General features: G+C 38.0%; 1 long non-coding RNA gene across 1 annotated transcript; it reads left to right on the top strand.

Annotated features, from left to right (window-relative positions):
* The first annotated feature begins 37,571 nt into the window (after positions 1-37,571).
* Positions 37,572-63,367, top strand: LOC115411603 (uncharacterized). The gene is made up of 4 exons (XR_003934244.1): positions 37,572-37,680; positions 45,202-45,218; positions 54,600-54,605; positions 63,358-63,367. It is a non-coding gene; the product is annotated as an uncharacterized LOC115411603 (long non-coding RNA).
* The last annotated feature ends 8,722 nt before the right edge of the window (positions 63,368-72,089 follow it).

Genomic DNA, 72,089 nt, shown 5'->3' with positions numbered 1-72,089 from the left:
TTAAAATTGTGCTGAATTTTCTTTAGATATGTTAGGTTGTTCATATTTGTTCAGGTTATTCACATTTAGTGTTACAGGATAGTTTATAAATGTAAATATTTTGCACTTAAAGAAAAAAATTAAGTTGTTAATTCTAGATTTTTTTTTTGTCTTAATTCAAGATTTTTTTTTATTTAATTGAAGATTTTTTTTTTTGGCTTAATTCAACATTTTTTGCAAAATTTGAGATGTTTTTTGTCTTAATTGAATTTTTTTTTTTTTTACTTAATTGAAGATTTGTTTTTTTTGGGTGTAATTCAAGATTTTTTCCTTAAATCAAGCTAATTTTTTTTTTGCTTAATTCAGTTCAAGACTGTGGAAATTTTGCACTTGGCAAAAACATCCCAGGGGCCGAACTGGACCCTTTGGCGGGTCACATTTGGCCCCGGGCCGCATGTTTGACACCGCTGCTTTAGCACATATGCACTGAGAGAACAAGTGAGTGTTAAAATACACAGGGTAGCCTAAGTCTGCAACTCAGACCAAATGGTCATTACAAGCAAAGCCTCCATCCCCTGTGTGGAGCCTCTGTCACTTGACAATGCTGCATTTGAAAGGTTTGGCGTCTCAGAGACTTTGCAGCGGGTGCACAAATTTCAGTGATATGTAGGCGCTGTTTCTAAATTAGATATGAACTAAAAGCTGCTGCTGTTACATTCTCTCCGTCCATCACCAGCCCCCACAGTTTGTCAGAGTTTATTTTGTGCTGCTGTAATTCATCCCTGTTGTTAAAAAAAGAGATGATTGGTAATTATTGGGAAAAAAAAAAAAAAAATGATGGTAGGCAGAGTTTTTGCGCAATGTTTTTTTTTTTTTTTCAATGCTAAAACTGTAGAGTGGTTGAAGCAGGTGGAAGTCGGACTGGGATGTTTTATGAGCAGCCGTCAATCAAAAAGACACCTGGCAGTTCATTAGTCAACACTTCTGTCAGGCTGCTTAAATTTGCATAGACAACTCCAGCTCTAACAACATGCCTCTCTTGCCATTTTGCTTGCAAATGTTCGACGCTCACCTTCCCTTTGCAGCACAGGCACACACACAGTTTGGAAGGCCTTGTCCAAATGAATAGGGTTGTAACTTTGCATGTGCATATTTTACCAGCGGACGTGGAACAGGGGGTTTTTGGAATTAACCTCTTAAACTGGGCCTGACCTTCGTGCGCTGTTATCATCCGTGTGCCGGGTGTGAGGACAAGCGCTATGTAAACACACAGTTTATTGCAAATTCAAGTCACCAGGCAGACATTTCCAAAAACAGCAAATATATCAGGGTGAATTGCAGGGAAATTGGTGTGAAATGATGCACCTGTGGCACCTTAAGTTGAAATATGAATGTCACGCAGCGTCACTTAAGATGATTCAGATGATACTGTAACTGTGTGATATTATACAGCAGGGGTCTCAAACATGCGGCCCGCCAAAGGTTCCAATCCGGCCCGTGAGATGTTTTTGCAAAGTCAAAAATTCCACAGTCTTGAATTGAATTAAACAAAAAAAAATAAAAAATAAAAATTAACTTGAATTAAGGAAAAAATGTTTAATTAAGCAAAAAAAAAAAAAAAAAAATCTTCAATTAAGTAAAAAAAATCTTGAATTAAGCCAAAAAAATATTAAATTTAGCAAAAAAAATGTTGAATTAACCCTTTCATGCATACTGGTCACTACAGTGGACAGTTATTCTACAGCTGTTCTCTTGTATATTCATGGATTTTGTTGTTCTTTTCATTTTTTTTGTTTTTTTTTTTTACACATCTTTATTAAAGTTTTAAGACACTACATATCTTTTCTGACATGAATTGGAAACATTATGTAGATAAACCCCCAGAATCACAAGCCCTCCCCATAGTTTTCACACAATTTATCAGTAAATAAATAAATAAATAAATAAATAAATGTTTCTGTGCATCAAAAAATAAACGTGTGGTGTCCAGCTGAGTGGACATTTTTGCAACTCCATGAAAAATAGGTTAATAAGATTTTTTTTTTTTTTCCCCAGAAGAACATTTTCAATTGCATTGTTTTTTTCATGCTTAAAGAGGAATAAAAACACTCTGGTAAAAATTTTGATTACGGTTCTCATAATTCGTGCATGAAAGGGTTAATGGGTTTAGTTGTTTTAGTTCCATATCAGCCAACACAGTGGACACTTACGCATCATCTCATATCCTGACATTCAGACCATTACTGTAACTTTGCTGTTCTTGATAAACCTGATCTGCACTAACATGTTTGAGTGTAAATCAATTGTTATTTGTTAGACAAGAAGGTTTTTTTTTTGCATATTATCTCAATGAAATGAGGAATTAATAGCATTAGAATATGTTAAAATGTGAGAAGACATCAGATTAGCAGCATTAAACATGTTATTATTTCATTGTTTTCATATCCCTCTCTGATATTGGGTTTTAAACACATTTCTTTACTTCAAAACTTAAATACATGGATATTTTTGTAACTCCACAGAAAAAAAAAAACTCGATTGCATTGTTTTTTTTCATGCCTAAAGAGGAATAAAAACACTGAAGTAAAAAAAATCTTGACTAAGGTTCTCACAATTAATGCATGAAAGGGTTAAGCAAAAAATCTTGAATTAACCACTTCAATTTTTTTTCTTTGTTTTAGTGCAAAAAATAACAATAAATTATGAAAACATTTATATTTACAAACTATCCTGTAACAATTAAATGTGAATAACCTGAACAAATATGAACAACCTGAAATGTCTAAAGAAAATTAAGCACAATTTTAACAGTTTTCTGCCTGTTACTGTAGTGTTTAGTGTTTTTGTAGATCCACAATTATCCATAATGCACATGTATAAACTACAAGCACTCGGAGAGCACAGACCTCCGCCAAGGCTGATCAGTGGCCCCCCCCGTGGCCCCCCCCCGTGGCCCCCCCCACCCCCGATCACCACCAAAATTTAATCATTTCTTCCTTATCCCATTTCCAACAAACCCTGAAATTTCATCCAAATCTGTCCATAACTTTTTGAGTTATGTTGCACACTAACGGACAGACAAACAAACAAACAAACAAACAAACAAACCCTGGCAAAAACATAACCTCCTTGGCGGAGGTAATGATAAGTTGAGGCAGAATATTGTTAAAATTGCACTTATTTTTCTGAAGAAATTTCCGTTTTTTCAGGTTATTCACATCTTTTTTGTTTGGATAGTTTATAAAAGTAAGTATTTTCATAATTTAATGTGTTTTTTTTTTTTTTTTTTTTTACACTAAAACAAAGACAAAAATTTGGAGTGGTCATTACACTGGTCAACAACAAATTTATTGTTTAAGTTTTTGAGCTGATTTAGGATCATTTTGGTGTGCTGAATCCAAAAATCACATTAATTTTGCTCAATCAGGTCAACTTTCTGAACTATGCTACATATTGGCTTTTTAACATTTTTGCTTACATTTATGGGCATTTTCACATCATATGATACAAAATTCTTTCATATTTCTTGCAATAAATGAGTTCTGAAGATTTTACTTTTGCCAATTTATGATTAATGTTTTTTTTTAATATTACAGGTGAATGAAATGGCTTCGACTAGAAGATCTTGCAAAATAAGCCTGACGTATTCTGCTACATCTGCGGTGAATACACCATTGTACCTAACAGGAATCAAGTCACAAGTTTCATAAAGTGTGCTTACCAATCTTATTTTGGTATTAATTATTATATTTTGTGAGAAGATCAAATTTTTCCAAATCAAATTAGCAAAAAAACCTGACCTGATTGAGAAAAACAGATGTCATTTTTTGGATTTAGCGGTGCAAAATGGTCCTAATTCAGTTGAAAAACCTAGACAACTTACAAAAAACATTTTTTTTGTAACCCAGTGTTATTTATATGTTATTATTTCACTGGTCCGGCCCACTTCAGATCAAATCGGACTGAATGTGGCCCCTGAAGGAAAGTGAGTTTGAGACCCCTGTTATACAGTATGAAATAACTAGTCTTAGCATTGGAAATGAATTACAACGTTAGGATAGGAAACATCCCTTTGAGCAGTTCTTCAGAGCCTCTTGAAAATGTGATCATAAGTCATTTGAGGAACCCGTCTATTATGACTCACTCTCTTTGTTTAATGACATCTAGTGATTTTGAAGTGACAAGACAGATGACGGCGGCTGATATAGTTGTACGGTGGGAAAAGTGGTTGGAGTGGATCAACAAAGCATTGGCCTTTAAAAGCATGTGTCCACCACAGCTTTACTTTAAGTGCGCTTTTGTCCATCGCTTAGTGTTGCTATGGTTACAACTACTTTTTTTTTTCCTGTATCACTTTCTTATTCATTACTGGGTACCAGGGCTGGGTGATCTGACCAACAGATCGTGTGTGACAGTATTCTGAGGTAGAATCATGAAGCACAATCTGAGTCACTTTTATTTATTTTTTTTATCACCTATTTGTAAGATACAGGTTTCATCCAAACTTCTTCTAGTTTTCTCTGGTTTCCAGAGGCTGAAGTTAAATATGATGTTCTTTGCTGTTGTTATCTGACTAGAAACTCTGCATTTTTTTGCATGATATTCAACTGAAATGATTACAATATTTTGACATTATCTACTTGAAGTAAACAAACACGCCCACATTTTCCTGTAGATATAACTCAAGCATAAGCATCTAATGGAAATCAGATTCAGGTAAGAGTTCAGAAGCTGGACCTGCAGCTGACAGACATATGGTGATTTTTTTTTCAACATCATTTCCTCAACAGCAACAGAATGAAATGTTACACAAACTTTGCAGATCAGTGCAACTGAAACGGAACACTTTCGCGCTAGCCAAGCAACCCGGGCTAATGACATTAACCCTTTCATGCACGAATTATGACAACCTTAACCGCATTTTTTTCCTGAGTGTTTTTATTCCTCTTTAGGCATGAAAAAACAATGAAAATTTTGTTCTGAAAAAAATAAATAAATAAATAAATAATCAAATCAAATCAATAAATATACAAATAATTAAAAAAACAAAAACAAAAAAAATAATAATGAGAAAAAAAAAATTCTTATGAACCTATTTTTTGTGAAGTTGCAAAAATGTCCACTCGGCTGGACACCACACATTTAATTTGTGAGGCACAGAAACATGTATTTCTGATAAATTGTGTGAAAAACTATGGAGAGGGCTTGAGATTCTGGGGATTTATGCTCAGGAGAGATCTATGTAATGTTACCAATTCATGTCAGAAAAGACATGTAGTGTCTTAAAACTTTAATAAGGCTATGTGTTAAAAAAAAATAAAAAATCCATGATGAATATACAAGAGAACAGCTGTAGAATAGCTGTCCACTGTAGTGACCAGTATGCATGAAAGGGTTAATGCTACAAACCCATAATGATGGCCAGAATACAAAACCTCCTATCTGAAAAAATCCCTTTACACCATGTTAGTTTGTTTACATCTAGCTCCCACAATTCCTCGCGCTCAGGCAGTTTGGCGTGACTTTCCTGGAACGTTACAAAGTCATGAGTCGTGGTTTGAAGTCCTGACTTATGGGCTCAAAAACCAGCCTGGAACGCAGCATTACACTAATAAAATGTCCATTTAAGACAAATGCTAGCTGGGTACGAATTATTTATTACCCCACCCCATGAAGGGGAGGCAAGGGGTATTGTTTTTGGTGTGTGTGTTTGTTAACACTCTAACAGCAAAACTATTGGTTGAATTCATACCAAATTGGGTTTATAGATTGCCAGTGACCCAGAATAGATGTGGTTACATTTTGGGAAAAGTAGGTCAAAATTCAACTTTTTAATTCATTTTTAACCCCCCCCCCCATTTCTTATAATGGACAGAATTTCAAATGTCTATAAAAACATCAATTTTGTTTCAATTTACTTCAAACTTGGCACATATACAGAGGTAATTGATATGCTGACATCAGCACACGCATAGACATGATGACATCAGCTGGATGGATGCCAAAGTAAGCTAAAATATACAGGAGGGGCGGGGTTTGTTGTGTCTGGCACCATTTATTTATTTATTTATTTATTGAAAACACATGATCTGTACAGTCCTGAAACGTAGATATTTGTTGGTTCATTGGAAGTAGTTTCATGAACTCTCAGGTTACAGTACTTTTCACATTTAGATAAGACACTTGTAGCCTAAGTTCATAGTTCATAGAAATCCTCCTCTTGTTCCTAAAGGTAAAATGGAGTTGATAATAGATAGATAGCTATACTTTATTGATCCCAAACTGGGAAATTGTAGTGCAGCAGCAGTATGACCCAGTAGAAATAGAATACAGGGTGGGGAAGCAAATTTACAATGAACATTTAGTTGTTTTTTCTCAGCAGGCACTACGTCAATTGTTTTGAAACCAAACATATATTGATGTCATAATCATACCTAACACTATTATCCATACCTTTTCAGAAACTTTTGCCCATATGAGTAATCAGGAAAGCAAACGTCAAAGAGTGTGTGATTTGCTGAATGCACTCGACACACCAAGGAGATTTCAAAAATAGTAGGAGTGTCCATAAAGACTGTTTATAATGGAAAGAAGAGAATGACTATGAGCAAAACTATTACGAGAAAGTCTGGAAGATACTATTAAAGAAGAATGGGAGAAGTTGTCACCCGAATATTTGAGGAACACTTGTGCAAGTTTCAGGAAGCGTGTGAAGGCAGTTATTGAGAAAGAAGGAGGACACATAGAATAAAAACATTTTCTATGATGTAAATTTTCTTGTGGCAAATAAATTCTCATGACTTTCAATAAACTAATTGGTCATACACTGTCTTTCAATCCCTGCCTCAAAATATTGTAAATTTTGCTTCCCCACCCTGTACAAGAATAAAAATAGAACACAAGCGCAAAACGCACAATACATAAAAAAAAGTAGAAATATAAAAACAGTACTGGTAGAAAATCTGGAAAATATAACATTAAGGTGCCACAATAAGTTATAATGTGAAAAGTAAAAGGTGAATTTTCCATTCCAGTCATGTGATTGAGTTGGATATTGTCATGACATGTTCCTGTTCACACTATGAAGTTACTAAAATGTCAAGGCGCATTCTGTTGTTGAAAGTGAGCCTAGTAGTTCTTCAGTGCTGTATGATAAAATCCTGTGTTGTCATTGAATTTCTCTTTTAACAGTCTGTGCTGAACCAGTGTTGACTGTGTTGATATTGTGAGTCCTGGAACTTGATTGTGATTGGTTAGTGAGACACAAGTGACACTAATGAGTGTGGTGTTGTTCCAAAACTTGAACTCAACTCAACTTCAACTTTGCTGTCAGTGTAGTGGGAAAAAAACATGCCAACGACCTAATTTTCTGCCATTTTAGATTGAAAACGGTCCAGAAAAATGCTACAATATTTTTATTTTTTTTCACTGTGGAGAAAGAACTTACATTGACAAGAAGTGAAAACTGTTTGTCCTGTGGTAAGATCAGTACGTAGTAACAGGACTATATCTCTGCCATGTTGGACTGTTGTCAGAAAAGAGCAGAGTTGGACCTTTTTGCTTTTGTCCTTCTTATTTTAGCTTTAACTAGAATCTTTAATGAACCTTGTCCAGAATACTTATTGCTAAAATTAACCAAATCTTAAACATGACATTATCACTAGTGTTGTAGTCAAGACCGCACCATCCAAGACCAAGGTATTTCCGAGACCAGAGGGTTCTGAGACCAAGACAAGATCAAGACTTTTAAGGGTCAAGACTGAGACCAGACCAAGACCGTACATACAATGAAACATTATTAGAACTGTGAATAAAGTAAGAATTCTCTCTTTTAAGATTGATTTTACAGTCACAGTAACGACAACAAACAGTCTCTGCACTTTTTTTCAAAGCACCACAATGTAGGAAATCTCAATTCTTAGTTTATTTTTCTGTAAAAAAAAAAAAAAAATCCAGCATCCATCAACCAAACAGCAGCTGTTTCATCCACAGAATTACAGCATTAAAATGATGGGAGCATACCAAGCCTGAATAAAATGCAATGACAAAACACTCAAACGTCTTCACCATCCAAAACAAACCCATGAATATATGTGCCTTATTTTTTTGTCACAGTTTTTGATTCCGTTTGGTTTTGCATGTCGTTATACAGATGTCTTCTTTGTGGTTTTGGAAACCAAACTTTATTACTAACGAGTTTGCAGACATCACTGCTAGTGATGTCCCGATCTGGATTTTTTTTTCTTCTAATCCAAATGATTTTATGATTAGTTTTACCAATACCAATCCGATACTTTTTAGTATGAAAGCTTGATTTAACCCTTTCATGCATAGTGGTCACTCCAGTGGACAGTTATTCTGCAGCTGTTCTCTTGTATATTCATGGATTTTGTTGTTTTAATTCCATATCAGCCAACACAGTGGACGCTTATGCATCATCCCATACACTGATATTCAAACCATTACCGTTACTTCCTGTTCTTTTATCTAAATCAATTGCGAATTGTTATTAGACTGTAATTAACAGAGTTTTTTTTGCATATTATCTGAGTGAGTAATAACTAGTATTATAGTATGTTCAAATGTGAGAAAACATCAGATTAGCAGCATTAACCTCCTGGAAAGTGAAAATTTTTAGCTTTTTTCCATTAAACAATTGTCTTGATTGGAAACCGCATAATGCAACAGTTTTTTTTGTTTGTTTGTTTTTTCAGATACATTTTTTAAAAAAATATTCATTTATTTATCTATTTATCTATTTATTTATTTATTTTAATGGAATGTCCTTTACAATGGACAGCATTTTTAAAGTGAAACTGTCACACTTTTGTCCCTTACAGAGGACAAAAATGCATCGCTGGGTCTCAGGAGGATAAAAATGTTTTTATTTCATAGTTTTCACACAGTATGTCAGCAAATGCATGTTTCTTTACTTCAAACATTAAACGCAAGGTGTTCAGCTGAGTGGACATTTTTGTAACTTCATGAAAAATAGGTTCATAAAAAAAAAAAAAAAAAAAAAAAAAAAAAAATCACATTGTTTTTTTTCATGCCTGAAGAGGAATAAAACACTCAGGGAAAAAAAAAATCTTGATTAAAGTTCTGATAATTCATGCACGGAGGGGTTAAATTTGGAGTCATTATTTATAGGTGATTATATTATTATTTTACTTGAGATCACAACTGGGCTGAATGTGGAACCTGAGCTAAAACAAGGTATGACACCTTTGACTCTTGAGTATAATTAACTTTAGTAGAATTTTTGCACTTTCCAGATTCATACTGTGGGCCCAATTAGAACCTTTGGCAGACTGGTTTTGGCCATATGTGTGCCACCCCTGCTATAATGTGTCTATGGTGTGTGTGTGTGTGTGTGTGTGTGTGTGTGTGTTCCCTGCTGTGCGTACCAGCATACAGACACACACACACGTGCAGTGGGTCTGTATGCTGCCGTTGCTAGGAAAACCGTGGGAAACAAATCAAGCAACCAATAACTGGTTGCTTTGAAACAGATCCCTTTCTGCTCTAATCAGTGATGTGAGCAAATAAACTGAACAGCGGTGGTCTCGACCAGTCTCGTCTTAAAATCCCGAGTGCGCACAGTCTGAGACCGAGACAAGACCGAGTAAAAATGCACCCGAAAGACCGACGTCGAGTGCTGCAACACTAATTATCACTATGTAAATATAACAAGTATGTAACATTTTACACATTTTTGTGCCATTTTCTGTGCTGTTGATGTGCTGTAAAAAATGACTGTAGAATCAACACCAAAAAGTTGTAAAATTGCAACATAAAAAAACTGTAAGTGATAATACAATGCAAAGTTGTTCATTTGAAAAGATTTTTGTGTTAACGATTAAATCAAATATAGCTGTAGTTTTTACAGAAAGAGTATGTGAATAAAACCAGATTTATGTGTAGAAATGATGCATATTTCTATTGTTTTTAGAAAATAAAACTGTAAATTGAAAAACAATACGGTGCCATTTAAATTGCAAAGACCATAATGTTGAAATAATGGCCTATTTGCTCTTTTATTTTGTAATAAAAAAGCTATTTAAAAAAACTAAACATTTACAATTTAACATTTAATACTTGTAAATTAATGGGTTGGTAGAGCTGGTAGAGCGGCTTATCCAATAACCAAAGAGTTGGTGGTTCGAATCCTGGCTCTGACTGTACATATGTCCAGATGTCCATGGAAGACACTGAAACCTTAAACTACTCCCAGTAGGACCTGGTGGTTTTGGAAAGTGCTTTGGACACCATGAAGGTAGAGAAAATGTGCTAAATAAGTGCAGTCCATTTACCAGTTAAATCCAGTGTTAACCCTCCAGCATCCAGGTGCGCCTTTTAGGCACACTTTGCACTTCGTTTTAAAAACTAAACATTATTTTTCACAATTTAAATAAGGTTAGAATTCAAAAGTTGTTCATTTTTGCATGATCTTTAAAATTCTGGCCACCAACTAAAATGTGCACATTGTAAACAAAGAAAATTACAAGACTAGCATCTGTCTCCTAAGTGTGCCTAAAACGTACTATTTCTAACATTTGATATGTATGATTAGGGCTGACCTGGATTTACAAAAATGAAATCAAATTAGAGCAGAAAAATAAATCAATATATAATATTTTAATAGTTTGATTTATAGGTGTGCATTTACGCACACTTGCTGACAGATGCTAGTATTTTTGAACATTCACCTAGTGCCAAAAATAATAATGCAATTAACCAGTGTTGGAGTTAATCATTGACATATGCTAGGCTGCAAAAATCAAATAATATATGATCCACTTTTTATGTAGTATATTGAAAAAAAAAAAAAATATATATATATATATATATTTTTGCATCCAAAAAAAATGGTTTGTTTACATTACAAACATGGCATTTAAAGGGTTAAAAAATGTGACATTATTGAGTATTTGGTATTTTTATTTACAGCTCAAGTTGATGAAATAGAAAAAAAAGTGTAAAAGAATTAAAAACAAACTGTATGAAATTTTTTTTGACATTATTCCACAAGTGTGCGAAAAAGGCACACTTGGTGCTTAGTAAGGGCCTTGCTGGACGGGATACCGCAGGGTTAAATCTACATGTCTAAAATGTTAAATGTACATGTTACTCCATAAATATATTTACAGTTGGATGTGTTTTTTACAGTATTGTTCTGGTAACACAGCTGCCAGTTTTTTTTCTGTAAAAACAACAGGATCTTTTTTACAGTGTGGACATACTATTTTATCTAACATTCAGCAAAACAACACACAGCAGATTCAGTCTGAAGGAGGACAGAGCCATAAAAAGAAGTTATCCTAGTTAAACAAATATCCAATGAAAATTAGACATCCCGACTGATCCATTTGTGAAATAAAAACACTGTGTGCAGAATGAAAAACTTTATTACTTTGCAGATTGTGTTTGGAAATGCAGTTTGAGTTGAAATGTGCTACCCAGGGGTAATTTAGTTCAGCCCTCCTCATTATTATTTGATGGTGTTTTTATTTTAAGAAGCCACCAGTGTGTTTTCATTTGGTGTATTTTGACGGGACTCTCCAAACAGAACTAATGATCAGCGTCATAGTCTGTTTAATCACTCACATTCAGATTTTTCACTGTCTTGGAAAAATTCTCCTCTTTTATCTGAAATAATAATTAAGAAACTAATTCATAATACAGAGCTCTTTTGTGCGATGGCGCTATTAAATTAAAAGCGTATTTTGTTTACTGAATCGAGGACAGTGGTTCATCATTTTTGTTCCATTTTTCCTGAGACACTTGGGGATTATGGTATTACTGTGAAAAATTGCCACTAAGATTTGCTAAGATGTGAAGATTTCTCAGTTTAAGTATACTTTCCATGAAAATATTGACCTTTACTTTCTTCTATCAATTGCATAATCCTGCAACTATGTAGAGCAGACCTGATTAATTAATCAGTGTGGGCTTTCAGCATCTCAAATCGTCTCTTCTGGAGAATGTGACTTTCATTAACTCCAGGAAAATTGATTTGTTTCTGGTGCTTCCTCCGGGCGTACGAGTGTGAGAACCTCTGAGTTCGAGATGTTTCTATTTAAAAACCGTGGTGTTTGTGCCTCACGTTGAGACTGTATCATCAGGTACATTTAATGGGAGTGAAAGGTAAAATGGAGCCACAGGTGTTGACTTGTACTTGTGCTGTTTTCTAGTGTTATTTATTCACTGTTGGCTCAATCACCCCAGCCTCGGAAATGTATTTCTCTAGTCCACAGGTGTCAAACGTGCAGCCTGGGGGCCAAAACTGGCCCACTAAAGGTTCCAGTTTGGCCCGCATGATGAATTTGCAAAGTGCAAAATGCAAAAATTACCCTGAAGATATTTACAGTCAAGGGCATCAAACTCAAAAATAACAGCATAATAACCTCGAAATAATGACTCCAAATTTCTTCTTGGTTTAATGTGAGAAAAATAATATGACATTATGCCTATAAATAATGGCAACACCAATTTTTTTCTCTCTGATTTATTGATCCAGGTTTCGTTGCCTAGATTTCAGTTATTTTTATGAATTGCAGCGATCCATCTGCTTCTTCTGTCTTTGGCTTTAGGTCGCCGCTAAAACGATAGCTCCGAGTGCTTTTTAAACCTATTTGTGCGATCAATGGCACAACAGCTCTGACCCATTTTTTAGATTGTTCTAAAGTTTTCGCAGTATTCAAGCCAAAGCTGCTACTCATCTCCCTCTTTCTGCCACTCAGTGGACGTAACCGCGGTGACTTCCGCTAGCGGTGACGTCATGCACATTCCCCCTGTTACAGTGGCGGCTGCTCGTCTTTTAGACAGGGGAAGCTCATTGTCGGCTTAACATAAAAAAAAAAAAAATAAGAAAATGCTCAGGGACCTTATCGTACCAAGTAGGCGTCTTTTCCAGGGACTGGACCCAGTTGTCCTCTGAATGTCCACCAGAGCTGGGCTGCTTAGACGGCCTTGGCCCATTGTGTTGTGGGTGTAAGACTTCAGCCTTTTTACACTACAGATGCTCCTTTCACTCCAACCTAGGAGACAGTTTGATTGATTTAACTATCTACGAAACGATATTAAACTCGAACAAGAAATGATTAAATTATGGAACTGAAACAAGAAAACGCTGAAATTATGTTAAATTGAAACAAGGAAGTACAATGAGTGTGTTTTATTTACAGTGCAAGAAAGGAACGAGTAGTTTCGTAGTGGTTTCTCTTTTGATTTCCCAGCAGAATGTGCGACGGTATTAAACTGAACTGTGTCAGTGAAGGAGCAGATCTGAAAACAGCTGTCAATCAAACGGGATTCAGCCTTTCAACCGATCCTCCAATCAGCACGTGGGATTCTGGCGTCCAGCCCGGCCGAGCTCCGCCCACAGCTCCATTCACCCCCAGAGATGCCCGGCGTCCGGGGGCGGGACAACATCGTGGCATTTATCCAATTACCGTCCAGGTTTGACGCAATGAAAAAAACTGTTCCACTCAGTCCCATTGAAGTGCAGAGACGCTCACAGTCTACGGACAAATACACTGAGCAGAGACCGAATGAGAAAACAGCACAACGGGAATGGAGGAGAAGTGAACAACATCGCGTCCGCTGGTTTGTGATAAAGCTGATTCTGAACGAACTCATCTTTGAGATGAACGTGTTGTTTTTGTAGTCAATAAAATGTCAACACAACTGTACATATTTAACCATTTAATTTTCATAATTTTAGGGGAAGTCGGGCTTCCCTTGCAGTCTATGAGAAATCGCCACTGCTCTGTTATTTTACTGGTCCTGCCCACTGGAAATCAAATTGGGCTGAATATGGCCTTGAAAGAAAATGAGTTTGACACTCCTGCTCTAGTCAGTCCACACACACACATACACGACATCCCACTCGCACATTATCTGAGAAATTCAGGTGTAAGTGAGACTTTGTCCTCTTTAGACTCGCCTTCAAATTTTACGCCTCTCGCTGGCATTTTGTTGCATAACGTTACAGCGAGCCAAGACTGACAGATACTCCGCTGACGAGACAGCTGCCAGCACTCAATCCAGCAACTGGGTCAAGTCTCCTGACATCCGTGACAAGTCTCTGTACGAGGGCTGTGCCATGTCCCCCCAAGGCGTCGTGACTACCTATGTGTCACCTGTGGTCCCGGAGGCTTCTGAGAGGACCTTTATGGACCCGTTATTCTCATGTGGGTTCGGAGTCGGTGCTGTTGTGCCCTGTGGACAGGAGAGGAGGCTTTCTCTTATAATTAGACTGTGTGGCATTCAGGGCATATAACCTACGTTTGCCGTTTAGGGGTGAATGATGACTGCGCCTTCACTTATCCTTGCTGCATTATTAAGGGTGACAGGACTCATTGCGGAGTGTCTCTACCATTCTCTTTGTACTGCTCCCCCCCTTACCCACCCAACCCACCCCACCCCCCCGGCCCTCCTCGACATCCCACCACCACATGTGTCCTCTGTGAACTGGTAATGCCGCCCCATTAAAAACCGTCAACCTGAAGCAGATCAGTGCTGCACTTATGCTAATGTAGGACACAGGAAAATATCACACAAGAAGGAGGAAAAAGTTAGAGAGGGAAGCAAATGGGATAAAAAAATTACCAGTTTCACTTGAGGGATGAAAGTATAGTGTCTCTAATTGGAAATGAATACTGTTGTAGTGTGTAGTTAGAAAATACTCACAATTGTGCGGGACTTTGGGTGGGTTTAAAATGAGAGCTGGGATGCACAAGAGAGGCAGAGATGGAAAACACAGCAAACTTGGATGGGAGATAATTAGGCCCACAATTTGCCCCTGCATTGAACATTGAAGGTATCAGCGTATTTCAGTGTTTGGAGTCGGCCATATAAATGTGGTTAGTGATTACACAAGGGTGGATTTACAGCTGTTTATACGTTTTTATTATTTCCATTCATTTTAACTTTCCAGGCTGGTGTTTAAAGTGGTTTTCTGGATAATCGTCCAGAGCTTGAGCACAAATACAAAGTTGTAAAGTGTAGCCGTGGCTGCTGGGAAATAGGCCTTACAATCACTAACAATTAAAATCTAACAAGACTTTGTTGCACAAGTGATGCATAAAATTACAGCAGAAAATAGGGGTCCTCTTACTAATCTGTTTGGTAGTGTCTTGGTGGCTCTGGATCGTCCCCTCTGTCACCATGGAGAGTGACAGTAATGATAAACCGTAATCAAATCTGCTCCCATGAGGGTCTGCCTCGTTCCTCGCTGCACATAATGGGGAGAGGGGAGGAAAATTAAGTGTCCCTTTGATCCATGCGGTTGAATACTGAGTATGTAGCAAATTAAAAAGAGATGCCTGCTGCACCTGCCTGGAGAATTGCTTCCAAACAATACAGTTTTTGAAATACTCTGACATGCTTGATTGTCAGTCTCAGACCTTAATTTTCTCCAAACGCAGCAGGCGTGTCTACCACCCATCCAGCATATACGACACATCTGTAGGGACAACAAGTGAAACTCTTTGTTTAAGGACAAAACAAGTAGCTGCGGTTCCCACTTAAAAGTCTGGAACAGTATACATACAGTAATTATGCTGTTTTCCATAACCATTGACTGTTTGACTCCTTACTTTACTCTCAGCAGTAAACTGGTGCTGATGCTGCTCACAGAAAGCACTCACATATGCAAACAGCAGTTGTAAAATGCACATAATTTACATACTGTAGCTTGAGGTGGAGGAAACAGAAATATGAGGGCTGAATTTGACTCACTGTGCTTTATGAGCTCAAACATCTGTGCGCCTCCCTTCGTTATGCAGGACATCTTGATCAAATGTATACTTCATTGTGAGGGTTACCATGACTACAGTATGGAGCTAATAGGATTAAGTGATAGCGGTTTTCAATGTGAATATCATCATGTCACGCTGGGTGCATGGTCACAGTGTGTGAATACAAGCTTGATGTACGTGGGGCAGATGATGATGAAGAGGATTGCGCTGACGACTGCGGTGAAGATAATGATGACAATTACAGCTGCCTGTTCCCAGATGCACAATTCTACTTACAATAATAAGATTTGGAATATGGCTGGAGAGCTCCGCAGCATCCACCGTAAAGTCTGACACCACCACAAGTTTAATTAGCTAGGAGCTTTTTAATGTGTCGGTGCAAAGGTTTGTGGGCAATTTCAGAGGCAGTTTACAAAATAAGCATCCAACCATCCATCTAAACCCCCAAAATAATAATCCACATAGAGTCTAATCATTAAGATTGGCATAGTTTCTTTTTATAGGTGCCTTAATGTGACTAAATCAACAGTAAACAATAAAACATGTCTGTGCTGTAAATGGAATATTACGACTAAAGGCCCATTTGTGCTCGCTTTACGTACGTTTATTAAGTACGTCTGTTTCAAACATTGTCAAGCGTCACTGCCTGCATACTTAAATGTGTCCATTGTGTTGAAATGAGCGTTTGTCAGTCAGTCCACCACAGGGTGCTGCTCTGAATTAACATACTGGCCGAATACCATGAAGAAGAGTAAAGTTTGTTAAGAAGATGAAAGTCAATAATAACAAACATGGCGACGGCAGAGGAGGTTTTAGTAATGTTGATATTAAAGGTGCACTGCCACATGTATTTAATTATTTTTTTTACCTCCGCCAAGGAGGTTATGTTTTTGCCAGGGTTTGTTGTTTGTTTGTTTGTTTGTTTGTCTGTTGTTTGTTTTTTGTCTGTCCGTTAGTGTGCAACATAACTCAAAAAGTTATGGACAGATTTGGATGAAATTTTCAGGGTTTAATTTAATACCTTTGCAGCAGTAAAGGTAACATAGGTTCCCATCTTTTAGTAAATATGGTTTTCTGAAGCCTGAGCAAGTATGTGATCTGCTTCATCTGGTAAATATCCCAAACTTTTTGAATCCATGTATTATATGAGGGAGGTTCTGGTTTCATCCAGCTGATATACGTTATTTTTAACAGATTTTACATTTTATAACAAACAGACAGTGAAACAAAAAAGTAAAGACATACAAAACTAGAAGCACTCGGAGAGTGCAGACCTCCGCCAAGGCTGATCAGTGGCCCCCCCCCGTGGGCCCCCCCACCCCCGATCACCACCAAAATTTAATCATTTCTTCCTTATCCCATTTCCAACAAACCCTGAAAATTTCATCAAAATCTGTCCATAACTTTTTGAGTTATGTTGCACACTAACGGACAGACAAACAGACAGAGACAGACAAACTAGAAGCACTCGGAGAGCGCAGACCTCCGCCAAGGCTGATCAGTGGCCCCCCCCGTGGGACCCCCACGCCAAGGAGGTTATGTTTTTGCCAAGGTTGTTTGTTTGTTTGTCTGTCTGTCCGTTAGTGTGCAACATAACTCAAAAAGTTATGGACAGATTTGGATGAAATTTTCAGGGTTTGTTGGAAATGGGCCCCCCGTGGGCCCCCCCCCCCCCCCCCCCCCCCCCCCCCCCCACGATCACCACCAAAATTTAATCATTTCTTCCTTATCCCACCTCCAACAAACCCTGAAAATTTCATCAAAATCTGTCCATAACTTTTTGAGTTATGTTGCACACTAACAGACAGACAAACAGACAAACAAACAAACAAACAAACCCTGGCAAGAACATAACCTCCTTGGCGGAAGAAACAAGAGACGTCAACAAGCACAGACAGGGCAGTATCAAAAACTTAAAGTACAACAATAAAAAAGTGGGTCAATAAGTCACAATGTTATCCCATCATAATAAGAGGGTTGAGTTAGTTTGTGTATTGTCCTGTTTAAGTCCATGTCAGATCAGTCAGATATATTCTCATATTGCATCAGATCATGTCCCGTAAACCTGCTGATATTAGTACATCCATCATTTTCATAAACATTTGTGCACATTTTCTGGAATGCATATTTACACTTGTTGATGGAAAAACACACGGATGTTGACATATACAGGGTGGGGAAGCAAAATTTACAATGAACATTTAGTTGTTTTTTCTCAGCAGGCACTGCGTCAATTGTTTTGAAACCAAACATATACTGATGTCATAATCATACCTAACACTATTATCCATACCTTTTCAGAAACTTTTGCCCATATGAGTAATCAGGAAAGCAAACGTCAAAGAGTGTGTGATTTGCTGAATGCACTCGTCACACCAAAGGAGATTTCAAAAATAGTTGGAGTGTCCATAAAGACTGTTTATAATGGAAAGAAGAGAATGACTATGAGCAAAACTATTACCAGAAAGTCTGGAAGATACTATTAAAGAAGAATGGGAGAAGTTGTCACCTGAATATTTGAGGAACACTTGCGCAAGTTTCAGGAAGCGTGTGAAGGCAGTTATTGAGAAAGAAGGAGGACACATAGAATAAAAACATTTTCTATGATGTAAATTTTCTTGTGGCAAATAAATTCTCATGACTTTCAATAAACTAATTGGTCATACACTGTCTTTCAATCCCTGCCTCAAAATATTGTACATTTTGCTTCCCCACCCTGTATGTGTATTTCTCATGAGAAAAACATGGTTCTGTCCTACTGGAGCATCACATCTTCTGGGATAGATGTCCATTTTAGCCAATAATTAGTAAATTTGTCCAAATTATGGTTCAAGGACAAAGTTAATTTTTCCATATTGTATATTTCTTTAATAATTCCAATCCATTTCTGTTTTTCTTGGGGGTTCTTCGCTCAGCCATTTTCTTGTTATGGCTTTTTTACAGGCTGCCATCATTATGTATTTAATTACTTTTGTGTTAATGTCTTAAGTTTTACCATGAACATTTTATATGTAAAAAAAAATGCCTTGGTTACCAAGTTTCAAGCCATTTTAAAGTGGTATAGAAAGCCTGCTGGAAGACTCAGCTCCATTTGTGCCAGTTCTCATGAGTATTCAACATGCTAATCTGCTTGACTCTGATTGGCTAACAGTTAGCCAATGAGAGCCTGACTTTACCCTGTACAAGAAGTAGAGGAAGTGAAACCGAAAGTGAAACTTAACATGCTTTGAACATCCGACTCCCAGCTTCTATCCCTCTTTTGTACGACGGACCTTACGTGGAATTTTCAAACCTTCTAACCTGTATCCATTGGACCCCCTCCACTGGTTTATGGGCCCCCCAGGAATGTTGGGCCCCATGAATTTGTCATGTTCACCCACCCTTTACAGCACCTAGGGATGGGAATCGGTAAGAATTTAGCGATTCCGATTCCTTATCGATTCTCATTGGGTGAGGGAATAAGAGTACAAACGGGTGTGTTTGCATTAACTGTCTTATATTTCCATCTCTGCACAGAAAATAGAACATATACAGTATGTACAAATAATAAACAGATGATGCCGGGCCCAGTTCGGGGGGGCCGCATACAGTGAAAGTGAAACTAAAGACACTTCACTAATTCCTCGATTGCTGCATTTCTACTACATGGAACTGGTTCAACTCAACTCGGCTTGTCTCCCGTTGGTGCACCTCATTTCCTTTCCCTTCTTACCTTCAGAAACTTGTATTTGAGGAGTTGCGACGTTTGTTACCCACACCGGAACCGGCCCGGCGTTCACTCTGCTGCTACATTCACAAGCGCTGCTAAGTAGCGGATCAAATACGTGACATTCCTGTAAATGATTCACATGCTGTGGACAAATGTTTGAGGATACTGGAGGGATTCCACCCTTTTGAAGACATGGAAGCTTTGACAGTGTTCCAATAAATGGACCGGTGTCATCTTTTAGACCGTTTCTGCCTCAACGTCATGTTGGCTACGTTCTGACCAAAACAATGCAGCGTACGTGTGACGTCATCGCGCATGCACGAAAGGCAGAATCGATAAGCAGAATCGTTAAGCAGGCAGGCAAACGATTCCAAGGAATCCAGCTACTGGGAACCGGTTCTCAAAAAAGAACCGTTTCTTTATTCCCATCCCTAATGGCCCCAGCTTGCTGTATACGAAAACTGTCGCTGAGCTAGAGGAATTCTGTGGGCGTGGTCTCATGAACAGTAATGAGCTCAGGCATTAACACATGACACTGACCAGCTTTAACAACTGATCTGATTTCTCTGCTTATTTCGTTTCAGTGTCAAAAACAGACAGAGGAGGTAGAGGTTCATTTTCAAATTCACTACATAACACAAACACCTATGGACCTAACATATTTAAAAAATACAAGTAAAAACGCGGCACCTTTAAGACGGGTACTTGTCATAAATATGTCGGTAGTTTCACTAACTCACACAGTCGCTCTTTGAAAAGTTCCACCATTTCTGGAAATTATTCTTTTCAAATCTCAACACTGCTCCTAAGTTCCCGGTGGTACTGCTTCGTATTCTCCGTTTGGGTTCGCAAGCTCCCAGAGGACGGACAGAAATACGAACGAAATGAACGCAGAGGACAGACAGAACGCTCCATCCATGTACGTATGCATCTTTAACGCAGAGCATGAATAGGCCTTTAATCATGGTGAAACATTAATATCAACTAGAAAAGCACTGGGAGAGCGCAGATCTCTGCCAAGGCAGATCAGTGTGCCCACCACCACCACCACCACCATCACCACCAAAATTTAATAATTTGTTCCTTGTGCCAGTATCAACATTTCCTGAAATTTTCATCCAAATCCATCCATAACTTTTGAGTTATCTTGCACAAAGACAGACAGACAGACAAACCAGCGCCGGCGAAAACATAACCTCCTTGGCAGAGGTAATAACTATGCACAAAAAAATAGGCTCAATTGCCATGTCCTTTTTTTCCCCCAAATTTTTATTCAGAAGAGTCTCATAACATATTACACAGGACATCATTGGTACAAGGCATACTGTTCTTTCTTTCTTTTTTTTTTTTTCGAAAAAGAAAATAGGATGTCAATGTTGCTCACTGAAAGGAAGAAAAAGAAAAAAGAGTCATTTGTGAGTCTTTGTAGCATGAATATTGTCATATAAATATAGATTTTGCAGTGTGAAACATAATAGAGTAATTTGTGACGATCAGTGCTGTTCATGGTCATCCTACTTTGTAGAACAATAACATGAGTAGTAATAATAAAGATTGTACATGCCAACAAACATATTTGCATTTACTTACACGCACTCACATTATTTACATATAAATGATTGTGGACATGTCCATGAACCGCACACACACAAAAAAGAAGCCATTTTCTTTTTTTTTTTTTATTATTTCAAATTATGCATTTAAATAAACATGAAACATGTACTTATACATAAGGAAGCACATAGACACAATATATACAAACAAATTATACAACAAACCTACAAACCTATTAACCCCCCCCCAAAAAAAAAAAAAAACACAAAAAAACCCCACAAAAAAAACACAACAACAAAAACAACAAGATAAATAATGTTATCAACTCCTCTTTACAATACTCAGGGCTGAAGAAGAAGAAGAAGAAGAAGGAGCCATATTCTGTTTTAAAATCCTCTTGAACCTTCTCCTTGAACATTTAGTCCGACTCAGTCATAAAATTAGCATCAAATAAATATTACCATCTCTAATCAGAGGTGTTCAGCTCACCTGTCCATCACTCAGATTCTGTCAAACCTCATTCATTTTCAGATGGATTGAAGTGACGCCGTTGTAGCTGTTTGATCACCCTGACGCACTGGAAGACCTGGTGAAACTGCTGCGTCGACTGGTGTTTGTTGGTTTGAACATAAAAGAAGGTATTAAAACACCACAGTGACGCAGAAACACAGGCTGTAGATTTACTGTTTTTACAGGAACTAGATGTAACAGGCACTGGATTTAAGTCCCATGTGGGAAAAGACAATATGACAGCACGAAAATCTAAATATAGCATCAGCGTCACAGATATTGACTGTATGATTGACCTTTTTCAGGAGGTGAAACCAGTACAAAAACTCCAACTAAACTCTCACAGCTCATATGACAAGGTTCAAGGTTTGAGTTGCATTTTAATGACATTAAGGGTTATGGACTGAAAATATATCAGTTTAGGGTCAAATTTTCACAGGAATCTGAATCTGACATCATTTGTGCCAAATCTTTTGTGGTTTTCAAATCACTGAGCCTTTACTGACACAAGGCTGAAACAAAAAAACATGAAATTTCACCTATGCACTACTTGATTTAACCATTTAATTCTGTCAAAAATAAACATAACATGCTTTCTTCTCCACCCTGGATGGCTTTGGTCTGGGCATCTTAGCCCTATTCAGTCAGTCTAAAACAAAAAAAACAAACAAACAAAAAAACAAAAAACAAACAAACAAATAAACAAACAAACAAAAAAATCTTTATCTCTATCTATATATCTATCTATCTATCTATCTATCTATCTATCGATATCTATCTATCTCTATCTATCTATCATCTATCTATGTATATATATATATGTGTGTGTGTGTGTGTGTGTGTGTATATATATATATATATATATATATATATATATATATGTATATATAAATTAGGCATTACTCCATAACATGTGTAAGAGTTGTTTGATTAGTTTAACTATAAATTGATATATAGAAAAAAGTGATTCTGGCTGCTTAAATTGTTGTCCAAATCTAACAAATTGGTGGGCAGTTTCAAAAACCAATATGAAAATTTGGTTGTAAAAAAAACTTGATCTGACTTTAGGAAAGTAAATGGGCCTAAATAATATAAACTAAATGTAGCCCATCTAGGTGGGCATAATTGATTACATTTTGAAGGCTAGATATTGAAAATTGAGTGAATGCAAGTTTTTTTTTTTTTTTTTTTTTTTTTTTACCATGGTATGGATTTTTTTTCACAAACTAAAAACTGATGGGGGTAGGGTTAGTAAAAGTAATAATTTGACTTATCTAATTTTAGAATATATTTAATTGTTGGGTAATGCTTTATTCACAACAGAAAAAGAAAGAGAATGGTGTATAATACATACAGATTTATGATAATATCAACTCTACATAAAGAATTATAAGTCAAATTCTTCCCTAGAAGCCAAAAAATCCAAACAAAATTGTCACAGGACGTCTTCTGAGGAACTGGCTGATCTGATGTCATTGACTTTGAACTGAAATCACTGAAACTGATACTCGTTCAGAAGGCCAGACCATAAGCTCTTCTTCTAAGGTTAAAAGTAAGCAAGTTTAATGAAAATTTGCAAGCAGCAACAGGATTAATATGGGTTTTCCAATTATTTGTCACTGAAAAAGGGGAATTTTTGCCCACTTTTCAGCAAACATCATGCAAAAAGTCACACAAGGACAAGTGATACACATTTTTTGATGTTGTATTCTGAAACTACACAATTTTTCCAATAAATTCAACACAATACACTGCCTGAAAGGTATACATTTATTCCACAATATTTTTCAAAATAATGTCACAATAATGATACTCAAAGGTTCAACCTTGTCATATATGGTTCTGCATAAATGTCTTGTGATTTTCTGTTATGCAGGTGTCCCTGAACGACTCCTGTCTCACATTCAGACGCTAATCACCCCTCTCAGCCTTTTTCACTTGGTTGCAATTTTCACAATCATGCAGCAGATGGAATCGGACTAAGAACAGGGGTAAGGTTACACTTCATGTCAGCACCAACCTGAGCCCATTTCTTTTTGTTTTTTTCAGTGGCTGACACACAGGTGTCATAAACACACAACGCAATTTGTGGCACAATGTAGCTAAAACATCTGCATTGTGAAAATATTCTAAAATGGAAACAAAAGCAGTTCAACAACCTCTTGAAATGTCTGTATTGTGAGGAGGTAATACAGAGTAGCATACAATACAGCCAATTTGAAACCGCATGCAAAAATAAATGAGTGGAATCCATGAGTTCACTCAGGCTGAGGATGCACCAAAGCAACAAAATAGAAAACTTTTATCAAAAAGAGAAAGAGAGATCCCTTGGAGACAGCGACAAGGCCAAAAAGATCGAAAGGTAATTTCAGTCCTTCTTAACTTCACCACAATGTTGTATGAAATGGAGCTGATGAACTGCTTTTAAAAATATGTCTTATACTAAAAACCTTCTGAAAGTCAAGGCCACACTGAGTGAAGAAGCAAGAAGAGCCAAATGAAAATCTCTTTTTAATTTAAGGTGAGGGTAAAAAAAAAAAAAAAAAAACACATGGGATGTAAGCAAGTTTTCCTTTAAGCACTGCAAAGCTGTTCAGTTTTAAGGCTGTGCAAAAAACGTAGGTCACCTCTAGGTTTGTTGTTTTTGCAGGGTTGAAATGATCATACATATTTATTTCTCATTCGCTATTCTTCTGATACAAGAAAATGCACAAAATATATGCACAGGCTTAAAAGACACGCAAAAAACTGAGCTAACTGTGTTCCCAAGGTTGAAGTGACGATTTAGTTTGACCCCTGACCCCATGACAAGAGGCAGCACAAACAGAAACATCTGATGTGTATAATAGATAGATAGATAGATAGATAGATAGATAGATAGATAGATAGATAGATAGATAGATAGATAGATAGATAGATAGTACTAGCAGTTCTAGAACACAATTGAACAAAGACACAATCGAAAAAAACACAATGTTATAAAACAGACCCCAAATACATCCATATTACTCTGGATGATTATCAGTTATTTAACTGGCTGTGTTTCAGACTGTGTTTAGTAAACCTATCAACACATATATTATAGTGTAGAACAGATAAAAATAGATGTGCAAAGTAATGACGAGTAGGCAGTGTTCGTCTCGTCTGTCATGCAGAGGTGGGCTGTTGTATAGTGAGTCGAGGTGCATCAGTACAGGTAGCCCACAGTTTTTAGGCCACGGTTTCGGTCACTGCTGTGGAGGCACAACAGTGACTGGATGAAGGTTATTATCGTTAACGAAAACTAACAAAATGACGAAAACTAGAATTGAAAAAACATTTTCGTTAACTGAAATAGATAAAATCTATAATTAAAAGGAAAAAAATGATAACTAACTGAAACTGCATTGTGTGTTTACAAAACTAACTAAAACATATAAAAAATTATGCCAAAAATTCCCTTCGTTTTCGTCTTTGTTAATGTAGGATTGATACGAAATCAATTTATTTCGCTCAAGCAATTTTAGCTAGCGGCACCGTATGGTACTTCACGGTCCATCACTTCTTGTCACTTGTCGTTTAGAGTCGTCTTCTTGTCCCCACTCTACCTGGAAACATGGAGACTGAAGTTGGGAGTCCTACATGGAATTTATTTGAATACGACAGCAAAAAAAATAAAAGATACAACAAAAGTAAAACCAAACTAAAACTAAGCATTTAGAAAAAAATGAATCATAAAAACTAGCAACCTGCTCTAAAAACTAATTAAAACTAACTGAATTAGAGAAAAAAAAAAGTCAAAACTAAATGAAACTAAACTATAATGAAAAATCCAAAACTATTATTACCTTGGACTGGATATGAACTTGTGACGTCGGGCTTTTGCCTGCCTGGACAGGTACACACACTCAGTGGCCTGTAAAGTAGTATATAAAGCGCTAACGCAAAATCAGTTGCAAAACCAAAACAACACTGTCCAAAAGGGTGGATTGTCCCGTGCAGGGTGGCCCAAACTGTCCAGTATTTTCCCGACAACTGTTGCATCCCTAATACTGAGGCGCTAAACTGATGCTAAATGATTTCAGAACATCAGAAAATTCATACAGTAAATCTAATATAGCCTGAACAAATCTGTTGAAGGTGGGGTGGGAGATGTTTTCCTGGAGCATTTTTTACTATATTGCTTAAAATCCCCTTCACACCAATTACAACTAATTAATTAAATGCTCTAACACAAAAATTATAATAATAATAAACTTTTTTGTATAGCACCTTCATACAGAAATTGTAGCCCAAAGTGCTTCACATTGATTGAAAAAATACAATATTAAAATACATTAAGATTTAATTATAAATCAGAAATAAAATGAAATTTGAGAGAAATACAAAAAATAAAAATAAATTTAAAAACAGCGCACATTAAAATATTTGATTATGCATAGAATTTTTGAAGTGCAAGAAATAAGATGAAATTTGAGGAAATACAATAAAATAAAATAAAAATAAAAGCAGCGCACATTAAAATATTTAATTATGCATAGAATTTTTGAAGTGCAAGAAATAAGATGAAATTTGAAATACAAGAAAATAAAAAAATAAAAACAGAAATACAATAAAATAAAATAAAAATAAAAAACGTACATTCCTGGTTCCTGAATTGTGACCCCATTTTTATCTCCTTTCAAAGGCTAATGAGAATAAAAATGTTTTAATTTGGTTTTAAATATATTCAGTGAACTGGCTTCTCTAATGTCTTTTGGAATTGTATTCCATAACTTTGGTGCATAGTTAGTAAAGGCTGCGTCCCCCATTTTCTTTGTAATATTTCTGGGAGTCGCTAGTAAACCTGCGTTTGATGACCTCAGTGTTCTAGTTTGTACATAATTGATCAGTGAGTTTGCAATGTAACTTGGTCCGGTTCCATTTAGAGCTTTATACGTGAGGAGTAGTATCTTAAAATCAATTCTGTAGGTTACGGGTAGCCAGTGCGGGGAAACCAACACTGGAGTAATGTGCTCTCTCTTCTTGGTTTTGGTTAAAATAACAAAATTTAGTCACCTGTGGAGCAGACAGGACTGAACAAACACCATCCAATCATTTTAACCGGCCCATCCAAATGACTGAATGGTGATATGTCAATCAAACTCAACTGCCATTTGTCCCTCCCCCCTCCTCCCTCTGCACGTACCCCTCTTCATGCCTGAATCATGCGTTCTCAGAGGCTTCACAGGAAACAGAGCCAGTGCTTGGCTAGCAAAATTAGCTACATTTAGGATGGAAAGTTCACCGGCAAGCTGTTTTGGCACTAACATAAATCACTAGGGAATGTAACGTTAGACTGATAGGTATGAACTGGGGCGGTTCTGTAAGAGCCGAGGTGTTGGAGGAGACTGAATGAGGTATGCATGGATCCACAAACTGGAGCCGGGGTCGAAGCCGTGGGCTGGAGCTGGGCGAACTGATGTTGTGCAGCGCTCGTGAACCCTCGGGAACAAGCATTGTGTGTGCCAGTACTCTGGAGGCATGGCTTCAGGGGGGTTTCTGAAAAAAGGGGTTTGGACTTTTGAATTGTGTATTTTCAAAATGTAGCTTCCTCAAACCCTTTTTTCCCAGATCTCCTACCCCACCTTTCAAGACTTGTTCCATGCAAAGATAGGTCACACTAATGCTGCGTTTCCACTACATGGAACTGACTCGGCTCGACTTGACTCGGGTACCAGGTACTATTCCTGGAGACCGTTTCCATTACAGGATACTACTGACTTTAGAGTACCTGGACGTCATAGCGATGCGGCGTGTTACTTCCGTGTCGTCTGCTCAGAGAGTTGCTGATAAACTCGCTCATTGCGTGTTGTCTCGTCAAACTCATGTTGAATTTTTACATCGGCCACCAAAGACTGAACCTCCTCGACCGACCATGGTGTAGTTTTGGGCTGTCATCATGTGGATTAACCTTCCGCTATATTTACTGTCAACTTCCACATCTGTTTTTGTAAAACGGCGGGTCACAGAGATGACTCTCTGACCAATCAGTGGTCTGCAGTGTTTACATGTCACATTTTAGTATCTGTTCCCCAGTCTTGGAACCTTGGCGGAGGTGATGCCAAAAAAGTAGAACCGGGTACCAGATTCCAGGTCTATTTCGTAATGGAAACACAAAAAAGCCGAGTCGAGTTGAGTCGAGCCGGTACCACGTAGTGGAAACACGGCATTAATACTATCACTTGGTTTATAGAAGCTGTTTTGTTCCCTAGAACTTTTGCTTTTATTGTTGTACATACTTCACATATAAGATTGGATCGAAATACAGAGACTGACAAATGTCCATGTGTGATCATTAGAACTTTACTAAACCAACAAACATAATGTTGTACTAGGACTTTAGTACAGAACTCTACATGGGGATTATACATTATAAAAAAAAAAATCCTGTTGTTTTTGCAGGAAAAAACTGGCAGCTGTGATTTCCAGAACAATACTGGAAAAAACACATCCAACTGTAAACATATTTACGGAGTAACATGTAGATTTAATATTTTAAACATGTAGATTTAACATTGGATTTAAATGGTAAATGGACTGCACTTATTTAGCACATTTTCTCCACCTTCATGGTGTCCAAAGCACTTTCCAAAGCCCCCAGGTCCAACTGGGAACAATTTAGGGTTCAGTGTCTTCCATGGACACTTGGACATATGGACAGTCAGAGCCAGGATTCAAACCACCAACCCTTTGGTTATTGGATGAGCCGCTCTACCAACTCTACCAACCCATTAATTTACAAGTTTAAAATGTTAAATTGTTAAATGTTTACTTTTTAGAACTTATATATATATATAATATATATATATAATAATATATATATATATAATATATATATGTATAAACACCGTTATTTCAACATTATGGTCTTGCATTTTAAACGGCACCACATTGTATTTCAATTTACAGTTTTACTTTCTAAAAACAAGAGAAATACATCATTTCTACAAACAAATCTGGTTTTTTTCACATACTCCTCCTGTAAGAACTACAGCTATATTGATTCAATCGTTAACACAGAAATCTTTTCAAATAAACTTTGCAACTTTGCATTGTATTGTCACTTACAGTTTTTTATGTTGCAATTTTACAACTTTTGGGTGTTAATTCTACAGTCATTTTTTACAGTGTGTTTATGTGTAAATACTTGAAATGCAGCTGAATATCCAATTACAAATACGTGGTATTGGCAGATTAGTACTGGACTTATTGTGACTGTTGTTAATCGTGAATTTGTTTAATTCACCTTTTAACAATTAAATGAGTTTATTTTCCAGTGGATAGTTACAGATTTAGAAACTGAGTGTAGGCTATATTTTGTGTTTTGTGAAACTGGCTGTAACACTGTGTTAAATTTTTATTACATTTTATTTACTCGAGTATAGTTTTGATAGGTTATATTTTTGATGGGCTAACATTAAAGGTCACCTTTGCTGCGTTGAAGTTGCACAGCAGTTGAAATCGACAGCTCAGACATTAAAGATTTATGCAATTATGACTCAAGAAAGATAAAAGTCAAATCTAAAAAATACGAGTAGTTTCTGGGGGAAGATTCAACCCTCTCTCTTCCTTAGCTGCCAAAACTAGTATTTGTGTGGCATGAATAATGGAGATCTGATGTTACCTGTGGAGGATCGTCCTGCTGACTTTGAAAACCCTCCAGAATACTTCTTAACTAGAGTTGTGAGTGATGGCATGGTTAAGTATCACGGCCCTGTGTTGTCAAGCGGTCAAAACCTTTCAGTGGGAACAAATTACTCAGAGGAATGCAAGGGTGATGCCGGGCATTATTACACATTGCACGGGTGAAAACAAATGTAACACTGCACACGAGAGTCATTGAGGCAGATTTTTAATTATTGTCAGTGTCAGACTTGAGCATAGCCTCCACTTGGGTGAGTCAAAAATAGAAAGGGAATTAGCCCTTTTCACTATCCCTGACAGCTAATTACATATAAAATGGCTAACACCACAAAACAAAAGCAGCCAGACAATTACACTTGGCTTTAGCTTGAGCTGAGACTGTAACGAGGACGCTTAACTTTGATTCTGAAGAGGATTTTACACTTGGATCTGGGAGGGATTCAGAATGCAGAAGACAGCATCTGAATGTTTGCATATTTTCAGACCTATAAAACCTGTTCAGTCTGGCAGCAAATGTGTAGATGCACTCAGTTTAGATTTGGCCTTAGCTGTTGATGCAGCCTTGAACACATATCAAAGCACGTGCACGTGAAAAGTCAAACGCAATGAATGCCAAATATGAGTTCAGCCGGGGGGACAGCTTTACTGGCCTTTCACCAAATGAACATTGACTTTTTCATCTGTGTGATACTTTTCAAAACTCCACTCAGGGAAAAATGAAGAGGTAGCGTGGCTCCAGGGCATCATGAATAGAGGACGCTGTCTTGTGGCGTCTTATTCTAGTATTTTTAATTAATCATATTCGATGTGGTCTAATCAATCTAATCGAGATCAGTTACTTTCCCTTTTTTGTTTATGTCCTGGTTCTTGGCAGGGTGGTGGTTGAAAGGCAGTTAGTTTGAAAGGGAATCAAGGGCTCTGCGGTTGTCACGCTGCTGCTTTGTATCCTTTCCCAACCTGGCAGAGGCTTCCTGCTCACTGTCCTCAAAGTCAAACACCTCCTAACCGGCCAGGAACAGACACACAAAGGCCAGCCACTGAGAAAGCGAGAACAGTTCTGGCCTAGTTGGGAGTTTTTTCCTCGACACCCATGTGCTTTGTATGCTTTTGTATATGTGAGGAGATTGCTATCTGATTGCCCCTATTTTCTGTAGTGCGACTCTGCAAAGCGATACTGCAGGTGCGTTATCGGCGCTACATGAGTGGGAGTACATGTGTGTTGGAGAGGAGGAAGCATAGGAAGCAGCTGTATTTGTTCATACACGTGTGCATTTGTGTCGGTGATCCCACACCAGCTGTATCACCACGGCGTTTGTCTCGACTCTTATTGCTTGATGCCGGCGTAAACAAGCAGCGCCTGATCTGCAACATCCTCATATGACAGCCAAACAAAAGGAGAAACAAAGTGTGTATTGGCCGTGATGACAGCCAACCAATGCTGCCTAAATCATGTTTGCCCAAGAGGCGGAGAGGCGTAGCTCCATGACTGCTTTAATTATTTTTAAAATATGTCGGGTCAGACCTAAGTTGAGCCTGCATTAGAGCTCCAACCAACAATGACTCAAATTACATTAATCTGCTTAATCTTATTTAAGAAATTGTTTCCTGTATGAAAGATTAAAAATAGTGGAAACAGCCACTGGTACTCTCTTGTAGCACAAACTGACAACTTCGGAGTATCTAAAAACTAGTGCTGCAACAACAAATCAATTAAATCGATTGAAAATTGATTCTTAAAAGAGTCAGAAACAAATTCGGCAGTCAATTCATTGGGTCTTGAGAACGTTAGAACTGAGTCTTGCCCGTACGCTGTTTAATGTAACAGAGGAAAACACGGAGCTGCATGGCTGAGGCTTCGGATGTTGGGCCAGATTTTTAAAGCTAGGTTTACATTATTTTCCCGGTGGCCACGGCAACCCTGTTTGCCCAAAACATAGTGTGCTGTTTATGTAACAAAACTTGAAAATGGAGAGAAAAAATGGCCAAAATCCCATGATGCACTACATTTCAGGCAAACTCTCACGGCCTCCGCGAACATAAACCTAGCTTAAGATAGTCTACGTGTTGTGATTACTTTAGCCCACTAGCTAGTTTGACACTATCGTTGTAATCATAATGTTTTCATCCATCTCCGTTTATCAGGCCACCAGACTAACGTTACCTACCGGAGCTGGTTGAAGACTATATCTTGCTATGCTCTAGCCATAACAAGTCTAGGTAGCGGGCTAGTGTTTACTAACTATACCTGAAGCCATTGCAGGGATGTAATCATTAGTGACTTGTCTGCAGGTTATATTGTTTTGTGTTAAATTCCAATCTTTGAAGATTGAGTCTTTTGTGTTTATGTTTATGCATTTGGCAGATGCTTTTTTCCAAAGCGACTTACAGGGGAAAACCAATCAAATCACTCAATCAATCAAGTTTTATTTATATAGCGCCAGATCACAACAAAAAAGTTAAGTTTATCCGATGAATCGATTAGTTATTAAAATAATGTACAGATTAATCAATTATTAACCCTTTTATGCATAAGTCACTCCAGTGGACAGTTATTCTCCAGCTCTTGTCTTGTATATTCATGGGTTTTGTTGTTTTAGTTCCATATCAGCCAACACAGTGGACATTTACGCATCATCTCATATCCTGACATTCATACCATTACTGTAACTTTGCTGTTCTTGATAAACCTGATCTGCACTAACATGTTTGAGTGTAAATCAACTGTTATTTGTTAGATAAGAAGGTTTTTTTCACATTATCTCGATGAAATCAGGAATTAATAGCATTAGAATATGTTAAAATGTGAGAAGACATCAGATTAGCAGCATTAAACATGTTTTTATTTCATTGTTTTCATATCCCTCTCTGATATTGGGTTTTAAACACATATTTCTTTACTTCAAAAATTAAATGCATGGATATTTTTGTAACTCCACAGAAAAAAAAAACTCATTGTTTTTTTCATGCTTAAGGAGGAATAAAAACACTGAAGAAAAAAATCTTGACTAAGGTTAAACTTAGTGTTAGTCGCAGCCCTACTAAAAACCTAAATCTGTGTAATCGATCCTATAAGTCCCTCCCAAACTGTCCACTGTCCAATTTGACATTTTCAACCGTAACTAGGTTGAGGGCTGTAGACACAGATATTCATGTTCATGTATTCAGTCACATAATGTGTTACCAGTCATTAATGTCTAACATATTATATGTTATAGTCATTCATTAATTTACAGATATATAGTGTTCCATTTGTTAATACATTTTCTGTTGTGGAACTTGTGGAATAGCCGATATATTTTTGTTCGGAAGAGGGGGGTCATAATTTTTCTTTTCTGAAGCGAAAATCCTCTCACAGCTGAACGTTAGTGACCATGTTACTTATTAAATACAAACTGACTAAGAATTTAGGTGGTTTAGTACTGACCACAGACACATAATAATATAGAGATGAAAAATAATCTGTGTATTTTGGGTGTCTGAGAAAGGTCCCCCCTCCCCCCCTCCCATTTTTTTATGACATTATTTTAACTGACCAGTCAGATATAGCTCAGAGACATTGACAAAACAGACTGCAATATGCATTTCTGAGCTACTTTCCTAATCTGGCCTCAATCAATATTAAAAACTCCTTCGGTTGCACTAGACCACAGGTGTCAAACATGCGGCGCGGGGGCCAAATCCGGCCCGCCAAAGGATCCAATCTGGCCCGCAGGATGAATTTGTGAAATGCAAAAATTACACTGAAGATATTAACAATCAGTGGTGTCAAAATCATTTTAATTCAGGTTCCACATACAGACATATACAGTTCAATTAGATTTGAAGTGGGTCAGAACCAGAAAAATATTATCATAATAACCTATAAATAATGACAACCCCAAATTTTCTCTTTGTTTTTTTGGTGTAAAAAAGTAAAATTACATGAAAATGTTTACATTACCAAACTATACTTTTACAAAAAATGTCAATAACCTGAACAAATATGAACAAATGGAAATGTCTTAAGAAAAGTAAATGCAATTTTACCAATATTCTGCCTGTTACTAAACGTTTTGTGCGATTGTAACGCACATGTGTAAACGATAAACTGATAAACCGAGACAGAATATTGTTAAAATTGCACTTGTTTTTCTTAAGACAATTCAAGTTGTTCATGTTATTCAGATTTTTAAGGAAACTTTGCAGATGCAAACCTGATCATAATAGAATTTTACTTTTTCACTATTATTATTTCACTGGTCACTGGCCACTTGAGATCAAATTGGGCTGAATGTGGCCCCTGAACTAAAATGAGTTTGACACCCCTGCACTAGACAGTAGCTAACAGCAGCTAGCTTAGCAGACAGTTATTAATAATGATGAATGTGTCTGACACTAATGTTACGAGTTTGTTTTACATGGTGTATAGTATCGGTTCAGCAAATTTATTCAACAACTTAAAGCTAACATGAGTAACAAAAAACACGCTTTCTTCAAAACAACTGCAGGATGGTATTATTAAGTGTCTTCCCTTAGTTTTGTTGCTCAAATTAAATTGCATTGTGTGGATAGTTCCTGTAGTCACTTGTGCAGAACAGTACTGAAAGGAGCATTGCTTAGTGAAGGGTTAATTGATTGTACTGTGTATTTCCTTAATTAAGATGGATACTGTAACACCATTTCTTCCCATTGTGTAAAACTGAGGCACATCCAAGAACAGTCGCAGGAACAGGCATATCCTATCATGTATAAAGACGTATGGATGTCATGTGCACCTGATTGGTTCCCAGTTGTGTGTCTGTACCTGAAGGGGCCTGGATTTATGACTTCTACTGCAGCACATGCCAGACAAGGAGATGGAGATGATTTGGCTTCACATTGGGTCGGCCCGTGAGTTTACTAAGCCCATTCATAGGGATTGTCTTGTGCAGGTCTGCACTATAGTGTCAGGTTTCTGTCTGCTTTGTGTAACCCAGTTTCCTACTGCTGAGGAAATAATGCCTGACAAAAAGAGAGTGAAAAATTACTGTAAGCCTGTGAGCTGTGTGCAGATATCTGATGCTTTAGGTTTGTTAGGGTAAAAAGATTTTTCATGATAAAACTTGTCTAGGTAATTAATGGAAATCACTGCAGCTGTCACAGATGTATGAACAGTGAGGAAAATTTGCACTAGTTTTACTGAAAAACCATAAAATGCTGGAGGAATGTCACTATATTGACGCAAAAATGCAGTTTTTAGTCAGACAAAAAACAAATCTAAGCTTCCATAAACTAGACATGAATGTCTAATTTATTTTATTGGCTACATTTGTCAAAGGTGCAGAAAATTGTGCTTCAGATCATGGATGCTCATATGGTCTTTTAGCCAGATTGCCAGGTGTACTCACTCCACAGCGCAACAACGATTGACACTAATTTATCATGATTGTTTTAGCTTCTCATGTTAGAGTGAAATGAGATAAGACATAGTCATAAAGTTTGTGTAAGTTCCTTTATCTGCCAAATTGCTTTTTTCTCTTTGCCCGCTCTGGAACAGACTGGGCCTGGGTAACGCTGTAATGTACTTAATGCACAGAGCAAATGTTTCTAACTGATGCAAAGCAGCAAAATTATAATGCTTGAAAGCATTGGCAGTGATTGAGGAACGGTAAAGCACTGCTAAATGTGTTCAGCTGATGACGTTTAGGGGCCCATTAATTTGAGAAGAAGTAGTTATGGAGGTGGGAAAACGAATTAGACTAAAAGCCCTTTAAAAGTGCAGCTCTAGGTGACATCCGAAAAAGTAGAATAGTCTTTCTTTTCTTGTCTCCAAGCAAACATGCCATATGGATAATAATACGACAACGCAACCCTAACAGATTTGGAGTGGTTCTGAGGCAAGCTGACGTCTGTCTCATTAGCATCTGATGACAAGTGATGATAAGGTTCATTTCAGCTGTCGATCACTGGCTGCATGTTCCTGAACAGGCCTTCACTTTCGGTTCGCTTCTGCCAAAGAATAGGGTATTTTATTAAACACCAAAGACATTTTAAAATCCATGTTACAAACAACATAAATCTTATGACCTATGATTCAGCTGTGACAAAGGTTAGTTTGCAGTGTCGGGAATAACGGCGTTAAAAATACGGCATTATTGTTTTCCAGTAACGGGTAATCTAATTAATTACTATTCAAAACGTTACACGCCGTTACCATTACCGGCAGTGAAATGTGGTGCGTTACTATGCACTGATATCTAACAGCTGTTATCTGTCCTGGCTCACTCAGCCAGGCACGAGAGGTGTGACGTTCGTGGACGAGTCGAGTCTTTTGAACGGCTCTTTTCAGTGAACGATAAGAACCGATTCGTTGTGAGCCGTTCGTTTACGAGCCGTTCTTCTAGTCAAATTGCCCACACTGCCTTCATGCTTCACCTGTGTGTCCATGAGTCTGAGGGTGCATTCCCACCTGAAAAGTCCTTTGGTTCGCTTCTTTGATTCGGATCAAATGCGGACTTTATTTTTTTCATTTGGGTCGGATTGCATTCACATTGCACTTTTTGCTAGTGGACCAAAATGCGTGAACAGAAGCATGCATGTGACGAACTGTGCTAGCATTGGACAGAAAAGTCAGGGGCGGGATCAGTCAGAGACAGCCGGTGTTGATGAAAATAGACGTGGTGCTCCTTCATACAGTTATCATTTTCGGAATATAAATTGTATTTTTACAGACACAAATTTACGAAAATAATGTTAACACTCAAGAAAAGCTCAGTCGGAACCAGTTTCATAATACGGGCATCTGACCAAATGTCAATGACAGATTCAGTTTCCTCATTGCTCCACGTCTGTCCACAGCTCATGGCTGCTGCTGTTAGCTCTGAACACCCGTAAACCTCAGCTACTTCCAGCGGCTACGGTGGCTCGTCAAGCACAAAAAGGCGCAAGATTCCTTGGTTTGGTTTGGTTCGAGGTCGGTTAATTATATTCACACCAGAAGTGAACCGGCCCAGGGTCCGTTTCACCGACCACAAAGAGGTGGTCTCCATACGCTTGTTTGGTTCAAATCAGAGTTCGCATGTTTTTATTCACACCTAAAAAAAAGTCCGGACTTTCTGGGGAAAGGAACTCTGGTCCGTTTTAAACAGACCAAACGTGGTAGGTGTGAATACACCCTGAGTTGTCCACGCTGCCTTCACCTGAACGACTAATGACATGTTTGAGTTTGATTTTTTTTTTCCCAAACTTTATTGAAAACATTTGAGTATACAACACAAAAATTGAACAAACAGCAAGATGTCAAAACGGAAAAAGCATTTGAACATATAAGTTTAAGAAAATAATGCACAGATTTAAAGATACAAAGCATAATATACAAATAATAGTATAAAAAAGTAAATAAATAAATAAAAAAAACAAATTTAACAAAAATAAATAAGTAAGTACTGTCCGAGTTTGAGTTGTCCGCAGCACACCCCATTCACTTGAACGCAGCTATGTGTGCAGCTAATTTAGGGGAGGAGTCATCAGTGAGTCCAACTGACTGGACTGAAGACATTTACTGAAAAAAGTGGAAATGTGGGATTAACTGGAGGAGCATCTTCTTCCTATAAATGCAGATCCCTTATGTGGTGGAAAAGCCGGGCCCTGGTGGACCCCAGCCGGGCCCTGGTGGACCCCAGCCGGGCCCTGGTGGACCCCAGCCTCACCACAGTCGTGCTATCAGACCTGTCTGCTGTTCTACTCTTTAGAACTGGCCTGTGAAACACGCTCAAAAATCAGTTTCCTTTTACATATTTGAAGGTTTTTCCAAAAAAGTAACACAATAATTACTTTCCCTGGTAACTAATTACATTTATGAAGGAGTCATTCTGTGACTAATTCAATTACTTTTTTCAGAAAGTAACTGGTAACTAAAATTAATTACTTTTTAAAAATAATTTGCCCAACACTGTCAGTATGTAAGATTTGTGCAGACTCTTTCTTAAATGTGTTGGAGTTTATTTTATGCTGTCGGAGTCATTAGTTGATGTTTGCTAGCTCCATTTCAAAGGTAATGACTTTCTTGGTGACAGCTGGAAAAAAAAAAGAAAAAAGTTATGATGTTTATTTTTCAATATATGCTACATCTAGGTCAGCACACTTCTGCAAACATTGATAGCAACCTTTAAATCCATCTGTGTAAAAATGAGGGCCATGCAATTTAAACCGTGTCAAAGCTATGTTCTGTTTCCACGACCTTTTTGAAACCCCTTTGTATTTTTACCCCTCGGCCAACTTCTGGCTGAAGGGGTATTGGAATTGTTTTGTCGTCTGTCTGTCCGTCTGTGTCCATTCAATGATATAACCACAGACCTACTTTTTTAGATGGTCAAATGGCCTGGTGCAGTTATAATATCTGAGTACTTTCAAATATAAATATATATAATTTACACAAAGACAATCTAATCTAAATTATAGGGCAGTAACTTTCAACACAATCTTACACTATATTTGGTCAAGGGGTATTGAAAGTTCGCAGCATGTTATGTTACATATGTCGTTATCTTGCCTTGTGCCACAGAGGTAAATCTTCAGTATATAAATAGACTAGGTGAACTGTTCAATGTTTTCAGTCACTCACTATACTGTCATTGAATGAGCACAGTGAAATCACACACATTTAGAAAACAACTTTTAATCTAGGCCATTTGTTTCTAGTTGGAATCATTTCAATGTAACACAAAACAATGGAGAAGCTTCATTCATGTTAAACCAAATAATAGTTATGATCAGAAAATAGCAACATTAAAGGAAAAAAAAATCATAATCATCTCTTCATAACCTTTAGTTTTGCACTTCTTTGCCTCGTTCAGTGAGTTCTATCTGTAGAGAAATAATGCTTGTACTGTTGGATCTGCTCAGTGTTAGCTTAGCGGTGGTCACATTGGTCTTTTGTTTAATGAGATTGTTCATGACATACGCTAGCTGATATTTGCTCCTTTAAATGCTTGTTGTTTGGATTGTGTTCTGTCCTTTGTTGAGCTTTTAGCTGAGGTTCTTCTGCTTTAGTTGGATGCATAGCATGGGTATATTGCTACCCAGATAGCAAAGTCATTTTGGCTTAAATCTGGCCCAAAACTGGCATGCCATTTTGGCAAAGTTCTGGGCGGATGTATGGGCCCTAAATGGCCCAAAATAGGCAAGCCAAAATCAAACCAGAAGGAAGCCAAAATTCACCCAAAAGTAATTGCAGACTTCCAAAATATAGCCATAATTGTCCCAGAAAAGCCCCAAATCCCCATAATCCAGCCGAAAAGTAGCCAAAACTGACCCAAAGAGAGGCCAAACGAGGCCAAAATTCACCCAAATTTGTGTTGATTATGCTTTTAAAATGAAGGGGGTTTTCTTCTGGGTAGAAATTCGCACTCTTTGCGCAGTGTTTTGGCTGTACAGAAATATGCCAAAACACAACCAAAACACATCAATACCCAGATAGCAAATATTTGGCAGTATTATCGCATACATTTGGCATTTTTGGCTTTTTTTTTTTGGCATTATGAAAACCTTTAGGCTTAACTGTGGTATGATTAAGGTTATCCATAATAGATATAGAGGCACCAGCACATATGGCTGAGTTATGGCGTATGTGTGGTTAACCAAAAGACTGGGCAAAGAGTGGGATCAAGGATAGGGATGGTATGGCATGTTTATGGCAAGCCAGGAGATTGACTAAAGAGCGGGCAACATCTTTTCTGGGACAATTATGGCTATATTTTGGAAGTCAGCAATTAGTTTTGGGTGAATTTTGGCTTCCTTCTGGTTTGATTTTGGCTTGCCTATTTTGGGCCAATTAGGGCCCATACATCCGCCCAGAACTTTGCCAAAATAGCATGCCAGTTTTGGGCCAGATTTAAGCCATAATGATTTTGCTATCTGGGTATATGGAATAAGATGTTGCAGCTCTTTAGTCGATCTTCTGGCTTGCCATAAATATGCCATACCATCCCTACACTTGATCCTGCTCTTTGCCCAGTCTTTTGGTTAACCAGGCATATGCCAGAACTCAGCCATATATTGCTGGTGCCTCCATATCTATTATGGATAACACTGGTCTACAAGGAAAATGCTTCCAGAATAAAAGTAATGAAATTTTACCACATGAGAGTCACTGATAAAGAAAAATCAAGTCAAAATGCTGGTTGGCTGAACTTTTCAAGGTACAGCCTTGGGTCAAAATGTGAAATTCAAGAATTAACGAGAGAATGGGTTTAACTCAAAAGGAATATTTGTCTCAGAGTTACAAGATCTACTTCAAAACACTGTCTGCACATTAGAATACATTCACTTTACAGGTTCTATTTAGTGGAAGATTTCTAAAACTATTATAGAAATGTACATAAACCAATATATATATGTGTAATAACACTTAATCATATACCTTGAAAACATCAGCAAACCGGCACTTTTGTCATTTACTTTCCAATTAATCTTATTAAAATACGTAACATTTAGCACATTTAATGTCTGAAGCGAATCATTTCTAAAAAATTGTAGACCAGTGTAATCTTAATCATACCATAGTTGAGCCTAAAGGTTTTCATAATGCCAAAAGAAAGCCAAAACTGCCAAATGTATGCCATAATACTGCCAAAATATTTGCTATCTGGGTACAGGCCTTGAGTAGCATTACCATGGCAACACAAATGCAACAGCAGTGGGTGCATTTGGATGTAAGAAGTCGATATAGGTATTGGCCCCTGCTATGTAATTTCATTTTATATGTTGATCAACCAATTTTGAATGAACCAAATGTTTGGTTGATATTTCTGCACATACATAAGTGATAGAAAATGTTACATTATGTGAAGAAATGATTTGTAGCTTATAGACCAATATGGTTTTCATAGTTTCAGTCTCCAGGTGTCACTGACTGTTTAAAGGTTGTATTCTACAAAGAGATCTTCATTCTCGTGACTTTGGAGGAAAAGAATAGCATCCCGATGAGATGATACACAGTAGGTGAGCAGCAGTTGTGTGCGTAGCCAGGTATAACTGATGAGGTTCAATATAAATGTGCACTCCTGCTGAGTTCACAGGGCACTGCTCCAGTTTAAGTTTGCTGGATCAAGATTGCACCACAACAGCCGTACATTCTTCCTTCCTCCTATAAATCTGTGGGTGTAAGCTTAATGTGGCTGCATAGGCAGCAGACCTTAAATAGAGGTAACTAATTCCACTGTTGCACTCGGCCTACAATTCTGCTGAGACATTTATAACAGGGTGCAGCTGCCAATACCTGAGGAAACAAATGTATTGCTGGTATTTTGGTCACCATTTAGCAGGAATTAAAGCCCTGAGCCATGATTGGTGTTTAGTGTTGTTCATTAGCCTGTACACAATTCTTACACACTGTGGTGTCAGGATTGCAGGTGGTACTGGACCACATGCATACGAGGGGTTTTCAGGATGAAGCTATTCTATTTTTTTTTTTTATTGTCAAGAAATCTCAAGAGAAGGTGAAAAACAAATGGTGAATAATTCCCAAGTATTTGTAAATGTAACTAAAGCTTGATACTTTGTTTCTCTGTGTTATAAACCCCTAATTTGTCCCAAAGTTGCGAATAATGCTCAAAGGAACCAGACTGGTGCACCTGGTAATAGGATTTTTAAAATGAATGCTTAAATATAAAGGCTTACCGGCTTTTATTTGACGGTAGGGCTGGGCGATATGGAAAAAAAATCATATCACAGTCATTTTTTTCATATTAGATGGTATCGATACGTATCACAATACAAATCAAATCACTATTTTTGTCAAGCTTAAATTTTCTGTTACTCATAAGTTAGTTGTGAAGACATCAGAAGATTATTTTTGATTTAAATATAATTTATTTTCTGTCAGAGGTTGAGCATGACAAATGTGCTGAAGAACATTATACAGCTGTTTCAGAGAAATAAAACAGGTACATGTGTAACCGGTGGTGTCGGACTCTGCATTCTGTTTTTTTAAGGACGAGACCTGCACGTACGACTTTGGAGGCAGTCTCCATTTATTGTTTTTTTACGTTCCTGACAAAAATGACATAAAACACAAAAACCCCCGGTCTGCGACCCCCGTAAAACATGCCCCTGCACAAACCAAATGATAAAGAAATGTGTTTCAGCATCATAAATACCACCTCATACAGTTTGAACTAGCCAGTTCATACAAAAAATTAAATTAGCAGAGGCTAAACCAAAAATGTTCTCAGACTGTACGGCTGCTTACCTCTCCCACAGAGATCCGGAACAACAGGGAAGAGGTAAAGGCGTGAAAACTCTAGTTATAGCGGGCAGTGTCGCACTATAAACTCTTCGTTGGGGAACAGACACAAATTAACCCTTTCATGCATTAATTGTGAGAACCTTAGTCAAGATTTTTTTCCTCAGTGTTTTTATTCCTCCTTAGGCATGAAAAAGAATGCGATCGAGTTTTTTTTTTCTTTTTTTTTTCTGTGGCGTTACAAACATATCCATGCATTTAATTTTTGAAGTAAAGAAACGTGTTTTAAAACCCAATATCAGAGAGGGATATGAAAACAATGAAATAAAAACATGTTTAATGCAGCTAATCTGATGTCTTCTCACATTTTAACATTTTCTAATGCTATTAATTCCTGATTTCACCGAGATAATGTGCAAAAAAACCCTTCTTGTCTTACAAATAACAATTGATTTACACTCAAACATGTTAGTGCAGATCAGGTTTATCAAGAACAGCAAAGTTACAGTAATGGTCTGAATGTCAGGAAATGAGGTGATGCGTAAGTGTCCACTGTGTTGGCTGATATGGAACTAAAACAACTAAACCCATTAATATACAAGAGAACAGCTGGAGAATAACTGTCCACTGGAGTGACTTATGCATGAAAGGGTTAAAAGTTCCATATACTGACTCGGAGGCCCATAATGTCAGGTATTAACCAAAAGAAATGAAAATAAAATGAACAGATTTTGTGTAATTATAACAAACAATACACAATCTACATACCCACATTGCTGCAAATAATTGACCGTTACACATATATTTAAAACTCAAGTAAAAGTCTGACCAGCAGGCAAAAGCGTTGAAGTTTTAAAAGAGAACACAAACAAAACAGACCACCCTCACTAAACAATGCTGGGGGTATATATGTGGGGGTGCGTTCCTTAACTGCCATAACTGGCGTAAAACTGAAAATGAAACTTAACATGCTTTGAACGTCTGACTCCTGGCTTCTATGCCACACCGTACTTTTCAGTAACCCGGTCGCCCGAGTTCTCGATCACATTTTCTCCTGAGGGAACACTCATTACCTCCCGCTGCAGCCCAAACATTAGTGTGTGCAGCGGCTGCTCTTACGCCTGTTCAACATAAGTTGATGGGGCTCTAGCGTGGTTGGTTCGGTGCGGTGCTACTTAAATATGATTAGTAGTGCTGGGCAGTAATTAAAATTTATAACCGCAATTAATCGGGTGGATTTCTGCGATTAATCACGATTAATCGCATAGTTATATGGGGGGGGGGGTTGAAGTATTCCGGTGATAAAAAAAAAAGTAATTCCACATTGCAGTGCTTACAAACAACTTTGGCCTTCTCAACCCCACCATCTGAAGACATTTAAAATGAAAATGTCCTCACCAGTTTATTTCTGGTTGTGAGTGACTGACAGGAGTCTTAAGCCCACCCCAAATGCTGTCATTGGTTGAAACACATGATGACGCCGATTGGGAAACCAACCCTGATCAACATCCCCCTCTTCCTGTGACCCATGGTTTACCTACATGTATTCACAGAGTGAGAGCAACGGACTTTCAAAGTAATATGTGATGTTCAGTTGTTCAAAGTAAACAAAGGGGGCCCTCTAGTGATCGGAAGAAGTTGCACTAACATATGTTTTGTCCTTGTGGTGTTCCCGTAGCCAGTTCAGACATAAGAAGGAACTAACAGACACGTTTCTTTCACTCTGTTTGCGTGGCCCGAAAAACGTTTGCCTGTGAGTATTTTATGTTCAGTTGTTGTAAGAATGAATAGTATAAAATATGTCTGATGTGAACCTTTGTTGCTGGATAAAAAGACATTGTAAATCTTAAAGTAATCTGTAAATGCTAATCGTTAGTGTGTCTATGGATTTTCCCATTCAAGTTAGCATTGAGCTAATCACATCATAAATAAGTAAAGGTTAGTTCAAAGGTGGGCATATTATACCTAAACACAACCAATGAATTTACATAAACTTAACATGAGCCTGCATAAAGAATTAGCAACCCATCTCCGACTGCTAGCATAAACGAATTAGCTTAAACATGTTAATAACACATTGTAATAAACACATCCAAAATAACGTCATAAACATGTTTCTAACGGCACGTAAATCTTGTAAATCTTAAATTAATCTGTAACTGCTAATCGTTAGCATGTCTATGGATTTTCCCATTCAAGTTAGCATCAAGCTAGCAATCTTTTCCCATTCATTTAAATGTATAATGCCATGTAAACGTACTAAGGCCAGGAACAGAGCTGAGACATATTTTGTATCTATGTTGCAGTTTTACAGTGAGTCTCAAGTAAAAGATTTGGAGAGAAGTTTTGGGCGTCCAGCTTTTCTTGGGAAACCTGTTGTCTATCTGCCGAGCTAATCGCTACACGCACACAAGCAGAAGCGGAATAAAATGAGTTAGAATAAAACGGCATTAACGTGAGATTAAAAAAAATTGTCACTGTTATTTAATGAATGCGTTAACGCGGTAATAACACATTAACTTGCCTAGCCTTAATGATTAGCTGTTCTTATGTCTGTCAAAACATGGACGACAGAATTCTAAAACTGTATCGAGTATGTCTCATATAGGAAAAGTTAAGTCGCGATATATCGTTTTATCGTCCTAACCTATTTGACGGATAAAAACACAACTGCAGCTGACATCATCACACCATGTTTCTGATAACAAAGATGCATTATTTGCTGTCAAATTTATTTTTACATTTGCTTTTTTTTGTCGGGATTGTTCTCACAGGTTAATATCAGTAGTACATAACATTTTGGCTGGAAAAGGCAAAAAGATATGCAGTAATTGGGCAAAGTTTACTCAAGGACGCTGCAGGGAAGTTTGCATTCATATGGCATAGTTAGGAGATGGAAATGTTTATCCAGCAATACCCATATGGAAGAAACATTGCTCTATTCTTTAGCCCATTTCTTTCAGAAGATCCCTGTGTGAGTTTCGAGGTCCACATTCGTTGACAGACTGAGAGCCATTACACCTTGCCGGGGAATTGCAAGTCTACATAAGTTTAGCCTAAGGCAGGAGCATACCTATTTGCTTTCTGGATCCCATGGTGCTTTCCCATCTTAGGTGCCTCTCATATATCATCTGTGGCATATCTAATCATACTGTGCAAAACAATTTTTTGCATATTTTGGTGAGATATACGTCTTTTTCCCAGTTCAGAATAACCCCTGGTATTAAAATCTTTTCCCTGATTTTCATGGGTTTCTAAACCATGTGATAAGTTTAGTGAGAAAATCTGGATGAAACCGGCTGATTGTAATGAAGGTTTTGACACTCACTGAAGCAGTTAAGCTGCCAGCAAAGAAATAATTGATAAACACTTAAGCAGGAGAATACATATTTCTTTTGTGTCTATTTTCTGTCTTAGTAAGTTTAATATTTCCAAAGACTGTTCCCTTCAGCTAATGAAAATGCATCTAATTTGCATTTTATTTTCCTGACATTTCACAAATGCAATTCAGATTCTCATGACAGTTGGATGGAAACGGTAATAGAGTCACCAGCTGAGGGCAGCATTCAACGCACTGACAGTTCAAAAGAACAATTAAACTTGTAATGAGTTGGAAAAGAGAGATGGCAAAAAATAAAGAAAAAGTACATTTTATGATATGTTTTTATAGACGGTTGAAAAGATGAACACATCTCGGGGGTGTGAGAAGATGAAAAAATTGAACCTCAAAGCCTTGTAGGATTTCAGCATATGTCACCACTAAAGACTCAATATTTGTGCAAGCTAAATGTGTTGTGAACTCTGAGGCGCACTCGGAGTGTCCTGAGGAAATGAAGTTCCATGACAACTCAGAGGAGTCAATTAATCGCAGGGCCTTAGTTCAGGCAGAATGATGAGGTGGGGTTAAGTCTGCTGGGTCACTAATTAAAAAGAAGCAAAGCTCATTTCTGTCTCTGCAGCACAATGGTATTTCAGATGGATGCTTGCACTTTCCTCCACACACACACGTGTACATGCATATGCATGTAAAGAAACATGCGCACACAAACAAAACTGAATCCTCATTAGATTAGACTGCTGAAGGGTTGTTGTTTCACAGCTGTGGATGTTTTCTCCACGTTAAAGGGCTTTATTTAGTCTAAGGGCTGAGTAGATATTAATGGTATAACTAGATCTGGCAAAATCAACATGGGTATACAAGTGCTGCATGATTTTGGCCAAAAGTAAAACTCAGATTTTTTCCTCTAAAACCTCAGTTTTCAATTTTGATTCAGGCTGGTGGTGGCGTTTTAGCTGGCATGTTGTTTTCATGTGCAGCCTGCAATGCAGCGCACTGCTCCCATTTGGCATGTGATGATGTTTGAGGTGCTGAAATAAGTCGGTTGTGCTGCTGTCTTTGACTGATACCGCCTTCAGGCTGAGTTTGCAGCGAGGAATGGTTTGCTCTTCATCGGAAACTTTGAAGCCCGGAGGTGCATGGCCCGGAGACACGAGAGATTAAATTCAATTTGACGATTACCCTTTTTTAAACATCAGAACTTCAAAACTATACCAATTCTACACAACCGACTTGCCATTGCTATTTTTTAGCCATGAACTTATTATTATTATTATTATTATTATTATTATTATTATTATTTGTTTGTTTGTTTGTTTATTTCAAGCATTCACAGGATACATGCAAATTCAAAATTCCAAAAAATAAAAAAATAAATACAATAAATAAATAAATAATTCATTTATACTCGAAAAGGAGTGGGAAGAAGAAAAACTTATTTAATCCCACCCCCATTCTCATCCTCAGGTAACGTAACATAATAACTTTTAAATACTTATTCCTGTCTTTTGACTTCGAGCCAGAACAATGGACAAAACAGGCCTAAACCAAATTAGAATAAACTCATTTGACAGTATTTACATTGCATAACCAAAATGTGTGTAAAAAATAGAAACAAAGTACATTCCTGGTGGTGTTGCCACAGGTAACAGTTAACCGTCAACTTACACGATAATAATTACATACCAACAATGGTAAAAACAAAAAACTGCAATACCACAAGTGGTAAAGAACAGCAATAATTACAGGCCAACAATGGTAAGAAAAAAACCCCAAAAAACTACAACAGCGCTAATGGTAAAGGGCAGCACATACCAGCGATGGTAAGAACAATAGCAGATGGTACTGGACAACACAGACCAACTAGATGAGGAACAACAAGCACACATTAACATTTAAGACAGAGTACGTATGGAACATCAGTTTTAAGACCCTCCATCTTTATACCGGGATATTGTTGTACAACAGTTTAAATCGGTGGATATTTTGGCATTGCTTGTGTTGGATGTCCAGACTGTTCCAAAGTTTCACACCACATACAGACACACAAAAGCGTTTAGGAGTGGTTCGAAATTTGGGAAATATGAAATCTCCAAAACCTCTCAAATTATGTGTACTTCTCCCTCTCCTTAGCAAATGGCATTTTTGTACTGGTGTGTGGAGACCAAAGACTGTGGAGACCGCTCTCACAGTTAGGAGGAGGAGCCTACGGTAGCCCGGAGGTGTGGCTCAGAGACACGAGAGACATGAAATTCGATTTGACGATCACCCTTTTTAAACATCGTCCTAATTAAATAATCTGATTTCAACTTAAAATGGATTAATCGTGCAGCTCTAGGTTATACTAATCAAATAGATAAGAGGGAGCCACACAGACGCTGGTGAATCAGCTCCATGGATGTCCAGCATCAATTTATTGCCAGTGTGAAACACTGTTACATGACATTGAGAGAGCAATTATCAGCAAGACAGACAATAATTTGGTTAATAAAGATCCCTTTAACAATCATTATGCTACTTTGCTGATTCCTTTATCTCAAGGCGAACAGGAGGGAAAGAAGACAGATGCCCTAACTGCTGACAAAGACCTTATTTAATTCCTTTTGTTTGAGGTAAAAGACTGTATTAGAGATAGCCATGCTTTTTAGTCTTCTATAATGTGGCGGTTGTGTTCATTTTCTTCCTGGGTAATAAGGCTTAGGGAAGGACACTAGAAGAATGGCTCACCTCTTCCTCTTCACCTCAATTTACCTTGTCCTCCACAAACCTTGCCTCAAAGCCTCCTCTTTGATTTGCATTCATGTAGCTAAATAATGAAAGATGTTGTACATCAGCGGAGAACCCAAATTGTGTTCAGGCAGGTGGCAGGAATCGCAGCCAGGCATTGTATGATATTCACTTGCAGAATCCGTGCAAAACTCTGTCAGTCATGTAATAGACCAGATGAGCTCACTGTGCAGTTTAGCCACAGGAAATACAGGGTGGGGAAGCAAAATTTACAATATTTTGAGGCAGGGATTGAAAGACAACAGAATGCGCCTTGACATTTTAGTAACTTCATAGTGTGAACAGGAACATGTCATGACAATATCCAACTCAATCACATGACTGGAATGGAAAATTCACCTTTTACTTTTCACATTATAGCTTATCGTGGCACCTTAATGTTATATTTTCCAGATTTTCTACCAGTACTGTTTTTATATTTCTACTTTTTTTTATGTATAGTGCGTTTGCGCTTGTGTTCTATTTTTATTCTTGTACAGGGTGGGGAAGCAAAATTTACAATATTTTGAGGCAGGGATTGAAAGACAGTGTATGACCAATTAGTTTATTGAAAGTCATGAGAATTTATTTGCCACAAGAAAATTGACATAATAGAAAATGTTTTTATTCTATGTGTCCTCCTTCTTTCTCAATAACTGCCTTCACACGCTTCCTGAAACTTGCGCAAGTGTTCCTCAAATATTCGGGTGACAACTTCTCCCATTCTTCTTTAATAGTATCTTCCAGACTTTCTCGTAATAGTTTTGCTCATAGTCATTCTCTTCTTTCCATTCTAAACAGTCTTTATGGACACTCCAACTATTTTTGAAATCTCCTTTGGTGTGACGAGTGCATTCAGCAAATCACACACTCTTTGACGTTTGCTTTCCTGATTACTCATACAGGCGAAAGTTTCTGAAAAGGTATGGATAATAGTGTTAGGTATGATTATGACATCAATATATGTTTGGTTTCAAAACAATTGCCGTAGTACCTGCTGGGAAAAACAACTAAATGTTCATTATAAATTTTGCTTCCCCACCCTGTACATGAAGCAATGTTATGATTAGAAGACTCATGAAAAGTTGGTACTTTACCTGGCATGTGAACAAGGATGTCTAAAGAATGTGGCTGTAGAAGCAGGGATTTAAACTCATGATCGTCCATTTTTTGAAGCAGTTTGTTTTGGTAACTAAACAAGAAAGGCAGCAATGTACAACAAGGAAGAAAAATACGGCTAACTCACAAATCTGGATTTAAACAACACATTTTTAAAAAGGATCAGAATTAGCAAGTTAATTAAACATCAAATTGGCTTTTTTATGAGGGGGGCAATGCAGTTGGAGTTAATTTGTTTACAAGAAAACTTGTGGTAAATAGGCGTTAATCTTGGCAGTAATTGGCATTTGTATTGGGTATTTGAAAATTATGCATGAAATAAGGACATCTGAGTGAATTCTTGAGATGGATAAAAATGACTCAAGCTTGTGGAGGACGTTGACCTTCCTCTATGTCTCCTTGTCCCTGTTTAAAAGATGCAAAAGATATTTTATGAACGAGGAGGATCCTGGGTATGCAGCGCAGTCAAATAGTCCACCTACCCCATCAATTTTAACACAAGTCTTAGATTTTGGCTTTTTATGAATGTGTGCAAGTGAAACAAAGTGAAAGGGTGGATTTTAAGTTCCTGTGCAATATTTCATCAGGATATTAAGTAATTAAGTAAGTATTTAAAAGCTTCATTTCAGCCCATATTTAATCTTCCCAAAGTGGGAGTAGAAGTCTATCATGATATTTATTGAGCCTAAAAGTAGGTCTGGAAATCAGAATGGCACAGTTTCAGTGTGAAGAGTGAGAAGAGTCGACAAAAAGAACATAATTATAAATTGAGACTCTGACCCCAGCAACCCATTTAATGATCAGGGTTGCATATTTGCCATATTGACTATGATCAGATGTGCTTTTTTACCTCTGCCAGCAGGTATTGTGATCCTTTTGCTTTTTGTGTTTGCGTGTTTGTTTGTTTGTTTGTTTGATTGTTAGCAAGATAACTCAAAAAGTTACGGACAGATTTTCATGAAATTTTCAGGAAATGTTGATACTGGCACAAGGAAGAAATTAATAAATTTTGGTGGTGATCGGGGGGGCAGATCTGTTATGGTGAAGGTCTGGGCTCTCTGAATGCTTTTCTTGCTTTAGGTTTGTGTTTAGGCATTGAAACTAGATTTGGAAGTCTAATAAGTGCATTTTAGCCTCGCACCTCCTCTGTTATAAACTTAAATTTAACCATAAATGAAAAAAACACAATGTTTTAAGATAAAGAGAGAAAGTGAATGATGGAGATAGAAACAAGACATTACAGATGGTAACTAGAAAGCACTCAGAGAGCACAGACCAGTCTGCCCCCCATCCCCCCACCCCACCCCCCGATCACCACTAAAATGCAATCATTTTTTGTTCCTTGTGCCAGTATCAACATTTCCTAAAAAAAAATTCATCTAAATCCTTCCATAACTTTTTGAGTCATCTGGCTAACAGCCAGACAAGCAAACAAAATATCCCCCCCCCCCCCATCATCACCAAAATTTTAATCATTTGTTCCTTGTGCCAGTATCAACATTTCCTGAAATTTCATCCAAATCCATCAATAACTTTTTGAGTTATCTTGCTAACAGACAAACGGACAGACAAACCCCGATGAAAACAATGAATATATCACCTCACCGTTACACTTGGCGGAGGTAACAAACAGACACCACTTGTCCCTTGTGCCAGTATCAACATTTCATGAAAATTTAATCAAATTCTCTCTATAATTTTTGAGTTATCTTGCTAACAGGCAAACAAACAGGCAAACCCTGATGAAAACAACCTCCGTGGCACAGGTAAACAACAAACAAATACCATACAAACACAAATCCTCATTTAACTTCTGCCAAAGCTTCATGTTTGGTCATACTCTGTTTTTGCTCTGTATTGAACTTGAAATATGTGGTGCTTTTATTCCTGATGGCTTCACAGCAGACACTCATGGTCACTCAGACGTCCCCAGTTCAATAACACAGTGGGCACCAGTTAACCTATAGGCCAGCAGAATCAGCAGAAAGGTCAAACCAGGCTCACTGTCTGCCCTTAGGTATTTTTCTGTCCTACTTAGAAGAAAGTTAGAATCGAATAGAATCGAAGTATATCCCTAAAAATAACCAGCCCCTCCCTCTCCGGCACTTTTATGACACGAAAACACACACCCACACATGCACACCAACCAGGGATAATCTAATTTCCCATGTCATGGATGAAGAAGTTGAACCAGAGGTGCCGTGGCCCTCTGGCTCTCATAGACACAAATCTAAAGAAAGATAGAGGAAGCATAGGAGCGCAGATAGAATGAGGAGATGTATTATTCCCATAGTTCCGGGAAAGACACTTCATCTGAGCATCATCTGTGCTTTTCTCCTGGGGGCTATAACTGGTTGGCTAACAACAATAACAACACATCTCCGTGGAAAGGAATGCTGCAGCTTGGAAAAACCACAGCCTTATCATACACTAGTCATCTTTGTCATATAAGTAAAAGGCGCAGTGTATTGTTTCACACAGGCAAACACAAATCTGTTGTATCCTTTGTGTTGTCGCAAGATAGGCAATGAAAGGCAGCATATCATTCTCCCTGTCTAATAGGAACAATCAGACTCTATCAAATGGATACTGTCAAACACATTTGTTTATCTTTCTGAAAATGTGTTCATAGGTTTACTGAATGCAATCTGAAACACAGTCAGTTAGATCACAGGTGCCAAAACCGGCCCGCCAAAGGGTCCAATCTGGTAGTGATGGGACTTTTGGCTCTTTGAAGGGAGCCGTTCAATCAGGAGCCGTTCACTGAAAAGACTGACTCTTTTATGTTTTTTGCATTATTTTGAAACACCAATGTTTGAATGACTAAAAAGGCTACATGTGATGATTAACATTACATTTTTGTTTCTGTAAATTGGCTTAGAGTCTGGTTCTGACCAACTCTGTATGTAAAGTGTCATGAGATAATGTTTGTTATGTTTTGGTGCTATATAAATAAAATTTGATTTTAAAGTTGTTTAATTGGCGCAGCAGTAAATATTATCTGACTGTAAAAAAGAATAGTTAGTTAAAATGTGTGGGCTAAACACATGACATGAGAAGTGACATTAAGCAAATGCTGGAATTTGACAAAAAAACATCACGGTACATTATGTGGACTAGTCTGGAGCCTAAAAATGAAGAAGAAAATAAAACATTTTCCTATGAAATAACATTTTATTCTCCTCAAAATAAGAACAATAAATGTGTGTAAACATTCATTCATTCATTTTCTGAACCCGCTTTATCCTCACTAGGGTCACGGGGGTCGCTTGGAGCCTATCCCAGCTACATAGGGGTGAAGGCGGGGTACACCCTGGACATAACGCCAGTTCATCGCAGGGCTGAACATATAGAGACAAACAGTCACTCTCACATTCACACCTATGGGCAATTTAGATTAACCAATTAACCTATTAGTGCATGTGTTTGGATGGTGGGAGGAAGCCGGAGTACCCAGAGAGAACCCACGCAGACACGGGGAGAACATGTAAACTCCACACAGAAAGGTCCCACCCCCCGTCAACTGGTGTTGGAATCGAACCCAGGACTTTCTTGCTGTGAGACACGAGTGCTAACCACTGCACCACCATGTTGCCCGTGTGTAAACATACAGGAAAAAATTGCACAAAACACAACAGTGATTAATCACTGCAATTACTTAAATACTTGAACTATAGTGCAATTCTCAGAACAAGAACAGTATGTTAGTAAACATACAGAAAAAATGCACAAAACACAAAAGCGATTTATCATTGCACTTAAATACCTTAACAACTGTAGTGCATTTTCCGCTTTTCCACTAAATTGACAGGCAATCGGACACTCCCCCCTTAAAAATAAAAAATAAAAAAAATTAACGGCTCTTTACAAAGACTCAGTTCCCATCGTTCATTTCAAAGAGCCGTTCAAAAGATTCGATTCGTTCGTGAATGTCACATCACTAAAATCTGGCCCATAGGATGAATTTGTGAAATACAAAAATTTCACTGAAGATATTAATAATCAAGGATGTTAAAATCATTTTAGGTCAATTCAATTTAAAGTAGATCATCCATCCATCCATTTTCCTTTACATTTACCATTCTATATCATAATACTGGAACAGGGGTCACCAATCCTGGTCCTCAAGGGCCGGAATCCTGCATGTTTTAGATGTATCCCTCTTCCAACACACCTGATTCAAATGATAAGCCTATCATCAAGCTCTGCAGAAGCCTGATAATGACCGTCAGGTGTGCTGGAAGAGGGAAACATCTAAAACATGCAGGATACCGGCCCTCGAGGACCAGCATTGGTGACCCCTGTACTGGAAGGTCTCAGAGCATGTGTGTGTGTGTATATCACCACAACTCTGACAAATTTAGACATTTTTAACCGGCCAATTTGGTACCTACAGTTGAGAAATAGATCCATCTCCACATTAAATATCTCAACAAGTTGATCAGACCAATATTTTGGGAGATATTGGTCATTTTGGAATACAATTGCCTTATAGTCACGGAAGCGCAGTACCACACTGCATGATGGGAAATGAGGTTAAAAACAGGAACACCACATTAACGGTGCTCGAGACTTTTGTGACCAATTTTTCATCACATCTGTCAAACCTCAGTCATATCCTCAGTATCACGAATCTGTAAGTCTGTCTGTCATTACTCACCTGAATCTCTTGCATTATGGTGAACAGTTTCTTAGTGCCATCCACCATAAACAAACCATGTGTTTACGTTCAGAGCCGGGAGGGAACTCGGGCATCTTTGGAATTTTGTCGCCACATGCATTGTGGGAAAGGGAGGTTCACGAAGCCACCTGCAGCAGCAGCAGCAGCAGCAGTACAACCATATGATATTATATGGAGGAAGCAAACACAATGTGGAAACGGCTGAAACGGCTGGAGGAATATGCATAGAGGGAGGGGAGCTCCTGCTGTTCCCGCGTTGTATCTTTAGCAGCTGTCGTGACAAAATTCCAAAGATGCCTGAGTTCCCTCCCAGCTCTGAATGTAAACACATGGTTTGTTTATGGTGGACAGCACTTCGAAATTGTTCACCGTAATGCAAGAGATTCAGGTGAGTGATCACAGACGGACTTACAGATTCATGATACTGAGGATATGACTGAGGTTTCACAGATTTGATGAAAAATTGGTTACGAAAGTGTAGTCTCATGACGGTGGAGTGAGTGAACAGACTCAAAAACAGAATTATAAATTATATTATCTTCCTCTCCGTGTCAAACCAAATTCCTGAACAACCATGCTGATTGGTTGGTTAGCAGGTCAGTGCACGGACATCCTCTGCGAATGACATTTACGAAGACAGATGATCTTAAGGAATGAGCCTAATGGATTTGGTGTTTACAACTAGTCGACTTTGTCCTCTCAACATCTGTTTTTATCATGTTGCTTATCCAGAGGTGAAGACGAACAAAGGACTGAATGACAAAAATCACTATATGTGCCATGTTAATAATGTAGTACATTATGTGTTAATGTTGATTAACTCAGCATGTTAACTCTTTTATGAACGTAAGACTTAAGCCATTTGCCTGACCTGTGGTTTCACATATGTGTGTCCTGATCATGTTCACGGTGAATTATGTGAAAGTAAGAGTATCACTGCTTATAGCATGTCTGAATAATCATGCTATTATTTTACTGATACTTAAGTGAGGTTACAGGTGATGTATAAAGTTTGGGTGATCTTATTTAAGGATGCAAAGTTTTCTTACAAGGCTGCCCACAGTCCTCTCCCCCTCTGTCTTCCCAAGAGGGAAGAGAAACGTGATACTGAGATATGCAAACGACTCGTTTAAATATTCATGAGGAGGCATTTTCCCGCAGAAAACAGACAAAGAAGGCAACGCCCCAAGGCATCGATGACTCATCTATATGCACGAGGAAGGCGTGCCAAGCTGGTTTTTGGACAAACTATAAAAGTAAATGAAACCAACTTTTCGACAGAGTCCTGTCCATCTTCTGGGCTCTCACCTAAGCAAAGAGTCTTTCCCATCTCCCAGGCTCTCACAGAGCAGAGAGCTTTCTCCAAGGAGTCTTGACCATCTCCTTGGTCCCCAAGAGCTGTTCCATCTTCACTGTTCTCCACTTCTCCTGGCGAGCTTTCCAGAACCAGCCGCCAGAGCCAGCTGTGAACCTCCTCCAGCCAGCAGAACTTCAGACCTCCAGGCCTCCAGCGCAAGCACGTCGCTTCACAGCCTGTTCCTGCTTCGAACTACGTCAGAAGACTTCATCCATCTGCCGTCAAGGCTGTGCCAGTTGCTGCATCCGCACCACAACAACTTGTAAGAAAACTTGCTCCTGATTTATCTGAGTTGGTGTTATTCCAAGTTAAGTAGGTTTACCTCAACGTAACCTCACTAACATTATAATCTCTTGAATATAGCTGTCTGCCAACTTAATCTACATATTCTCCTGTCCATAATCTCCTGCTTCTTTTATCGTATTTGTCTTTTGTCTCTATGTTATGTGTGTCTTAGTTTAGTTAATAAATTATTTATATGTATATAAATCCATTGCCTCAGTTGTGCTTGTGTACTGTATATTTTACACATGGGTTCACTGTGCAGTCCATGAACTATCAACCTATGCAAGATTTCCAAATTATTGTTTTGGGTTGATTTAAGTTTAAGCTTAGTTATAAATCTATAATTAAATTAATCAATAAATCAACACTCAATTAATCAATAAATTGGTATCCTATTCTTGCTACAAAAGTATCCCGCACCTTTAACTCCCACAGTTCCGACATATCAATATTAACATTGGAGCCTGAGTGTGTACTGAGTGACATTTCAGAGAGAGAGAGAAAGATACCACACAGTTTCACTCTTCAGGGGCACCTGGGTATTAATACTGTATATTAACTGACGTTTACATTTTAAAGAATGATTTACCAAACTATTTTTATATCACTACTTATAAAATATAGGCTAACATCTTTTCCCAAAAGTCTGTTTTCTCCAGCATAAAAACGACCACATCCCCACTGGTTACATACTAGGTCTCTAATAAAATCCAGTTGTTCTTAATATATTCCTCGTCATTTAAGACTATTTCACTTTTTATAAAAAAAAACAAAAAACAGATAAGATACTAGATAACAAATAATTATAGGTAATAAAAATAATTACCTTAATTTCTGGAGGGTTCTGCCCAAAGGATCACTGAAGTTCTATCTAATGTAATGTAATGTAATGTAATCTAATCTAGACATTTTATACTTTTTTTTTTTTGGGGGGGGGGGGGGGGGGGGGGTTGGGTTATTTGATGTTCTTCCACATGGCACAGATGCAGAAGATCTCCTCAGGAAATGTAAATAAATTTAGAGAGTGTGAGAATTTCTGAAGTTCCAAATAAAAGAAGAATCAAAATAATCAAACATGTTAAAACACAGAATAGTTATTTCAGACCATTTCTTGGTTTAATTTACAGAACAAGTACTGTTGTATTTTGTCCTGTACCATGATACAGAATCATATATACTTAGATAAGAGAATTTCTTATTGCCCAGCCTTAACCCTTTCATGCATGAATTATGAGAACCTTAATCAAGATTTTTTTCCTGTGTTTTTATTCTTCTTTAGACTTGAAAAAAAGAACGCAATTGATATATTTTTTTTATGAACCTATTTTTCATGCAGTTCCAAAAATGTCCACTCAGCTGAACACCATGCGTTTAATTTTGGAAGCAAAGACACATGTATTTACTGATATATTGTGTGAAAACTATGAAATAAAAACATTTTTAATGCTGCTAATCTGTTGTTTTCTCTCATTGTAACATACTCTAATACTAGTCATTACTCACTTCATGGAGATATTATGCCAAATAATAATAATAATAATAAACTTTTAATTGCAGTTTAATAACAATAACAAGCAATTAATTTAGACTCAAACACGTTACTGCAGATCAGGTTTATCTAGAACAGCAAATTTACAGTAATGGTATGAATTACAGTTTTTAGGATGATGCATAAGTGTCCACTGTTTTGGCTGATATGGAACTTAAACAACAATATACATGAATATGTAAGACAACAACTGTAGAATAACTGTCCACTGCAGTGACCACTATGCATGAAAGGGTTAAAGTAATTTTTTTCCCCCCAATTATCTTTATTAGATTTTATGACATTTTTACAACAACAAATGGCACAACACAACACCTGATCTACATGAAAATAATAAAAAAAAATATATGAAGCTGCTGGAAGATAAGCAGAGTAAGAAAATTAAAGTACATTTTTAATAACAATTGTCTCCAATTAGGGCTGCATTGATAGCCCTCTGGACTTTGCATCCCTGCCGGGGACAGTTTCACTGATGCGGCACCCTGCCACTATAGAGATGCTGACCTGGGTTAACTTAAACATCTTATGTCTGTTCAAACCCCAGGGGACCTTCTTCCTGGCTCCTAACTGATGCCTCTTTCACATGGAAGCAATGTTGCCTCTCAGCAAGAAGAAACCAACGATCAATATCTTGATCACGTCTAGCTGTGTTTGTATGTGCTCTGGTTTCTCCTCACCGTGCAAATGCTAGTAAAAATAAATTCACAGTGCAGTTTAGGAGTCCCTACATGTACCTTTTGTAGAGCTGGAGATATTTTCTTCGGTGTGTTCAAGTCGTAAGTGTGTTACTGTGAATGTCTGTGAAATATGAGGCTCAGACAGGAAGTGATCAGCTAATCCCAGCTAATAGAACTTTATTGTTCCTTTCAAAGGTCTTGCCATGTTACTTTACAGTGTCTGTGTTGTGTCTGAAATTGGCTAAATTTCACAGTCGGGAAGGGGATCTGTGTGAGGCAATCGATTTAAAATTGCCACTGAGCAGGAGAGTGCAATTGATGTCTCGGCTACTCAGAAATGAGTTTTCTTGGCTTTCCGATTGAAATGACGTGGAGCCATTGTGACTGGAGGCAAAGTGGAGCCGGGCAAGGACCTATTATTGAGTGCTCCCCCAGGCCAAGCCAAAGCCAAAATCAGCTCCCTCTTCACTGTCCCCAGTTGTCAGTCCACACTCCCACAATAACACAGAATACATTAGCAGCAAACCTGAAAGTGCACAGACTGAAGCGGGTCCTCATCTCATTTTTTTTTTTTTTTTCTTTTCTTGGGGAGGGGGTGCACAGTGGGTCAGGGCATCTGCTTTCCACAGGTCTCCTCACAAGAGACAGCCAATTAGAAAGCTCTCCCTTTGCATCATCCGCGGGGAGCTAGAGGCGGCGCCCGGGTGCACCTGTCAATATTTACTGTATATAAAATACATCATTCATTGCCATCTGCTCTCTGGCAGCACGTGTAAGGGCTCTGCCACTGCAAAATTAATAGCACTTCTAATGCTTCTTTCCTAATGGGCCTAATCAATTAATCAGCCCTTCGCAATCTGGAGGCACCATTAACCAGTGCATAGATCCCTAATGCTGTCAAAAGATATGAGTTTGCTCCGCTGTTGCAATCAAACAAAAGTGAAACTGCCTTTTCGCTGCTTTTAAAGTTGCCGTATTAACTTTTACAAATATCAGTAAAACACCTTTGTTCTTCAGGAAGCGTCTTGCACCAAAGCGTCGTTATTCTGCAGCTACTGTTGTGTGTCATCAGCTCTCTCCTTGCACCATGATGACACATGCTGTGCAAATGGCAGCGTGTACTCAGAAATATTGCATGGGCAGCCTGAAGCGTAGACCCAGAGGCTGAATGTGATCATGCATTTTGATGCTTCTGAGTGCTCTTCATCAGACGCCACAATGTAACGTCCTCGGACCTTTGCACGTCTTGTCTACTTTAACACCTCTGGTCCCCCCCCTTTTTTTTTTTTTGTTTTTTTTTTTTTTAAATGCAAACATGCCAAAGCCAGAGAAGACAGAGATGTAAAATGATGTTTGACAAACATTCTTCTCAGGAGGTGTCGCATTCTGATTTCATGACCTCAGGCACCTGGAGCACTCGGGTCTATTTCAAAGCCGAACCCCGCATTAGAATTTCTAGCACACTTTTACTCTAGCATGTAGGGCAAACAGTCTGGGGATTAGTGTGTATATCTGAGTGTGTCTGTGTCATGTTAGTGGTGACAGTGGGTGGGCGGTGTATATGTGAATACAAAACTGTCATTTTATCTGTGCACTCTCGAGCCATCAACAGTATGATCACGCATCAGAGTGGCTGCTGTGTCTGACTGCATAATCACCGGAGCAAATCTCACTCCCATTCAGCCCTGAGTTATCAGAGAGGATATTGTTTTAACCCTTTGTTATGTGGCTCTGACAGTGGATACGAAGGCTTTGTGAGGAGCTGGTTGTTTTGCACCATACCTGCAAATGTAGGGCTTATAACCTTGCACATGCTTGCATTGTGTGAATGTGCACACGTACCCACGTGTTTAGTCTTAACATGTGTTGAAGCATCGAAGGTATATTCCTGCTTTTTGTTACATACAGTCGGCCTGATCACAATCAAGGTGTACAAGTATATTTGCATCAGTTATTCATCAGTATCGCAAAAACATACCCCCAAAACCATTCCCAAAATGTTTCTTTGGCCATCTTATTACTAGATCTTGCAATCCTCCAAATTTGAAGAAAATCGGATAAAAACTGATAAAACAGCGACCTGATGAGCGTGAAAACGTGCACAATTTTATTGTTATAAGAGAGCAAAATTATTGTACATAATGTTTTGTAACACAATAAATAATTACTACTCAACTCCTGTGTCTTTTTTATTACAAAATACACACATCACATTGCTTTTCATTTACTGATCATTTTTGTGGAACAGCTGTTTGATTACACTGGTCAACAACAAATTTATTGTTTAAGTTTTTTGGGGTTTTTTTAGGATAATTTTGGTGTGCTGAATCCAAAAATCACATTAATTTTGCTCAATCAGGTCAACTTTCTGAACTATGCTACATATTGGCTTTTTAACATTTTTGCTTACATTTATGGGCATTTTCACATCATATTGTGGTGGGAAAATTTACTTTTTATATTTTATACTTTTTATATTTTATACTCTTTTAATATGTTATACTGTTAAGTACATGCTGAATCATTATTATGTGTGATGTTTACCACTCTGTAACACCCCCGACTCGGGAACGAAGTTCTTACCTTGAGTTAAAACCGAAACGCCTAAATGTCTGGTTATGTGATGGCGCCTGCATGCTAGATATTATTTAAACAAGGTAAGGGGTAAGAGGCCAATATGGCCTCTTCCCCCCCGGAACTGGAAGGACTGGTATGGAGTGGTATGATTTACATATGGGGTTGTCATTTGGGTGTCACCATTGGGGGGGTTGGATTTTTGGTCTGTATAATCTTTAATATTTTCATGGTTAATCAGACTTCACTTACAGAGCTTTGTCTGTGATTGATTTCTCAATAAATGCATTTATTATTTTAACTCTAACTTTCTCCCTCTTTCTTTGTGTGGGTCGTCAGTTGAACGGTACATTTCCACGACAATATGATACAAAATTCTTTCATATTTCTTGCAATAAATGAGTTCTGAAGATTTTACTTTTGCCAATTTATGATTAATGTTTTTTTTAATATTACAGGTGAATGAAATGGCTTCGACTAGAAGATCTTGCAAAAATAAGCCTGACGTATTCTGCTACATCTGCGGTGAATACATAATAAATAATAAATACATCCTGTTAGAAAATGATTTTTTTTCTCTTAAAACCTATTTTGGGTGAGAACTACATAAAAAATCAACTGATAAAGTCACAAAAATGTAATCAGTTTTGTGAGAAGATCCAAATTTCTCAAAATCAAATTAGCAAAAAAACCTGACCTGATTGAGAAAAACAGATGTCATTTTTGGATTTAGCGGTGCAAAATGGTCCTAATTCAGTTGAAAAAACCTAGACAACTTGCAAAAAAACATTTTTTTGTAACCCAGTGTAATCTATTCTTATTTTCAGTATTACGACAATCAACCGTTTTGTTATGAAAACCCTTCTTTTACAGCCCTTTAACTGTAATAATAGAATGGGAACCTGTCATTTCAGTATTACAGGGTGTCCCATAAGTCTCCATACATAGGAAAAATAAACGTTTCTTGACATAAACCATTTTTATTTATATAATATGCTCTATATGACTGCCATTTTGTCGGGAACACATTTCAATGTGTGTCCTCCACTGCTGAAGAACTATAAAGAAGAAATATAAAGAAATACATGTTAGAACCATATATGTATGGAACGTATTAGGTCTCCTATGTATGGAGACTTATGGGACACCCTGTATTAGGACTAAATATGCACAACTATACAGATTTTGGTATGCTCCCTGGCTGCAGAAAACTTGGTAACGATGTGTCAAACAGATGTTTACGTCGAACCGCATGTTTTCAATGGTGCATTGTTCACCAAAATTCATGTAGTGTCCGTACACCAATATACTTCCATCAATAATATCATGCATATGCCTTATAGATATATTGTTCTAACTTGTTCACAAATGTTTCTTTCCTCCTGTACCAGGAAGACTTAGTTCCAGATCTAACACAGATGCGACCATGTGGTAAGCCAGATTTCATTTCCAATCTTGTAGAGTCCGTAAACCAAGTAGTGTCCGTACACCATATTCAAAATATGTGGGTCTAATTTTATTGTTTCTGTCAATATATGGAATTTTTCAGCACACATGCTTTGGACATCTACAGGGTGGGGAAGCAAAATTTACAATGAACATTTAGTTGTTTTTTCTCAGCAGGCACTACGTCAATTGTTTTGAAACCAAACATATATTGATGTCATAATCATACCTAACACTATTATCCATACCTTTTCAGAAACTTTTGCCCATATGAGTAATCAGGAAAGCAAACGTCACAGAGTGTGTGATTTGCTGAATGCACTCGTCACACCAAAGGAGATTTCAAAAATAGTTGGAGTGTCCATAAAGACTGTTTATAATGTAAAGAAGAGAATGACTATGAGCAAAACTATTACGAGGATGTCTGGAAGATACTATTAAAGAAGAATGGGAGAAGTTGTCACCCGAATATTTGAGGAACACTTGCGCAAGTTTCAGGAAGCGTGTGAAGGCAGTTATTGAGAAAGAAGGACACAGAATAAAAACATTTTCTATTATGTACATTTTCTTGTGGTAAATAAATTCTCATGACTTTCAATAAACTAATTGGTCATACACTGTCTTTCAATCCCTGCCTCAAAATATTGTAAATTTTGCTTCCCCACCCTGTATGCAATAAACAATGCATGATTCTCCTGAGTGCTGAAACATTTGTATATCTTTGTAGGCATTAAATCTGGAGGCTATTAGGCTGGAGTGTCCGTACACCCAATAATTTCTGATTTGACAGGGGTACAAGCCTGCCAAATTTTTAGTAGACACCATAATACAAAAATATTTTGGACTTTAAAAGAGAAAATCAGACAAATAAAATGGCCTGTCTGATTTTTTGATAGAGCAATATTATTTTTTATCTATCTGTGCACCCTTCCTGTTACCCTTGATTGTGATCAGACCGGGTGTTTTTGTTCTTGCATTCCCACTCCTTAGACTTCCAAGTACATAAGCATTCAGGTGTTGCTGCTCCCTCCAGGGCATATTCACTCCCATGCACACACAAATACTCACCTAAATCTCTCACATCTACCTTTAGTACGCTTGAATTCCCTTAGTAATGCTGCGTCTCTTGCCTAAATACACTCGTACAGACACACGCAGCTGGATCTCTCACATCTCGCCCACAGCCTAATTCACATGCATGACCGTTCAGATATTCCCATATCATCTGTGGCTCTCTGTTTCTCATGCACCCACACAGTCAGAGACACACACACCCTTGCCAGATGATCCATCCCACGAATAGCATTAAACATCTGGTGGACAGGGCTTTGTCCCCCCGCTACATCTCCTGCGTTGCCCTTTACCGGACCCAGGCACGTCCTGATGGATCACCTGCGGACTGGGATGGATGGTGGCTCGTCCTCTCTGTGCACCCTCTATGCCATTTCATCCTATCTGTGCTGCTAATCTGTCATTCTCAGAGGCCATTTGTTACGGAGCTCGGCCTGCTGTATGGTTTACATATCCGCATGTGTCTGCATATGCCCACACAAGAGATTCCTGACCCCTGCTTGCAGCTCCAGTTGGACTGCCACCCCTACACGCACCCAGGAGACATGCTCTGTCCTATAGCAATTTGTCTCATCTTTTGCCATTCTCCGTCATGTAACAGAGTGGCTCCTTTAAACACATTTTGCAGGGTTACGCTCTGTGCTGCGAGTTTTTGTCCTCGACTTGTCTCCTTCGTCTCTTGTGTCGGAAATTATAAAGGAGGGATGAAAAGGTGAAAATTAAATTAACAAGGTGAAAATTGCTTTGTCTGCTATGGCAAGAAAGAAGTACAGAAATAGAAGGTGGAATGTTTGTTTTCCGTGTTCTAAACAGTGCTACATGTGAGATAACACGTTATTTTGATAATACAATGCTGCTGCCTGATGTGAGAAAAACAACGCTGATCCGAGCATCAGGTTGCATTTTTGATGAGTTGAATATATTGTACTTCACTGCAAGTAACAGAGGCAATATACACTATATTGCCAAAAGTATTTGCTCACCCATCCAAATAATCAGAATCAGGTGTTCCAGTCCCTTCCATGGCCACAGGTGTAGAAAATCAAGCACCTAGGCATGCAGACTGCTTTTACAGACGTTTGTGAAAGAATGGGTCGCTCTCAGGAGCTCAGTGAATTCCAGCGTGGAACTGTGATTGGATGCCACCTGTGCAACAAATCCAGTGGTGAAATTTCCTGGCTCCTAAATATTCCACAGTCGACTGTCAGCTGTATTATAAGACAGTGGAAGTGTTTGGGAACGACAGCAACTCAGCCACAAAGTGGTAGGCCACGTAAACTGACGGAGCGGGGTCAGCGGATGCTGAGGCGCATAGTGCGAAGAGGTCGCCAACTTTCTGCAGAGTCGATGGCTACAGACCTCCAAACTTCATGTGGCCTTCAGATTAGCTCAAGAACAGTGCGCAGAGATCTTCATGGAATGGGTTTCCATGACCGAGCAGCTGCATCCAAGCCATACATCACCAAGTGCAATCCAAAGCGCCGGATGCAGTGGTGTAAAGCACGCCGCCACTGGACTCTAGAGCAGTGGAGGAGCCTTCTCTGGAGTGACCAATCGCACTTCTCCATCTGGCAATCTGATGGATGGGTCTGGGTTTGGCGGTCGCCAGGACAACAATACTTGTCGGACCGCATTGTGCCAAGTGTAAAGTTTGGTGGAGGGGGGATTATGGTGTGGGGTTGTTTTTCAGGAGCTGGGCTTGGCCCCTTAGTTCCAGTGAAAGGAACTAGGAATGCTTCAGCAGACAAAGACATTTTGGACAATTCCATGCTCCCAACTTTGTGGGAACAGTTTGGAGCTGGCCCCTTCCTCTTCCAACATGACTGTGCACCAGTGCACAAAGCAAGGTCCATAAAGACATGGATGACAGAGTCTGGTGTGGATGAACTGGACTGGCCTGCACAGAGTCCTGACCTCAACCCCATAGAACACCTTTGGGATGAATTAGAGCGGAGACTGAGAGCCAGGCCTTCTGTCCAACATCAGTGTGTGACCTCACAAATGCGCTTCTGGAAGAATGGTCCAAAATTCCCATGAACACACTCCTAAACCTTGTGGACAGCCTTCCCAGAAGAGTTGAAGCTGTTATAGCTGCAAAGGGTGGACCCACGTCATATTGAACCCCATAGACTAGGAATGGGATGGCACTGAAATTCATATGCGAGTCAAGGCAGGTGAGCAAATACTTTTGGCAATATAGTGTATAATTAAGGGACATTTTGAGTTCTCTTTACAGGGTAACATAGTTGACAGGTATAGTTGACATTTTTGCTGTTTTCAGACCTAAAATCAGCGTAACCAAAACACCACATGGCATTTTTACAGAAAGATTCTTCTAAATATCATAGATATACAACTAGGGATGTGTATCGGTAAGAATTTGGCAATACGATACAAATCACAATACTAGGACCACGATACAATATATCCCGATATGTCACAATACTATTAACAAGATAATATTTTTGGGTTTGTTTTGTTTCTTCTTCCAAGAGATTAATTCCTGGAAAAATTGAATTATACCAGAAATATGTGCAAATACTAAACATATTTTTATTTGATCAGAACAGGATTTAATACTATATCAGAAAACTTTCCTCTGTAAAAACTTTTTTTTTTTTTTTACAGATAAATAAAAATAAAATGACAACTACAAAACACACACACAGAAATAAATAAATAAAATTATGTTCAACTGTTTAAGATCCTGCTCAAATGTTCATGTTCTATCAGTTGTGAATAGACTGCATAGTGCACAGTCTCTGAATCATCCAACATCATAACTTTATTTTTGTGCAATCTTAACAAAGACACTAACATCTGCCTCTCAGACAATAAAAAGTGCTTTTAGGATGATTGAAATAACCATTATTTAACAAAACAGTGTTATCAGTTTAAAAAAAAAACTACATGCATGACCTGCAATTATCACAATGCTACTTTTTGAGTACAAACAACAGAGCAAAATACTCATGTGACTATAAAAATAAAAGAGCAAATAAAAAACAAAACAAAAACATGAACCTCTGCCATCTGAATAAATACCTAAAAATATCAATACAGTATTTTTGAATATTGATACAGTATCATGAAATTAAATATCTCGATAGATTGCGGAACCGATATTTTCTTACATCCTTATATACAACTGAGTAAAATTGAAATAGAAAGTTATTTAAAAAGATATTGTAGTAACACTGTTGACATAAGAGTGCGATAAATACACACTTGATTCACACAGTACTTTATATTACATAACTAAGAAAGAGGAGAAACAACATACAGTATCTTGGAGTCTAACCAGTGTTTTCTTCTGGAGGAAATGACATCATGTGGAGCAGGTCATGTGATCTGGAATTAACACACTTCCTTCAGAGGCGTTTTTGTAATGGGTAACTTAGTTGAAAGTGATTTCTCGGACACAGATACAATTTATTTTCCATATAAAATTTGATATATTGGCAAAAAAAAAAAAAAAAAAAACATCTGTCATGATTATCTCAACTTAATAAAAAGAACACAATCAAAACAACTTTTGAATAAGCTCATTTTAGTATTGTTTAGCTAATTAGAAGGTGGTTGTTATTAAATTCAGATTATTTAGTTGACTATATGTAGCTATAGCAATTATTCTGGACAAAACTGTGTTGTTATGGAAAATATCCAGCTTACTGGTTTTGAAAAGTTAGAATTTTTTTTTTACTCAGACATACACTGAACAAAAATATAAACACACCACTTTTGTTTTTGCTCCCATTTTTCATGAGCTGAACTCAAAGATCTAAAACTTTTTCTGTGTACACACAAGGTTTATTTCTCTCAAATATTGTTCACAAATCTGTCCAAATTTGTGTTAGTGAACACTTTCTTTGCTGAGATAATCCATCCACCTCACAGGTGTGGCATATCAAGATGCTGATTAGACAGCAGGATTTTTGCACAGGTGTGCCTTAGGCTGGCCACAATAAAAGGCCACTCCAAAATGTGCAGTTTTATCACACAGCACAATACCACAGATGTCACAAGTTTTGACTGTGCGAGGAAAATGGTGGTTACACCAAATACTGACCGGTTTTCTGACCCCCCTGGACCACCCAATACAGTAAAAGTGCACATTTTAGAGTGGCCTTTTATTGTGGCCAGCCTAAGTCACACCTGTGCAATAATCCTGCTGTCTAATCAGCATCTTGATCTGCCACACCTGTGAGGTGGATGGATTATCTCAGCAAAGGACAAAGGAGAAGTGCTCACTAACACAGATTTAGACAAATTTAGGAACAATATTTGAGAGAAATAGGCCTTTTGTGTACATAGAAAAAGTTTTAGATCTTTGAGTTCAGCTCATGACAAATGGGAGCAAAAACAAAAGTGGTGCGTTTATATTTTTGTTCAGTGTATAAACGAAGGTGAAGGAGCTGAAAATGTGCAAAACACCTGAATTTGAAGCTCCCTCCTCAGTTTGTATCCAGGGACTAAATATGAAGATGGATAACCTGACGCTGTTTTCCACCCCAGTGGGAAAATGAAGCTTCTGTTCCACGCTTCTGTATTCAGACAGGAAACAGAGCAGTAGAGTTGTGTCGAGGTCACATCTGACGGAATCTGATCAGCGTTGGGTAATTACAGCTGTCACCTATCTAAGCCTACCTGTCAAAAACACCTGTGATTACGCAATATCTATGTAAGGTAGTTTTTACAGCCTGAAAACATAGGCAAAGAGTACATGGAGACGTCTCATCTGCTCTCAGTCCATGTGAAATATATTATAAGGGTAGGATAAAACTACAAAACATAGCATTTTCTTTCATTTTGCTTTAAACCAGGGGTGTCTGAGTCATTTTAGTTCAGGGACCACATACTGCCTAATGTGATCTGAAGTGGGCCAGACAGGAAAAATAACTGATACATTATAATAATCAGATTTTCTCCTTGTTTTAACGTAAAAAACATAAAATTACATTACAAAAATGAGAAATAACCTGAACAACTATGTACAACCTGATATTTATTGATAAAAATAAGCGCAATATCAACAATATTATGTCTCAGCATATTATTAACACAACTTCCAGATCACAAATTTGCTAAAATATTTAGTAACAGCCATAATATTGTTATAATTGCATTTATTTTTCCTCAGATGTTTCAGGTCGTTCCTATTCGTTCATGCTTCAGAATGTAAATATTTTCATAATGTAATTTTACTGTTGTCATTATTTATAGGTTATTATGCTATTAGTTTACTTGAGCTCGCATTAGGTTGTATTAGGGGTACAACGGTACAGGTAGCCCACGGTTTGGTCCATACCTCGGTTCTTGAGCCACGGTTTCGGTAAGTGTTTTGTGCGTAAAGAGAACAGTTTTTTTCTCCCAAAATTATATTTTTGTTTTCAGCAAAAACTGAATTTCACAGTAGGAACAAATCATATCATTGTTCTGAATAAAATAGCACTTTTTGTACTGAACAAACAGACCCCTTTCTTATTCCTTGACTACAGCTGTATAGAGTCGTATAAAACAGGCACATGAACACATAAGACCCAAAGGGAGCTTTTTTTTTTTTTTTTTTTTTAACTTTTTATTCAGATTTTTGCACAATATAAAACAGAACAAAACAAAACATCTGAGACAAAACATAAATAAAAAAAAAATTACACCACATAGTATTATTGTTACAAATATCATAATACAGGGTGGGGAAGCAAAATTTACACTGAACATTTAGTTGTTTTTTCTCAGCAGGCACTACGTCAATTGTTTTGAAACCAAACATATATTGATTTCATAATCATACCTAACACTATTATCCATACCTTTTCAGAAACTTTTGCCCATATGAGTAATCAGGAAGGCAAATGTCAAAGAGTGTGTGATTTGCTGAATGCACTCATCACACCAAAGGAGATTTCAAAAATAGTTGGAGTGTCCATAAAGACTGTTTATAATGGAAAGAAGAGAATGACTATGAGCAAAACTATTACGAGAAAGTCTGGAAGATACTATTAAAGAAGAATGGGAGAAGTTGTCACCTGAATATTTGAGGAACACTTGCGCAAGTTTCAGGAAGCGTGTGAAGGCAGTTATTGAGAAAGAAGGAGGACACATAGAATAAAAACATTTTCTATTATGTCAATTTTCTTGTGGCAAATAAATTCTCATGACTTTCAATAAACTAATTGGTCATACACTGTCTTTCAACCCCTGCCTCAAAATATTGTAAATTTTGCTTCCCCACCCTGTACATCTATAGATACATTGCCAAATATCGAAATATTCATATATTTGTATACATATGCACATATCTATATAAATACAAAACACCTCATGTCAGGGCTTATAAGAGCAATTCTCGTCATCAACCCAAAAAGTTTAATTTTACAAATAGCCTTCGACCATGTGCCATCTCCGCTTAAAAAGATCCATTTTCATTTGTAATGATGCGGTCATTCTTTCCATAGTGTACACTTGTTCCAAAGTGAGCTTCTAAAAAAAAAAATAAAATCCTGCTCTGCATTGGGATGTAAAATAAAATGACGGTATAAAAACGCCACAGTTATCTACCGTACGCATTTCCTTGTAATAGTGTGTCACAGTGTTGTATGTGTGTCAGAGTCCTGCCATACTGCACCAGGTCGGGAACCTGCGGGAACTTAAAGTGAGTTACTGTGTAGACAATGTGTTTAATGATGGGCCGGGTTGGGTTGTGGGTCTAATGTATGAGGGTACAGGGTGATGCGGGTTTGGAAAAGTGGTGGATCTGTGTAAGACTCTGATATGTGTTGAGTCTGAAGCCTCTTCTCTATCTCGAGAGAGAGAGAGAGAGAGAGAGAGAGAGAGAGAGAGAGAGAGAGAGAGAGAGAGAGAGAGAGAGACTTGCAGGGGCAGACCTGCCTTTCGCCACCAACATAAAATAATTTGTTAAACCGAAAACCCGCAGTCCATAAGGGTGGATGGTCCCGTGCAGGGCGGTCCGAACGGTACACGGTTTTCCCGAGTGTCGTTGCATCCCTAGGTTGTATGTGACCCCTGAACTAAATCGAGTTTGATACCCGTGACAGTAGTCGCTTTTCCATTGACCCTCGAATCGTGCAAATATTACTTGGGAATAAAAATTTACCTAATAGAAAAGTGACAATTTCGCCAAAAGTCTCATTTTTCGATTAAAAGTTTTTGTGCTGGCAAGAGCAAGGTTATTATCGTTAACAAAAACTAACGAAATGATGAAAACTAGAATTGTAAAAACATTTTCGTTAACTGAAATAAATAAAAACTATAATTAAAAGAAAAAAACAATAACTGATATTGTATTGTGTGTTTACAAAACTAACTAAAACAGATAAAAATTATTGATAAAATTCCCTTCATTTTCGTCTTTGTCAATGTCGGATTGATATGAAATCGATTTATTTCCCTCAAGCAATTTTAAGTGTTGGCACCATACGATATTTAACGGTCTGTCACTTCTCGTTACTCGTGGTTTCCAGTCGTCTTCTGGTCCCCACTCTACCTGGAAACATGGAGACTAAAGCTGGGAGAAAGCAGCAAAGTCCTGTCTGGGATTTATGTGAATTCGACGGCGAAGAAGAGAAAAGATATGAAAAAAAAACTTAAACTAAACTAAAACTAAGCATTTAGAAAATAACAGAAACTAATAAAAACTAGCAAACCTGCGCTAAGAACTAATTAAAACAAACTGAATTGGAGAAAAAAAGTCAAAACTAAATAAAACTAAATGTAACAGATAGAGTTTGAGGTCGTCACGTTGCTATGGCAACACAGTAGTTTATTAACCTGAAACCTCAAAGGTCATGTTCAGTCATGTGGCCTCAACACGGAAGCGAAGGACAACGTGGAAGGAAAGGACAGATGTGGCAGGTCTGAACAAAGAAAACTATTCCCCGTCCCATTTTTCTGTTGGTTATCCAGGCGAACACGGTAACAGTGACTTTTAAGTTATGTTTACAGTGTTTTGTATGGATGACATTTAAGTAAAACATTGTTTAATTTTCTGTTTGTATTTAGTTTTCACGGTGTACCATCTATCTTCTGTGAAGAATAAACTTGCTGTGGACGTCAGTGCGAAGCGTGGACACATTTAATAACCAGCAGTTATACTAAACTGTAATGAAAAACTATTATAACCTTGGGCAAGAGCTGGTTTTTCAGGCGTAGTGGAAATGGTATATCACATAAAACTGCAATGGAAAGACCTTTTTTCACAAGTAGAGTCAGGTGAATTAAAAAAAAACAGATGTTGACGTACATTACAACAAGCAAACAAGAAGAAACATGTTGAGGTGTGTGTGGACACACCAGGAAACCTGATCATTTTTTAATTTAATATGAGATAGAGGGGTAATATATAATAATAATGAATATATCTGTAAATCAACACCATATTTATGTTTGTCGCCATGTTTATGGAATGACTTCTCATGTCATCTCGCGATAATAAATAAACAAACCATCGCATTTGTGATTTAATGGAAAAACCGATATTACACACTTCTGTTTTTTCGACATTAATGCTGCATTTCCACTACATGGAACCGGCTCAACTCGGCTCGACTCGACTTGGGTACCAGGTCCAATTCCTGGAGACCGTTTCCATGACAGGATACAACCCGCTTTACAGTACCTGGACGTCACAGCGATACAGCACATTACTTCTGTGTTGTCTGCTCAGAGTTGCTGATAAACTCACTCGTTTCGTGTTCTCTCATCAGGCTCATGCTGAATTTTTACGTCTGAACCTCCTCGATAAACCATGGTGTAGTTTTACAGGCTGTCATCATGTGGATGAACCTACCGCTATATTTACTGTAAACTTCTGCATCTGTGTTTTGTAAAATGGCGGGTCACAGAGACAACTCTCTGACCAATCAGTGGTCTGCAGTGTTTATACATCACGGTTTAGTATCTGGTCCCCAGTCTTGGAACCTCGGTGGAGGTGATACCAAAAAAGTAGTACCGGGTACCAGATTCCAGGTCCTTTTTCGTAGTGGAAATGCAAAAAGGTTGAGTTGAGCCGATCCGATACCACGTAGTGGAAACGCAGCATTAGTAAATATCGGTGAAGTTTTGCACAGATGTCCAATGGAAAAGCGACTTGTGATTACCCTCAGTGTGTTTTTGGCTTTATAGGGCCAGACTGGACTCTTTGGTGGGCCGGTTTTGGCCCACAGGCCATATGTTTGACAGCCCTGCTTTAAACAGTACACATCTCTGCTAATCCTCAGTGTCACTAAATCCAAAATATGAGCTCAAACACACATTGGATCTTCAAATCGCATCTTTAACTGTATGATTGTACGGGCTGCTGTGATTTTAGTTCGCACTATTAAACAGAATGTAGTGTGACATGAGACTACGGTACAGTATCTTTATCAATACTGGACTACGCACTCACCCAAAAGCTAAAACTTCCAACAAAATCAAAGCAAATCCCTTCAGTTTTCAGCCCTTTGTTGAGCTTTTTTTCAGCTTGTCTTCTGATGCTGCACAAGGAATGTTGGTAGGCAAGAGAGGCAGGATACCATGGCCAGAGGGGAACCTGTCCATCAGTCAAAACCCTCAACCCGGAACCTGGGGACCTCCAGCATCACACCAGGCTCTGCAACAAAAACACATGTTTAGCCCCGCAGCTGTGTAGAGAGGAAACTAAATAGAAAATCAAGGAAATGGTAAACAAAGGTGAGCCGATCTGTGTCAGACAAAAACCCTTAGCCTGGGGAAAGACAACGCAGGTCTGTCTTACTCCTCAGCCTTGAGTATAAACACATGAAATGGATTGCTGGCCCGCCTCACCCTGTCTGCATGTTCTCCGGCTGTTTCTATTCAGAAG

Source organism: Sphaeramia orbicularis, chromosome 20 (assembly GCF_902148855.1).
Source record: "Sphaeramia orbicularis chromosome 20, fSphaOr1.1, whole genome shotgun sequence".
In the NCBI taxonomy this organism is placed as follows: Eukaryota; Metazoa; Chordata; class Actinopteri; order Kurtiformes; family Apogonidae; genus Sphaeramia; species Sphaeramia orbicularis.
The sequence above is the reverse complement of the archived record's forward strand: the minus strand, read 5'-3'. Positions and strand labels throughout refer to the sequence as shown.